The sequence below is a fragment of the Lathyrus oleraceus genome, chromosome 4 (assembly GCF_024323335.1).
Source record: "Lathyrus oleraceus cultivar Zhongwan6 chromosome 4, CAAS_Psat_ZW6_1.0, whole genome shotgun sequence".
Classification (NCBI taxonomy): domain Eukaryota; kingdom Viridiplantae; phylum Streptophyta; class Magnoliopsida; order Fabales; family Fabaceae; genus Lathyrus; species Lathyrus oleraceus.
Window position 1 is genome coordinate 181,347,396 of NC_066582.1, and position 72,089 is coordinate 181,419,484.

At 34.4% G+C, this 72,089-nt stretch overlaps 2 protein-coding genes, 1 non-coding gene and 1 pseudogene across 3 annotated transcripts; 2 read left to right on the plus strand and 2 right to left on the minus strand.

The window, feature by feature from the left end:
• Positions 1 to 10,721: 10,721 nt before the first annotated feature.
• LOC127074413 (uncharacterized) lies at positions 10,722 to 12,077 on the plus strand. Its single transcript, XM_051015730.1, has 5 exons — positions 10,722 to 10,877; positions 10,978 to 11,082; positions 11,179 to 11,245; positions 11,645 to 11,740; positions 11,831 to 12,077. Exons 1-5 carry the CDS (start codon positions 10,723 to 10,725, stop codon positions 11,984 to 11,986), a joined length of 579 nt encoding a protein of 192 aa, XP_050871687.1. The 5' UTR covers position 10,722; the 3' UTR covers positions 11,987 to 12,077.
• Positions 12,078 to 24,710: 12,633 nt separating this feature from the next.
• On the minus strand, positions 24,711 to 26,247 carry LOC127074415 (zingipain-2-like; annotated as a pseudogene).
• Positions 26,248 to 31,418: 5,171 nt separating this feature from the next.
• LOC127077589 (small nucleolar RNA R71) lies at positions 31,419 to 31,529 on the plus strand. Its single transcript, XR_007787382.1, has one exon. It is a non-coding gene; the product is annotated as a small nucleolar RNA R71 (small nucleolar RNA).
• A 5,145-nt stretch (positions 31,530 to 36,674) lies between these two features.
• LOC127074414 (zingipain-2) lies at positions 36,675 to 38,227 on the minus strand. The gene is made up of 4 exons (XM_051015731.1): positions 37,746 to 38,227; positions 37,437 to 37,675; positions 37,200 to 37,340; positions 36,675 to 37,117 (listed from the first exon to the last, which is right to left on the minus strand). The coding sequence occupies exons 1-4, from the start codon at positions 38,176 to 38,178 to the stop codon at positions 36,839 to 36,841; spliced, it is 1,092 nt and encodes a 363-aa protein (XP_050871688.1). The 5' UTR covers positions 38,179 to 38,227; the 3' UTR covers positions 36,675 to 36,838.
• Between the last annotated feature and the right edge of the window lie 33,862 nt (positions 38,228 to 72,089).

Below are 72,089 nucleotides of genomic sequence, written 5' to 3' on the forward strand. Positions count from 1 at the left end.
TTCTTAATTTTGTTCCTAATGTTATTCATATCTCATATTTGTCATTCTTAAATATGCCTATTAAGATTTAAAAGAAGATTGTGAAAAATCAAAGGAGGTTTATGTGGGTGGTGTTAGAGAGGGTGTAAGATTGTTGGGTTATGTAGCCTGATGTATGTAAGCCCAAGAAGCTTGGGGGGTCTTGGTGTTTGTGACCTTCGGTTGATTAATCTGGTTATGTTGGATAAGTGGAGGTAGTGGTTGCTCTCGAAAGTCTATGGTGTCATGAGAGATATCAGGTATGCTAGATATGGTGTTATTATGACTTGTTCTATCTTTGGAAGTAGAGCTCCCTACCTTCGCTCTGTGTGTCTTTGGTGGATATGGGTGTCACTCCTCGGTGTAAAAGAGGAGGATCCCTATGTTTGGTTTTAGGATAATATTTTTAAGAAAGTTGGGTCTGGTTTTCCAACTAAGTTTTGGAAAGAGCTCAGGGTTAGGGATATTCCTCTTAGGAATAGGGCGCATCTACTTTTTTCTATCTCTGACTAAGAATTATTAAATGGGAGAGGCTAGTAAATGGAAGGGGTAAACCTGTGTTTAGGATTTTAAGTGGAGAAGATCTCATTTGTTTTAGCACGAGTAGATCTTTATATTTGATCTGCTTTCAATAGTTTGGGACTTTATCCCCTTCTCCCTTCCTGACAGGTGGTGGCAGAGACACTTTAAAGATGGTTTTTCTTATGTAGCATTTGTATGTGATTTCCTTCTCTCTCGTGACTTCCCTAGAGATCGTGTGGTCTCATTATATTAGTTTGCTCTTCCCAGTATCTAGTGTAGCTGGACCCTCTTCTAAAGTAATTATTTTATCTTAGAAACTATTGCAAGATATGATTCCTACCAGAGAGAACCTACTCAAGACGGGGGATCATTCTTTTGGATTGGAACGGTATCTTGGTAGATTCTGGGAAATTTCTGTCCTTTCTTGGCATGGCTCGAAAATCCTATCACATATTTGGGCCAATAGTAGTTTGAGTGTCTCCAACCTTCTTCAGGTGTGTTCTTACTACTCAGTGGAGATCGACGACTTTTTCTTGTTCGTAGGTCTTTGGATGAGGAGATCTTGCTTGTGGTTCTCTCTAGTGCTCTTAATATTTGCTTCTTTTTCTGTTGTTGTTTGTCCTTGTTGTTCTGGTGTTTTCAGCTTGTAGTGTTGGTGTTGTTTTTACGGGTTGTTGTTTTGCTTTGTTATTGTTTTGCTAGTTGTTTTGGTACCTCATGTCGTTTGATCCTCTCATATTTATATGAAAAATGTTAGTTTGACACTAAATCCTACACCTACATTGTATGTTACTGTTTACGAATACGATAAATAGTAACATTCATAATTTTGACTTTTTACTATTAGATGTATAATATGAATTTATATAAAAGTTTGTTAATGGTGTGTAAAACGATGGTTAATGTTGTCTATGAGTTGGTTAATAAATGGTCAGACATGAAATTTTTTATAACATTCTTATTATAAAGTTGGCTAATATTGTGTAAAAGAATGGTTAATGTTGTGTATAAGTTGGTTAACAAACGTCCATACATGGGTAAAAGTTAATAACATTCTTTATTATAAAGTTGGTTAATGGTGTGAAACAAGTTGGTCAATTAGGATTAAATAAATTTGGTTAATGTTGTAAAAAAAGATTTGTCAAATACATTTCAGAATTCATTTTCGTTATAAACGACAGAAAATATGATCCAAGAGAAGATGATTAATATTAATAGAAGAAACCTATGAAGCACAAACACCCCAAATACAACCCCGACGCAGACACGACAACATCGGTAATAATTTAAAGAAAAAAATTAAATATAATCACAAGTGTTTGTACAAGTGTCAGACCCCTACAGAGACACATACACGCCATTTTTCACGGGTGTTCGTGCTACATAGGAAGATACTATAATGATATTTAGAAGTTTATTGAGCTAAATCTTTATTTTTATAATGATGTCAAATAATATTTTTTTTGATATAGTAATTATTTTATGTATTTGATTGAGTATGATTGAAAAATGGTGGGAGAAGATATAAGAAAATGACATGGATATGGCCCACATGTGTAAAGAAAGAAATAGAAAAATGTGATATCAATATTTAATTAATTAATTTAATATCAATGAACAGAAAATATACGGTATACGGTATAGTGTAGGAAACTAGTTTCAAAATAGCAAACGTGTTATATTAATATAGTGATTTGCTTTTTAAAAGAATTGTCCACTCGAATACTTCGTCTTATATGCATCAAAAGTCTTATCCATAAATATTGCCTCTTGGACTTACTACTCAATTATTAATCTATAGTATTATATAATTATTTATAAACTTACAGTATATATTATGTTAGTTCATTGAAAATGTGATATATATATATATATATATATATATATATATATATATATATATATATATATATATATATATATATATATATATATATATATATATATATATATATATCAGTTACAATTTGTTTTAAAAATAAAATTAACTTTATCAAAAAATGAAATAAATTCTTGCGGTAGAAAATCGTACTATTTTACCTGTTTAACTAGATAAAATTATTTTTGATAATTTCAGTCTTATTTCTCTTAAGTACAAATATTACATATTTAGTCTTGATAGTTGCTTAGTCCTTTTATATAGTTATTCCAAGAGTAATTCTATTATTTATTCTTAATTAATACAGTGATTAAATATCTTGATAAATTGAAATTAATATGTTTATACTATAAGATATCAAGTATTTTTTTATTGCGATAAATATCTTTTTATAAATAAAAATTAGATTAATCAATAAATAAAAAAATACATTAAAAGAAGTTAAGCCTGATAAAAAAAATGTCAGTCTTAAACTACAAGCATGAAATTTAGGGAATAAATATAAAAATATTAATGTGGAAATTTGTGTATTTATTCAGTTCTTAGAAGAAACTAAATTCCAATATAAAACTTTTTTTCTTGCAAGAAATTCTACTTTTCCTTTTTTATGTTATTAACTATTTATATTTTGTTCGGATGTTTTTTTTTATAAATCATTTTGTTCCAATGTATTAGTATTCATAAATCTATTATCAATTTAAACTTTTTAATAATATTATTCATTTTTTTTAAGTTTATAACATGACACATTCGATAATTTTTCACTCTATATCTGTATAATAGAATTTATCGTTGGATTGAAAATTATTATCATATAAATTACACCTATAAAATTTCATATCAATAAAAAACTATTTAATATATTAAAAAAAATGATAAAAATATCATCTATATGATAGTACTTTTCAATCCAATAGTGAATTTAATTATATGAATATGTGATAAAGAGTTATCGAATATGTCATGTTACTAAATTTAAAACTTAGATATCATTTGATGTTCAATATATATATATATATATATATATATATATATATATATATATATATATATATATATATATATATATATATATATATATATATATATATAATTTTATTTTTCATTTTTGCTCGGGACCTCAAATTTGTTAGGATTAAATTTTAGTTAAAGAGGATCTTATAAAATACATCTATAATTAAATCGTGATTAAATATAATTTTTATTTATTTTATGATGATTAAATTGTGACTAATTTACACAAGATTTTTAAAAACTTTAAATATAATATTATTTGTCATTAGAAAAACCTAAAAGATACTCAATAGAATATGAGTGGTCTTAATTGGTTGGACGAGAAATAATGTGATTCATGCTTAATGGTACAATTATTTTCATATTTGTCATTAAAAAAGAAGAGATACTCCAAAGAATAAGAATGGGAAGAATATGAGTGATCTTAATTATTTGGAAGAAAAACATTGTGATGCATGCTTATGGGTACAAGTTATTGAGATCCGTTGGTGATTGTGTCTGATTGCACTATGATTTAGACTAATAGTATTATATAATTATTTATAAATTAATATTTATGAGATCTTCGGTGATTCAGTCTGTGCAACGGGCCAACTTTCCTTGGCTGGCAAGATAAGGATGTTGATTTTTAACACTATCCGTATTATAATTAGTAATTTATCTAAAATAAAATAGTATTTTAAAATGAATAGTTTATTTTAATTTTAAATATATATCTTTTTAATTTTAATTTTTAATTAATATTATATATATATATATATATATATATATATATATATATATATATATATATATATATATATATATATATATATATATAAATAATAAGAGTACTTTAATAAAAATATTATTTTCTCGATTACTTTTTAAATTTGTGTAAAATAATCATCTGAATCAAATCAAATATTTTAAATATTTTAGTTACATTTTGTATGACAGTATGTTATTGAAACCAAATGTAACTAAAATCAAACTAGAATGTTTAGAAACTCTTTTAATTTGCAAGGTCTTCGTCATCATCCAGAATAACCAAATCGTAGTTATTATCTCTACAAATAAAATTAAAAATTAACATATACACAAAGTAAAGAATAAAGATCTTGACAGATTAATAAAAAATAAAAAATTGTGTTGGGACCAATAAATAGCATTTAGTCAGAAAAACGAATAGTAATTATTTTCTAATCCTAAAAATCATAAGCCTTAAAAGATACATGATCATAATTAAAATGAGAAACGTTTATATATGGATTTATAGCTGCTGCGAAGCTTTCACATCAGTATATCACGTTTGTCAATATACGTTTGTCAATATATAAAAGATGTGGCATGTGTGTTTCTTTCGAAAATAAAATTTATTTTTGCAGCCAACAAGAGTCAAACACACAACTTTTGGATCAATAGTGAAAGACATTACCATTACACCACATACCCTTCATGTTTATTTTTTTTCATCATATATTTAATGAGCCATTGTTCTTAGATCATAAGAGAAAGACACTAAATTTTTATTTTAAATTTTAATATCTTAAATATATGAATTATATTCTTCAATATTTATATAATTTATTTATAATCAATATAAATTGCTATTTCCATTTTAAATTATATGTTACTCCTATTTTTCAATTGTATTATTTTATATATTATATTAAATATGTTACTCCATTTTAAATATTATATTACTTTTTATAAATGATATAATATATTAATACATGTCTAAGTTATATAAAATAATACTTAAATATTTATATTGATTAAAATGGAAATAGCAATTTATATTGATTATAAATAAATTATATAAATATTGAAGAATATAATTCATATATTTAAGATATTAAATTTTAAAATAAAAATTTAGTGTCTTTCTCTTATGATCTAAGAACAATGGCTCATTAAATATATGATGAAAAAAATTAACATGAAGGGTCTGTGGTACAATGGTAATGTCTTTCACTATTGATCCAAAGGTTGTGTGTTTGATTCTGGTTGGCTGCAAAAATAAATTTTATTTTCAAAAGAAACACACATGCCACACACACAGGCGCCTCCTCTTATTTTTTAGGGGGTGCGCATCCTCCCCTAAACATGGTTATTTTGGAAAAAAAAATTGAAAAGTGGGTTATTTTCGTATTTTTTTTGAAAAATATGATTATTTAAAAAAAAAAATCGTTTTCTTGTTCATAATTGTTTTTATGTGAGATATTTTTTTTAATTTGATTTTTGCACATAGGGAATGCTGACTATTCGTGTATGTGTTGGACCTAAGAGAATTGTTCTGCTTATGCTTGTTAAATAGGGATATGAGACTCCAAATAGTGACACAGAGAATTAACGTTCTATACATCGCCTAACCCTGATTATACTGGAGGACTGATCGGTAAAATAACTACTATACTATTTGCACCGATGTAGGAATAAAATGGGAGTTATCCCGAGTATCGATCTCCAGTGGCGGAGCCAGATAAAAAAATTTGGGATGACCGCTAACGTAAAATAAAGATTATAAATAAAATCTAAATAGTATTTTAAATAAAACATTAAAGTTAAAATAAATACAAAGTTAATTACTAAAAATTTAAATTACATGACTTAAAACTATCTTAAAGTAATGTTTTACGCGTTCTGAGTGACTTGAAATCGTCAATATTTGACTCCGAACTAATGCTTGCACTAATCTCCCTTTCAATATATACTGTCATGCTATCTCCAAGAAACTCATCATCCATCTTGTTTCTCAACTTAGTCTTAATAATTTTCATTGCTGAAAAAGACCTCTCAGTTGTGGCCGTAGAAACGGGAAGAGTCATGATAAGACGAAGTAGTCTATCAATCAAGAAGTAAGTCTCAGCATGTCCATATGCAACCAAACATGAACATAGTTCTTGAATAGTTGATAAATTATTCAAGTTTGATGTTTGACGAGCAACAAATAGAAAATGTTGGAGTTGAAATTGCAAATTATTCTTCTCTTGATCACTAAAATCCATAGGATAATATTTTTCAACTAAAGAACAAAAAGTATCAATGCTAAAAGCTTTATATCCATCCTTAGAAGATAAAGAACAAGAAAGAGTTAACAAATTCATTGCCTGCTCACTTAATCTGCTATTCAACTCTTGTAACTGTTTGTCAATGGTAGTGAAAAAGATTTCAACTTTAAAGTAATGTTGAATTGTGACTTGATTCTCTTCAAGACGGGAGTGTCCAAATCTTGTTGTTGAATGAGCATCATTAAGATCAGGAATCTCAATACCATGCTTTTCACAAAAAGATACCACTTTAGTAAACAATATATCCCAACCATTTTCTCTCAAACCTTGAATAAGATGTTTTGTTGAACGAACCAAGTTCATAGCATTAACTACATCTTGATTTTTTTTGTAAGGCTTGACAAAACATATATGTTATTCCCATGATTTCTTTCATCAAGTGCAAAATAAATATAAAATCAAATGCCTTCAAGTAATTGTAACAACTATTTGCATCCCCACGTGTAACATAACTCCCTCTATCTTTTGCAATTTTTTTTAAAACTAAACAAATTGCTTCATACATGTTTATCAAGCTAGAAATTGAATCGTAATGTGATCCCCAACGAGTATCTCCAGCTCGTTACCGGACAAAGGATAGTTTTCTAAATGAATTTGATATGGACCCCATTTTAGATAAGCTCTTCGTATTGCATCCATTTGATTTGGTGGATATTGTCAAATCGGAGAACGCTTTCCAGGATCGCGTTCCAAAGAATTTTCAAAACCATGATGCTCTTCAATTGTTGAATTATCAAGAACTGTTTCAGATTCGGATGTCAGGATTATAATTTCTTCATCTCTCTCTTCTCTTTCAATTTCACATGCTTTCCTTTTGAAAAAAGAATTAATTTTCCTATTATTCATCTTTACTCTTCCTATAATATCATATCAGATCCAAAAATCAATTTAGAGAACATAAAAATTAAAAGAAAAAAAATTAATAAACTTAATTAATCAACTTTAATCCGTTTTCAAATACCGGTAACTTCACTATTAGAAATTAGCAGCAACAATGATTAAATAAACCTTATTACAGTGTATAACTATATTTGTAAATTACAGTGTTATGAATTGGCTTAATAAACCTCATATAGATTATTTTAACACATCAAGAAAGAAGAACCCTAAAAATCTCAAAAACACAAATCAAGCGATCACTTTAATTTGTTACTTTTTATAAAAGAAGAATGAATAAAGTTTTTTACCTGTTAGATGTCGATCACTTTAATCTGTTCCGATTCCGGTGCCGGTAGCAAACCCATATGAGAAAGAAAGGAAAGGTAGGAGCTTTTTACCTTATCTGTATTTTAACCTAACTTTGAATGAAAAAGAAAAAATAAAAATTAATTTTAATTTAAAATAAGGATGTTTTACTAATTTAATATATATGAATTAAAAAAAAATAAAAAGTTGAGGGGTGGCCGTGGCCACTAGTACAAAAAGAATAATATAATTTGTAAATTTACACCCGTTTTACAAAAAACGGGTGTAAAAAGCAAATGCGGTGGCAGTTTTGTAAATAAAGTCTTATTTTGAATTTTAGTACGTAACAATAGACACCCTATTTTTAAATAACGGGTGTAAATTCAAATATTATTTATTATCAACTCTATATTACACCTGATATTCAAAAAAAGGGTGTAAATTTAAAAATAAAAATAAAATATTCGTGCCTTAAACAATAACTTTTATTATTCTTATTTGTTTAATCTTAAATTTTCTTTAAAAAATAATAAATTTTAATATTAATATATAACAATAGACACCCTATATTTAAAAATAGGGTGTATAATTATAACAATATAAATGATTAAATTTATATTAAACCCGTTATATTAAAATAGAGATAGATGAAGTTACTTAGAAAATAAACTACAACATTTTAATTCTACGACAACGCCTAAGTTTTGGGATGTAAAATAATTGTTCTCATAGAGTTTAATAGAGAACACATTTTATATCCTGTTGCGGTAGTGTATATATTTTTTGAAAATATTTTACAACGGTTCGAAACAGTTCTTATAGATGATAAAGAGAACAATTTTCATTAACAATTGATTAAAACCGTTCTCATATATTTTTTTTACCAATTTTAATAAAATATTAATTATAGGAGACCGCTCTACTATGTTTTGATAAAAATAAATTATTTGTAAAAATGTCTTCTGGTTGGAATCGAACAGTGTTCCTTGTACTAACAAATTCTAATCGCTTCTAAAAAACTTATATTCCGTTTCTGAAATTCAGAGCGGTAAAACCCAATTCTGAGCGCTAAAACCAATTTTTTCGTTCCCTTTCTGAAATTCATAGCGCAAAGTGAAAGTGAATTTCATCTCCCAAACCCTAACCCTTTCTCCCTTCTCTTTCTTCTCTCAAACCCTAATCCTTTTTTCCTTTCTCCTTCTTCTCAAACCCTTCAACTTGCGTACATAGAGTTAAGCTTTTAGGGTTTATCAAGAGTTTCACGAAATTCACCTCAATCAAAGGGTTTCAAGGATTCATCGTAATCAAAGGTTTGAAGTAAGTTTCTATGCTTTTTCTGATCTGTTTTGAAGATTCAGTTTGTATGGTTGCTCAAAAAAAGGTTCCAGTGAGTAGAAGATGTTGGTTATTAAGTTTTTTGATTTTGCTGCTACAGGTATTTGTTATGCATGCTTAGTTCAGAATGTTGATTACAGGACAAACTCTTGGACCTGACAAGTGTAACACGTCTCTTTCCCATCACTAAGTACCTTGGTTTTCTTGCCACTAGTATCACATGTATGTTCTTCATTGAATCTATTTATCAATACTTTGTTTTAGATTTGTGTAATTTATTGAACATATTTGGCCCCTGCAAATTTAGTGTTATTTAATTTCAAGTTTTGAGAGGATTTGATCAAAGATTTACTTGTCAATTCCGGAGTGCCAAAATCCAGCCATATCGCCCGCTTTGCTGGGCCGTTATAGGTGGTGAAATTAATCAAGCTATTAAAATAAATTTCAAAATAGTTGAACATTTTTGTTCTCTTTTTTTATGCATGTTGCATTAGTGCTTCATAAGAATTGGTTATTTTATTGTCTTTATCTTCGTTGGTGTTTTGTAGTGGAAGATTTCTCGCTTCCAATTTGTTGTCATGGGTCTAGTTAGCAAAATTTTGTTTTTTAGGGTTGCTAGATCTATGCTTCCTATGGAAGTTTTAAGCAGTGAATTGAATTTTCGTGTATTTATACTTTACTCTGTTCCGCAATTTCGATATCTAGATGTTCTTTATGGATTGAGATATTATCTGTTTCATGATTTGTTTTGGCATCTTTATGTTGGTGAGATTTTGGGTGATAGGTGATGATTGATGATAGTGTGTGTTGCCAATTGTTAATAACTCAATTTTACAACTACATTGAACATTGATGCTTGGGTGGTTTGAAATTTGAACCACTAAGTTCACTTCAGGAGCAAATGAGTTTTAGGTTCTAGTGATCATGAAACAACACAGGATTGTGTGTACTAAGCTTAAGTTCATTAGTTAGATGCACCATCATCATTATTACTTTAATTTTGTAATTGGAAAGCAGTATATGTAGATTAAAAACTTGTGGTAAGAAAAATGTATACTATAGAAATTGGTTAATATTTCTTCACATTTTTCTTACGTTTCTACTTTAAAAAGAAAGTATCTCACTCTAACTCCAATTGTACTGCATGATAGTAGTTTTCCAATGCTTAAATGCAGATGGTTTATATTGGTATTTGAGTATTCACATTTTATGTGTCACACAATTTTGGTTAAGATAAATTAAGTATGGGTTTAATATATATAAAATTTGATTGCAGTATGCATTTTGAAAAAATAGCTTCTATGCATTAAAGCTGTTGCAGATTTGCACATTTTGGTCTTGTCTTTTATACTTGTTTAACAAAGTTTAAATATGTGATACCATTAGGGTCTAGCGTAGGAAACTTGCATATGGATTTTGTATATCAATGTTCTCATAGTACCTGTGCAGTCAAAGAGAATTTCATTTTGGTAGTTACTCATTCTCTTTTCTCATGATTTTAGGCTTACAAAAATCTTGATGGATATTATTGTTCTGTTGTTATTCTACTGTTTAAATAGACTTTTTAGTTCATTTTTCTTCTGTTCATATTAAAGTGGTATTAAAGTAGAAACTGAGCATGTATTAATTCTATGTGCAGTAGTTATTGTGACTTATGAGTTATTATGTATCAAATATAATTAATATTTGTTTCAAAAATTTAGATATCTACATCGCATGTGTATCTCCAAGAATTTCAACAAACTATTTGGGTTTCTCGATCCAAATAGGATACTAGTTCACACAAAACCGGCCGAAGTTATTCAAACATACATACAAAATAAGTTGGATGGAGAGCCAAAAAAATGTTATTTAGGACCATTGCTAAATAGGTAAGTACATGTTTCCTTCAAGGTTTTATCGTTTTTCATATGTTATTTTGTAGTATTTAAATTTTATTGATTCTAACACTTTTTTTTTGTAAATTTACAGCAATCACTGGCAATTGTTTGTCATTTGTCCTGAAGATAATATTATTTTTTGGTTTTGTTCATTAAACAGATCTCCTAAGAAAAATATTAAGGTCATATTGGAGGGGTAAGAAGCCTAAATAGAGAGATATCATTTATACTAAATTTTTGTACACATAGTCTTTATATTTATAACTTACTTCGTTGACAACTCTTTTATCAGAGCTCTAGAAGGTTATCATTTATTAAGAGGTATTAAGAAGAAGAAGCCTAATTGGAAGAATATTATGGTAAGATTTGTTTTACTATATTGTCGTTTCTTGGAATACTGGTGTGTTGGCTTGATTTTTTAGTTCTTGAAAGATACCATTTATAAAGAGGTATTAAATGCCCATATATCTTGATTATTTATATTATTATAAATGAGATAAAGAAAAAGAAAATTCCGATTTTATAATTGCAAGTGATATATTTGTAAGTTATCATTATAAACATGTAGTATATTTATTACTGAATTGCACTTATGGTGATAAAATTATAGTTGTACATGCTCTGAACCAACTAAAATTGTATGTGTTTCTATGTCGAGTGAAGAAAGTTAGTGTTGGTACAAATTTTGTGAAAAAGGAAAAAAGTTTGTGATGTTGTTGTTTTTGGTGGCTTTAATGTAACTAGGAGTTTATATGCAGGGGCATCAACAAGATAACGGATGGGCATGTGGATATTATGTCATGAAAAATATGTTTGACATTATTGATGCTTGTATTGTTGAAAGATTCAATGAGGTATTTTATATTACATATATTTAATGAAAAACATGTAAATTATTGTTTTAACATGTAGTTGTTTAATTTATTATATGTTTGAACTTGCAGATATTCACAGACACCTCATCATATGAAAAAGAGTCAATTGATCACATCCGACAACTTTGGGCTCAATTCTTTTTGCAAAAGGTTGAAGAGCAAGAGAACCAGGAAAAGAAAGATTTAATGACAAAACAGAAGCGATTAAAAAAAACTTATATATAGATATATTTTTGTTCCATGAATGATTTATTGGTACAAGTTACATGAACAAAGTGGTTGAATTTTTTTCTTACATGAATACAATTTTTGTTGATGTATGACTTGGTGCAAGATTCTAAAGATTAGAGAAATGTTTGTTTTGGTTATTTTTGTTTTTTATTGAATATCCAGGAATATATAAAAATATTTGGTTTAATGAAATTTCAAATAAAATATTTTTAAAAAAATTGAGATATTTTACACCCTTCATACACAAAATAGGGTGTAAATGTGTTAAAATTAAATGTAATTATAAGATATTTTACATTTGATATATCAAAAATAGGGTGTAAATATTTGTCATTTTACACCCGTTTGAATTATAATAGGGTGTAAATTCGTTTAACTTCAATGTATGTAGGTGACAATTTACACCCGTTTTATATTAAATAGGGTGTAAATGTCCTAAAATTCAATGTATATATCTACCAATTACACCTTTTTTTATCTAAAACAGGGTGTAATAGGTGACAATTTACACCCGTTTTATATTAAATAGGGTGTAAATGTCTTAAAATTTAATGTATATATCTACCAATTACACCCTTTTTTTAAATCTAAAATAGGGTGTAATATATTCTCTTTTTACACCCGTTTTAAAACGGGTGTAAATTCTTCATACATATCTCACCCTTTGAATTTACACCCTATCATAACGGGTGTAATATGTATAAAAAACGGGTGTAAAATCTTCTTTCTGCACTAGTGGGCCTTCCCACGTCCCCCCTTAGTTCCGCCACTGCTTAGAACAATATCCCTTATACTTGTATTGGATTGACTCATGTTGTTTTGTTGATTAGGTGATGTGCAATTACGATCTGCGGGGTTAAATTCATAAAATGAAATATGACGAAAGCAATCAAAATTATACAATGTAATATATAATGTTTATATTGATCATCACCAACCAAGTGCAAAATCAATAACATGTGTAATTCTACTTGGATCGGCTTCACTGTCATTAGTTCCTTGAAAGTGTGATCTTGGAAAAGTCATATTTGTAAAATTTTGAAATGGAACTCTTGACTGACTATTTATAGTGCGAGATGTATGAGTTTGTTTCTCTTCCTCTTTCCGTCGCTAATAATTTTCACGTTGTCTCGACAAATGGTGTTCTCTCTACTCGTTGCTCATGTTTTGTCTCCTCTTCCTTTCATTTTCGTCCATTCTTGACCTTTGTTGTTGACTTCATATTTGACGGGTATTATTTTCCATTTTATTAATATAACTGTCAAACACGTATGTAATTTATAAACAACATAAATTCACTAACTATGTTGAAAATAGTAATATATATATATTTGCTTTAAAATAAATATATCTTTTTAAAAAAAGTTACTCCAAAAATATAATATATTTAAACATTGTTTTTTTTTTTAGTCAAAAGCTTACTAATTATAGTCTGAATTGTTTATTATTTTACAAAAAAAAACAATGTAAAATCACTCCATTTTTTTTTGTTTTTATATTTTTAGTTTGCGTTAAGAATAAGCTGCAATTTTTATTAATAAGCTCTAGCAATAGTCTTAAAAATTGATAGTAATATGAAGAAAAACGGACAAACGGGCACATGAGTGCCCGTTTGGACGCTAGTAATTAATAAAAAGATAAATTCTAAAAAAATTAACTATTTGTCATCCGTGTCCAATCGTAGATTCTAAAGATATCAGTTTTGAATTTTAGCTATTATAGCTAATTATTTCCGAAGTACTACTTGAATATATTCTCATTTTTCAGTTGCAAGTTATAAAAACCGATGAGCAATACAGACCCATAGCATATCAAAGAAAGCATCATCGTAATTTTCCAAAACAATAAATTCTATTGATGTAACAAACAACATACAAATGCGATGAAATATTCTTTTCATACCTTGTTCAAATTGTAAGAAGAATTGAAATATTTACAAAGTATTGAAACAAAATCTATAATGCTAGAAAAACATCAAAGAATGATGTAAAGAGAAAAATAAAATGTATGTTCTTGTAATCTTCCAGAAGAGAAGAAGAATTATTTCAGTGTTGATGAGAAAGTTGTTTCCACTTACTCACACGTTAAAAATTGAAACATCCTTCACAAAGTACACATTTTAAGAAACAAAACTAGAATTATGATTATATACGTTTTCTTCTTAACCCGAGGATGTGAAAGATTTAAATCCAATAGAAATTAAAAAATAAATAAAAAAATAATGAGAATTGATTGTTTCTACCCTCTTTATCTATACTAGCATTTAAACAGGCACTCTCGTAGCCGTTTGTCCGCTTTTTTTAGTGTGCACACACATCAAAATATAAACGGGTATTTTTATTTTTATTTTGATTTTAACTTAATATATTAGCATTATATACCATATATTATAAAGCTTCGTCATGACATGATCGAATATTATAATTTTATTGAATAATTATGTAAAACTATTCTATATTGAAAGTGCATTATCTTTAATCACAACCCCTAGAATACATTATGCATACGATCATACAAAAATTGAAAGAAAAAAAACAAAAGTGAACGAATAAAAATATCTCAGCAACCACGTATTTAACCACTACACCCAAATCCCTCATTTTCAAGGATTGAGCAAAACCCCCTAACAGTTTTGATTCCCCTTGAACTCTCTCACTCTCTAAAAAGTCTCTCTCTTTTACTAATAAATTACTAATAAATTACTAATAATAAAGCCAAGTTACTAATAATTAAAGCAAGTTATAGTGAGTAAAATAACCAACCCCGTCATTTTCTATTGTCTTAAGAACACATATTTCATCTATGAATTATCTTCACAATTTTTTAAAAAGAATAAATAAATATAAAATCTGTTGCTGGCAATGTAGAAAATAAAATAATAGACACACAATCTATTTCATACGGCTAGAGGAGTAAAACTCCACCAAAGATACTACAACACCAAAATTAAATACAGTTACTCAAATAAACATATTAACATTCAATTTTTTTATCTTCTTTATCATATACACTAGCATTCAAAAGGGAACTTCCGTGTCCGTCTGCCCGCTTTTTTTAATACGCACAACAGAGAAAAATAAATGTATGTTTTTATTTTTATGAGGTTTCTATTGTACGTCATATTAAAAATAATATTATTACACTTTGAAAATGGTAAACAAAGATATTCAAAATTATATTGAAGTATGCAAAGTACTTGATATTGTGTAATCAATGACGTTCTTTAAGAGGAATGCCGAACATGAAATCTTTATTCGAAGTATTTTCTTTTTCCTTGCCATTGTTTTCCGTAGTAAAGAAAAAATATAACATTCTCAAATTAGAATTTTTTTAGAGAAAAAGATAGTAAAATTAATAGTAATTAGTGTAATATAGTTTTTTTAACTTATAAAGATTCAAATCAATTCTTCGTACATCTCTTTATAAATGTGCTCTTGAGATCTAAAAAACTACAAATACACGATGAAATTTTATATCATCAAAGAAATATATTCAAAACATTTGACTCGTTTGAATATAATATGGTTTATTGTGATACATATAAATATATACCTGGAGAATGAAGATATTTTGTTTTAGTCTAGATTTGGTAGAACCACAACTATGACTTGTTTCGGAATTACCTGGATTTCTGGTAAAAAAGAAAAATAATAGACTTAGTAAATATATATGGTTTTATTTACATAAACCACTAATAGAAGTTAAATTCATGTATTAAAAAATATTCTAGAGTAAAAATATTCTTAAATGAATAAAATAAAAACCTCTGCATCCTTTGAGATATTATTTCTCTTTTCACCATTTTCCAAAATTGTGTTTTATCTGTTATCACTGTAGAGCTCTAACTGACAGGGTAAATTTTTAGACATTTGACATTTTTCAATAAGGATGATAAAAATGTTAGTGAAAGAGTGGTGAAAATGAAAGAAACAGTTTTTTATACGTATTGCGAAAAAGGTAAATACACCTTATTGTCGAGTTTGTCGATGGATGAAATTGTTTGTTCATCCTTCCATGTGTTCCATTTATCTTCAAAGTCTCCTATCTAAAATTTATTGCATAAGAATAATGAGAATAAGTATGACCCAATTGATATCTAACATAAAAGCATAAAATAAATTATTAAGTATAACTTACTTTTATGTCCAAGCAAGTTTCAATAATATTTCGTCTCAACTCCTTACATAATTTGAAGATTTCAATGTGTTCTAGTTTGGTTGTATATTAAAGCAAAAGAAAATTATATTTAGTTATGATATAAAGAATACAATATAATTTTGGTATGTCGTGTAACCAAAATGGGAATCAATGTGTGAGAATTTTTTTTAATGTACTTAATAAATACACGTGTGTGTGATAAAAGAATTTGTTTGAAGACTACATTTTTAAGTAGTCACCGTCTTCTCCTTTCAATTTTCCTTGCCTAGTTAAAACTCGTGTCGTAGTCGGTGAAACACCCCTGGATAAATCCACATATAACTGTCCATGACAGAAAATATGTCGTGGAATATATATTGCAAAATTTGGAATGGTTTGTCCTTGTGATTTATTTATTGTAATTGCAAAACTTAGTCGCACAAGAAACTGCTTTCTACTAAGGACAATAGGCAACCCATCACTTCGATATGTTTTTATTTTAATTCTGGGCAAAAAAGCTCATTTTCTTGCATTGTTTCTTGTCAAGATTTCAACATCTAAGATATTCATAAATAAAGCACGATATAATAACCGCGTCCCATTACACAATCCATATCTAGGATCTAGATTTCGTAACAACATCGATGGTGCACCCTTTTTAATCTTTAGAATATGTGGTGGCAAACTATCTTGTGCAATTGAGTTTAAGAATTCTTGCTGGTATAAATTATGATTATCCCCTTCAACCTCGTCAAACGACAACAAATTATGTTCTTCTCCTAGAAACTGGTCGATAATCATATCATTCCATTTCTGGATATCATCATTTGTTGGTGTCAAAATAGCTCTTTGTACCATATATGGGGCATCCCAACCATGCAGTTCTAAATTAGGAAAAATATGTTGGATAAGTACTTCTATGAAATGTTCACCTTCCCATGGGATCACAATCTGTGAAGGGAGCCTAACCATGTCATCTTACTTGGTAAGTTCAACACCATAACCAATGTGAATAAGAAATTCTATAAACTATTGATCATGCAATGATCGCATATTTTAATGCAAACACAAAATCTTGGTATGATCCCATAAATGAGACTGAACAATACACGCTGAAATAATTTGTGACTTAGTACCTTTTCTTAGAACGGGAAGAACTTAACTAAAATCTCCCCCCATGATCAAAACTTTTCCACCAATTTTTGTTTTGTCATTGGTGCTTCATCCCAAATTATTACGGCAACAACTCTAATGAGATTTACAAGATCTTTTTGCTTTTGAATACCACAAATGGAACTCAGTTGTATATCAATAGGTATCTTAAATCGAGAGTGTACAGTCCTACCACCGGGTAACAATGTTGCAGCTATACGAGATGATGCAGTTGTTAAGACAATTTATCCTTTACTTCTTAAACTTGCCATTAATGTTTGATAAAGGAATGATTTACTTGTTCCTCCTGGACCATCAATAAAAAATACCCCACTTTGTTTTTGAATAATTACATTCATAATGGTTTTGAATGAAATCATTTGATCATTATTTAACTTAGCAACGAATTCAATATCTTCATTAAGGATATAGACCTCTAACTTCTCTTATATGGGACTTGGAATTTCATATTCGTCTATTGTATTAGGAGGTAAAGATGGGAGATCATCACCTTCAAGTTTGATTCCACAACATTGTTAGTTTTTTGATAATCCTCTACCATATGTGTAAAAAACTCATTCCAAAGGCCTCTAACATCAGTAGGTTCACAAAATATTAAAATCGTCACGAATAACCTCCGTAAAGCACATGGTAGTCGGAGACTCATAGCCTCAACCAAAAAATCACGAATACTATGACCAGTCTCTAGAAATCCCCTATCCTCGGCTGATTTTTTAAATGTATTAATAGTCGTGCCATTATTTGTAAGAAGATATTCCCAACCGGTTGGACCTATGACATGAGATAACAACATTCACAAGTAAAACTTCTCTCCCTCCGAAGGTGATACGGTATAGATTCTCCCGATAACTTTTCTTATTGACCGCCTGCGATGCCATTCCATGTCCCGTTTGTTCCAACAATAATACTCTAGAATCTCTCTATACAGATAATTTCTTGCTTGTGGATCTCGTAGATTCAATGCAAATAATTGTGTGAGCATTGTTTTAGAGTTGCATTCATTATTTAACACATCTGCAATTTGCTGATGATCATAAAAGCGCACTTGATGGCGGTTTGGCAAGTGGATCTGCAATCTTTCAATCGAAGGATATAATCGATAAAGAGTGAATCCAAATATTTCCCATAATTCCTCGGGAGCACAAATCCATCTTTCATCAGCATATTGCTAAACTTCATTCATGCATGATCCTTTATGAACCTCCATAGCCACACGATCAGGGCTATTGTACACATATTTGTATAATACTTGATACTTTTAATGCTAATGCAAATCTCTACATTGATGTGACAATCATACTTTAACAGTAACCAAGGGTTATAAGGAACCACCCATCTATTATCGACAGGCCTATCTTTACTTAACGATATAGATTCATCAAACCTTCTCCTATACTCGGGATATGAGTCAGTGCTTTGATGTGTTTCATCCAAGAATTGTTTGGGATACCTTTTTTTTACAATGTCCATCTTACATACATGGAGACTTTCAATGGATTATGTCGTAAGGTCCGTGAATCATATGTTTTACAACAACTTCATGCAACTCTGGTTCACATTCTAATTTAGGTATTTTTGCTCTTACTATATTATCATAATCTTTTGGATTACGTAACTTGTCGTTACCTTCTAAGACCAACAACACATGCACATGCGATAATCCTCGCTTTTGAAATCCAGTGACATACATGTATCTTTTAACTTTTCCCAAGACTCCTTTGTTAATAACATCATCCTTCAATTGCTCAAATTTCGAACTAAATATTCTTGTTAGCAAATCTGGACAATCTTGTGGTGTTTGAAAAGGCAAAAGTTATGTTGTTATCTCACTCCAAGAAGGCTTGCATGTCATTGTTAGAAAAATATATGGTTTACCGCCATTTAGAACAATAGCCATGCCATCTTCATAACGATGTGTCATGTCTCAACGACCGCCAATAAATGATGATGGCAATATTGTTCTTTTTCCAATGTTTTCTACGAAGATTCATGAAATACATTAGTATTAGAATACATGAATGATTAACATTAGAAGCACAACTAATTATTAATCTAAAACTGTATATTTATGCTATATGAATTTGTACCCGCATTAGTTTCACCAACATGCAAAGCATCCTGTAAACCTTGGTACAATTCAGCACGTATATCACTTTGGTGATCTTTAATCTACCTTAACCTCCCTGATTCAATTTTGAAATAATTGTCTACAACATATTGTTGCAATAGTTGACCCGCATTTAACAATATTGATTGATCATTTAGGAGTATCTACAAATGATTGAAAAAAACGTCGGTGCTATATGTAAAGTTTTTTAAGCAATTCTTATCTAAGTATACTATCTCCTAAAATTAATCTAAATTTACCTGAAGCATGTAACTGTAATATTCTCGACATGACACTCTTCGTCCATTACAATTTGTTGAGTTGATGTGCCAACCATGCGTCCCAAATGGAAACAATATAGGGTATTACAAAGGATCATAATATCCTTTTGTCTCTTGAACTTTCTTGAGATTTCCATCATGAAGAATGACATTAATATCCCTTCCATATTCCACAGAATCTGCATCACATCCAACAATAATTGTCACAATTTGTTCTACAGTTGGAAGTTTGTATTGATGGTGATTACTTGGACCTCATTAAGTATGACGTTATATTCACTAATATTTGGAAATAGTGACAGTTGCTTGAACCTAATTACAAAAGGATTAAATAGGTGGATCATTTTCTGTAATTTGTGAACTATATTTTGGTGCAGTTGTTGATTTTCCTCCATTCTATTATGTAGCTCATTATCGGTGTCGTAGATGTATAGTTGTAAGAAACGCGTCCTGAGATCCTCATTTGGATAGTTCCTTGAAAGTGTGATCTTGGAAAAGTCATATTTGTAAAATTTTGAAATGGAACTCTTGACTGACTATTTATAGTGCGAGATGTATGAGTTTGTTTCTCTTACTCTTTCCGTCGCTTGTAATTTTCACGTCGTCTCGACAAATGGTATTCTCTCTGCTTGTTGCTCATGTTTTGTCTCCTCTTCCTTTCATTTTCATCCCTTCTTGACCTTTGTTATTGACTTGATGTTTGACGGATATTGTTTTCCATTTTATTAATGTAACTGTTAAACACGTATGTAATTTATAAGCAACATAAATTCACTAATTATGTTGAAAATAGTAATAAATATAGATTTGCTTTAAAATAAATATATCTTTTTAAAAAACGTTACTCCAAAAATCATATTTGTAAAACATATGTTAAAAGTATAAATCTAAAGTAAAAAATGAAAAATACGAAAAAGAAATTATGCAAAGTAAATTAAAAATGGATAAAACATTTTTCATACAAAAATGTAATACATTTAAACATATGTTAAAAATATAGATTTCCTTTAAAATAAATATATCTTTTTTAAAAATATATATAGTTATATGATATGGATTATCTATAATGGTTCGAAGTTGTACAGAAAAAATTATTCAATACCATGTAAGATAAAATCTTTTCATAGAAAAATATAATATATTTAAACATTATTTTTTTGTTAGTCAAAAGTTTATTAATTATAGTCTGAATTTTTTATTATTTTACAAAAAAAAAACAACGTAAAATCACTCCATTTTTTTGTTTGTTTTTATACTTTTAGTTTGTCTTAAGAATAAGCTGCAATTTTTATTAATATGCTCTAGCAATAGTCTTAAAAATTGACAGTAAAATGAAGAAAAGCGGACAAACGGTAGTAATTAATAAAAAATATAAATTCTAAAAAAATTAACTATTTGTCATCCATGTCCAACCGTAGATCCTAAAGATATCAGTTTTGCTTTTTAACTGTTATAGCTAATTATTTCTGACGTACTACTTGAATATATTCTCATTTTTCAGTTACAAGTAATAAAAACCAATGAGAAATAAAGAACCATAGCATATTAAAGAAAGCATCATCATAATTTTCCAAAACAGTCAATTCTATTGATGTAACAAACAACGTACAAATGCTATGAAATATTCTTTTTATACATTGTTCAAATTGTAAGAAGAATTGAAATATGTAAAAGTATTGAAACATAATCTATATTGCCGGAAAAACATCAAAGAGTTATGTAAAGAGAAAAACAAAATGTATGTACTCGTAATCTTCAAGAAGAAAAGAATTATTATTTCAGTGTTGATGAGAAAGTTGTTTCCACTTACTCACACATTAAAAGTTGAAACCTCCTTCACAAACTATACATTTTAAGAAACAAAACTATAATTAAGATTCTATACATTTTTTTCTTAACGCAAGGATGGTAAAGATTGAAATCCAATAGAAAATAAAAGAATAAATAAAAAATAATGAGAATTGACTCTCTCTCTCTCTCTCTCTCTCTCTCTCTCTCTCTCTCTCTCTCTCTCTCTCTCTCTCTCTCTCTCTCTCTCTCTCTCTCTCTCTCTCTCTCTCTCTCTCTCTCTCTCTCTCTCTCTCTCTCTCTATATATATATATATATATATATATATATATATATATATATATATATATATATATATATATATATATATATAAAATTATCAATGAAGTGAACATATTTGATTTATTAACAAAATTACATTAAATGTTATCAAATTGTGAAGCAAGTACATATATTTTTCATATCTTGCAATCCAAATTAAGTTGGAGGCCATATTCTACGAACATATATTAAATACAGAAAATAGAACTAAGAAACTACAACATGCATAATAACAAAATGAATATTTTAAAGTAAGCGTTTATATATAATTGAAATCTACTTTAAAATATAATTAAAGACACGAACAATTTATTTTAAAAAATTTATAAGAAAAAAGAACATATTTTAAACAGTAACAGAAATAATAATATTTGTTGCTAAAATTAACTACAAAGACAGAAAAGAGTGGGAAAATAAAAAACAATAAATTGTAAAGGAAAACAATTGAATGAAAACTGTAATTGAAACTATAGCAAAAGTGATTAAGAAAAACATTTGGAAAGGATAAATTCGAAGCGTAAACCGAAACAATTTTTCATCTTTACGTGAGAAATAAAAATCTATCATAAAAAATCTCATCTAAATTATTATTAAAACTCTTGATAAAAAAAAATGAAACATATGGTTGAATTAACCATCTATTATCTTGTAAAATTGATTCTTTTGCGACAAAGATAATTGGAGGCTAAATTTATTATATATTTTACCAAAAAGAAGAATTCTTCATACATTCATTCATTGTATGATAGTAGCAGTCGTCTTGAATAATCAAAATTCTAAAATTTAAACAAATTTAAAATTGAATTAAAAAATGATCATTTTTCAAACAACAAAAATATAAAACCTGAGTTCTACAATGACAATGAAAATGAAAAGAGATTCAATTAAAAAAAAGTTAAACAAATATGAAAATGAGAAAAAAATAGCACATTTTGATACTGGATTTGGAATAAAGAAGAAGTGTATATCTATTTTTCAATTTCTCTCACCTATTATCGTTTCTCCCTTTCTCTCACCTAATATTTGTGCGTAATTTTCACATGGCTATTTATTTAATGTTGTTTTGTGGTGTGAAAATCAATTGACTATATTCATTATTTTATTTACTTTAATCTTTTTGTTTAAACTATATTTAATTTAAGTTTTTTCTTGTATATGTAGGAGGACTATCAGTCATTGCTCACAAAATTTTTAGATCAAAATCCTCAATATATTCCGATAAGTTTCAATTCGATTGATGAACATGTTGATTTTTATAATTGGAGATTAGTAGTTGACGGGAGAGAATCTAATATGTGTTTTTTTGATGCTGGATCTTTGATCGAGAACTACAAAATAAGGGATATAACTTTATTTGAAAGAGTTACTTATAGGGAAGAAACGTTATGTCCACCACAATTAACACCTAAAATGATTGAAACAGTTAGACAATTGAGTTAGACAAGTGATGCTAACTCAGGCAAGACGCGAGTTAGTAGAACATGAATCAACGACAAATACCCAAATGAAAGCAATAAAGAAGAAAATTCGAAATATATATATTATGATATATATCGAGGTACAGTTCTTTGCAAATAAATAATAATCTGATTATTACAAGATTAATACAAAATATAATCATATGATAATATAATAATATAATAACAACATGCATAATAAGTACTTGGGTGAGATAATGATGGTGTTTCATTTTCAAGCACTACTAACAAGCACTTGAGTTTTTTCATAAACCGAATTAGTATGAATTAGTAAGGATTAGGGGTTTGCAAAAAAACCGGTTATCCATAATCAAATTGATATCCAAATTATTCTAATTTTAAACAATCAAACCAAATGCTAAAATAAAAATTTGGTATCCATTTTGTTATCCAAATATAAACCTTTACACATTATAAAAATTTGATTTTGTTATTGGGTATCCAAATTTTACTATTCATTAAATTTTTATATTTGTCTGTTTTCATGTTTTATCACATTATAAATCTATTTATATTTTATAATTTTTTAAGTTTTATAAAAAATTATTTTAAAAATAAAATTCAGATTTTTTTTTCTTTTCACGAAAAATATTATATTTGGATTTTTTTTTTAAAAAAATTATAATTGATATTTTTTTTCAAATAAAATTATTATTTTCTTCTAAATAAAAAAGATATTTTTTATCAAAAATATTTTATATTTTTTTCAGTAAAAAATGTTTGAAAATAAATTATTATTTTATTTTCAAAATTCTTTTATTTTTGATTTTCATTTTTTTAGTTATTTTTATTTTTTGGAATAATTTTTTTAAAGATTTTTTTTTAAGAATATAATTTTATTATTTTCAATTTTTTTTTCTTTTTTCTGAATATTTTTTATTTTTTTTCTAAAAAAGATTGTTTTTTTTATGTTTTTTAAATTTTAAAAAAATATATTTTAAAACCTCATAAAATTTGTTTATGAACAATTATAAGAGATTTTAGAAATTTGAACAATTTTTTTGATGAATTATTTATTTTATGAATAATTATGATTTATAAAGATATGATTCATAATTATTTTATTTTATGACCGTTTTTATGTAACATATCATACTTTGGGATTGTTTTTAATCGAGATATTATTTGTGGTGATTATAAAAGTCAAATTTAAAGTAATTTTTTAAAATAATTATTTTTTTATATAAAATAGTTTTATAACTAGTGAAAATAAAAAAGTTAGTTAAAAGAATATAAAATTACTTTTTTAAAAATATAGTTTTAAAAACTATTTTTTTTATAAAATTGGTTTTAATATTGATTTTTTTAAGAAAATAAAAAATTGATTTAAAACTGTTTTTTTTAACTATTTTTTTTTTTGTTAAAAACCGGTTTAAAACCGAACCGATCCATTCATAAGTCGGTTTTAAGAAAATAAATTGGTTTTATGAAATGGTTTTAAGATTCAAACCGAACCATATATATATAATTTAATTTAATTTGGTTTATGATCCATGCACATCCCTAACCTTAGTAAAGACCGCAGAATTTGGACCATACTTCATTACCCCTAGTAAAAACCGCAGAATTTGGACCATACTTCATTGGGTATGAAGGATACATTGCGATTCCACAGTTGCCTCTAACTGTGTTTTTCATATTACTCTCTAACTTGAAGTAACCATCTTCACCCCCATTTAGTGCCCCATGAGTTCCTCAACAACCAATAATCCACACCATTTTCAGAACCATATCCAACAATCACCACACCATGATTCAATTTTGTCTCGCATGTACCGGTAAATACACCCTGAAAATAATAGAGTTTAAATATTACAATTCAGTTTCATAAAAATTTAGAGGTTAATAAATTTGAAAATGTGTGTTACTATAAGTATGTAGAAACTTACAGATTTATAGAATCTAACACCATAGCTAGAGGCATCCATAGAAACGCTAATAGGTTGATTAGCCACAGCTTTCATTATTTCTCGAAACACTATTGAAACTATTGATGCTCACTACCTTGGTATTTTTCTGCACTTTAATCATATCATTAGAAAAACAATTAACAACTCAATATATATTATTACTATTAACTATACTTATTAATGATGAATTCGTAGGCACGGTCTATGATACCACCACTGCACCCTTTGTTGAAGTTTGTTCTATCACAGTCCACAAGCTCTTGTACAGACAAATTCACAAAACTCCCTGTTACTATCTTGTTAATCGCTTCCGCGGCCGCTATTGCAGAAAACGCCCAACAAGAACCTGCATCAGCATAAAACAATGTGAAGCCGGTGAAAATGATTCAAAGTTAATCAAATCAGAAACAAACTTACCACAATTTCCTTGATTTTTTATAGGACCAACAGCCCATCTCCAATCAACTGACTCCGACAATATGTCACCGGAATTATAAGCGTACTGTTGACTGATTATCTTATTTTTAATGTCATCATTACTCCTAGTGCCCAGATACATACTATGTTCTTCATTAGTCATATCCGCAAACTGGTTCAATCCAAGTTTATAAGTGTGATTTTGATCATTGTGATCATCTATGAATTTTACGTTATCCATAAATATTTGAAATCTTTGCTCTTTCTCTCCTAATCCGTTATACACTTTTTGGTGTTTTACCATTTCTCATACATGGTCATAACTTCTTCGATACTACGTCCATTATGTGTAGTGATGGCCTTGGCCGATTCTAATGACAAAGTGATGAAGGAAAATAAGATCAAAGAGTGGAGTATTGATGTCATGATTGGTGTTTGGCTTAGGATTAGGAGAGAAAGAATGGGTTAGGATTTGAATTAGTTTGATAGTTTGTTGTGAAGAGGTTAGGTGTGAGGGTGGGATTTATAGAGAGGAAATTATTGTTTCATATTTATTGAATGAAAATGAATAATTTAGGCCAGTGGTGAGCGATAGAGCCACACCATGTGATCTATGAGTCAATTCAAATTCTTATATTTATCCATGCACCTTCTACTAATAGACCCTTTAAAAATTTAATAATGTAGAAGATATTTTCGTGACACAGTTTGATTGAGTATATAAAACAAAAAATGTACAGGTGGATGGATAAAAGGAGGGCCAATGGGTGGTTGGCCAACCAAATTCACCAATTGAGCTGCCATTGAGTATTTAGTTCAATTTAAATATTTATTAATATATTATATTTTTTAACATATTAATAATTCATAAATATTTAGATTAGATTTCTATATTATTCAAACATATTTAATAACAAATCAAAATTAATATTTAATAACGTTCAAAGTAAATTTCATATGCATATTTGTTAACACATTATATTTAACTTTTTTATAATAGTATTCAAGCACATTAAAAAAAATAGTAACATCCAAACATATTTAAAATTATTAGAATGTGTTTGAACACGTCAAATGAGAATTATTTGTGATTTAAATATGATTTTTTTGTTTAAGTAGTGTAGTGATTAAAATTCACCAGTTAAAGATTAACAAATATGATGTTGCGGATTCGAATCTGCGTTTATGTATATGATGTTTCTGTACAACTATCAACTGAACTGATTTAATAAAAATAATGTGATTCTCTTAATAACATACATATTTAAATATTATTAAAATGTGTTTGAAATCATAAATATGAATTATTTAAATGTGATTTTTTTAATGTAAAAAATTAAATGATTAAATATTGTTTTTGTTCTTGCTAAAAAAATACTAAAAGGTTGACTTCCCCGATGCAAGTCAGGGAAAGCCCAAATGATTGGTTAAGTGTCTGTAAATATTTTTCTTAGGTCGTTGTCCTCCATTCTCTGTCCTCTTGGAGACAGTCTCCTTTTATACTTCCTTTGCCATCAACGATCTTTAAAGGGTGCTTCTTCACATTCCTCTTTAAGGGAACTTGGAATGACGTTTGTCGTCTTCCATAATCATCACATTCTTCCTATTTTACATGTCAACTGGTCAACATAAATTTTCGGGATGTACATAAGCCCCCCGAGCATGAAAGCTGAAAGAGAGAAATGTTCGGACAGAAAAAGCCCAAAACATTTCATATCCATCATAGGATCGAGGTATATCTCGGACCTAACAAATTGTTGTTTGTTTCATAAAAGGGGTAAAGAAAAGAATACATGGAGTGTTCGTGAAGATTGGGGCCCTCATGCCTATGTATCATTATAGTGAAATAAGGGATTCAGAGCTCCGTAGTTCATGGAACTAAAGGTGGGAGATGAAAGAAGAGTGATGAAGTATGGAAATAAAAGTGAAATAAAGTGCTCGCGGAGGATTTGAGCTTCGTAGTTCGTGGAACTAAGATAGAAAAAGAAAGGCAACCTAGATAAAACTCGTGTTTGTGGTCTTTGAACCAAAGAAACATGGTAAAATGAAATTGGATGAAGTGAAAAAGTGGAGTAAAGTGATATAGAACTGATTTAGGGGACAAAATGGTGTTTGAACCGGATAATGGTGTTTGAACTGAAGGAAGAACTTGAAGTATAATGGCAATTTATTTGATGTGGTGTCTAAACCGGATAGTAACTGGATTGTGGTGTTTAAACTAAAAGGTAATATGACTGTAGTGTTTAAACTAAAGGTTGTGATAATATGGTGTTTGAACCAAATGTTGTATGAATGTGGTGTTTGAACTAAGGAATGTGATAATGTGGTGTTTGAACCAAGGAAACAATGTTTAAACCAAAGGATAGGCTAAAAGTGGTGTATAAACCGAAGGGTTGGTGTTTGAATCGGATCATGGTTTTTAAACCAAAAGGCGGAGAATAATAGTGTTTAAACCGGATGGTGGTGTTTGAACCTGAAAATGACTTTCAAACCAAGGTAATGGTGTTTAAACCTGAAAAGCGGTGTTTAGACCGAAAGGTCGGTGTCTAAACCGGAAAAGGGGTTTATACCAATGCAATAGTAATGGTGCTCAACCAAGGCAAGGGTGATGGTGTTTAAACCCGACAAGTTGTTCAAACTGAAACAATGGTATTTAAACCAACAAAGGTAGTTGAATATGGTGTTTAAACTGGAATGATGGTGTTTAAACCTGAAAAAGGTAATTATAGGTGATGTTTAAACTGAAAGGAGCACAAAAGTATAATTGAGAAACAAAGTTGCTTGTTGTAGTATTGAATAGTTGAGGTGCTTGCATAGAGAATACTTGTTAATTACTGGGTTCAAATCACACTAAAGTCTACTAATAGAGGTGAATACTCTAAGGAACTGGGCCATTCGTCCCTTACCAAAAGATGTTCAGAATGAGGATAGTAATGCTCCATATCACCCTTTCTCTATTACTTAAGGCTCGTGTCGTATAACCCTCATCATAACTGACAAGTTGTTGAAAAAGATTCATATCTGTGGATCTTGGAGATTCAGTGTTGCTCGGAGCAAAAAGACTTGACAATCATTCGATTCAAAGTATACTAAAGTCTATGAATAGAGATGAATACTCTGAGCAACTGGGTCATTCATCCCGTACCCAAAGATATTTAGAATGAGGATAGGAATGTTCCCTCTCACCCCTTCTCAATTACTTAAGGGTCATGGCACACAATTTGAATCATGATTGACATGTGTTGATACACCTTTGTTGTACTTAAATTGTAGTTTATTCTGTCTGCAATCTGAATGCCTTGTACTGACTTTGATGTCCTGAACTTGAATTTAAATCTTGAGGTCTTGAGGTCTTAAGCTCCTGAGGTTCATTACAACTTGAAAACAAGGGACTTACCCTATCAAGTGATCAAGGATTTTCTGATAAGTTGAACAGGCTTGGGGATTTGAGCACAATGAAAAGGCTTTGTTTGATCAAAGTAAACTTTGATCGACACAATCAACAGGAATGAAACAAATCAGTTGAGTTATGTACAACCTAGTGGATTGATCACTCAAATTATACTAGTTGATTATATACAAACCTTAAACTAGGGGAGCATGCATATCAGGAATTTTCTAAACCCTATGGGTAAAAAAGTAAAAAATTAATTAATATGGAATTAATTTCTAATAATCAAAATTCTAATTAAAATCAATTAAATCTAATTAATCCTAACTAATTCTAATTGTATAATATGATCAAAAAATTAGGCTAACCTAAATTAACCTAAATCTAACAATTGATATATGCACAAAATATAAAAAAAATAGAAATTAAGGAATATGTAGAAAAAATCAATTAAAATAAATGAGCAAAAAAAGAATGAATATGAACAAAAAGAGGCAGGGGTATGAATCAGATTGAGAGGGTGTGAATGGAAAAACGCGGATAAAATATTTGATCTATAAAAACAATTGCTTTAGGAGAAGATAAAGAGGGATAAGTCGGAGGCTAAGAATCAAGAATTGCAGTTTACTGTCACCAAGCAATCCGAGGAGATGAAATCAACTCAGGAATCGAATGACCAACTGCAAGAAGCCTTACAGAAGGCTCAAATCTATGTTTTAGGCGTATGTGATGATGCTTTTGATAGGGAAAAGGCTCAAGTCTTTCACCTCCGCCTCAAGCTCGATTTGTCTGAGCTGGAGTTTTTCAAAGTTATGGTGGATGGTCGCCTCGTGATTATGGAAGAAACTAAGTCCTCTTTCGCTGATGATCGGACTAAGGAAGACCATGCTGATGATACCAACCTCATAGTTATTAATGATGATAAGAATGAAGAATAATTTTATTTATATTCTCGTTTGCGTTGGTCATCCCTTAGGATGTGTTTTGTAATTTTTTTTCCGAGTAGTCGAATGAGGGGTACTATGATAAGACCATAAAATCTCGTGCAAATACGCAACCCATAACCCATTGACCGCATCCAATTTATTTTTCATCCTATATAAAATAATCATGTTCGCTGCTTCCTCCTGACCATTTGCTTGAGGATGCTCTACCGAACTAAATTGATTTTGTATACCTAAATCCTTACAAAACTCTACTACTGATGAATTAGCAAATTGCATGTCGTTATCTGAAACAATAACCCTGGGAAGGCCGAAACACAAAACTGCTATCACAACACTACTATCAAGAGTCATAGCCACAGTTTCATGGTCCTCTAGCTTCCTTTTATTGGAAATAATTTCTTTTAAGAACTTAGCATAAGAGGGCTTTTGAGTTAATGCCTCGGTGAAAGGCACATTGAGGTGGACCTTCTTAAGAAGTTCCACGAACTTTTTAAAATGTGCCTTCACTTTTGCTTTTACAAGCCTTAGTGGGAAACGAACAATAGGTTTGTAGGGAGGAGGGACAACATAAGGTGTTTCCTTTTCAACCTATTCAACAATCTCATTTGCGGATTGTATTGGCACACTCTCCTAAACCTCATCTTCTATCTCACTTGACCTACCTACATGCTTACCATCATGAGTTACCACATCATTCAAATCCACCTTGGGATTTTGCTTGGGTTACCTTGTTGAGCCACATGGGAGATTTGAGTCTCTAACATTTTGTCATGGGTGGCAGCATTGTCAATCTTAGTGGGCAACTGCCTAAGCTCCTCATTACTGAGGAGGCTTTGATTCCTAAATTCATTGTTTTGACGGGTTTGCGTCATCAAAAAATTTTCCATCAAAAGTTATAAGTTGGATTTTTTAGGCTTAATTGGCATAACTTTTAGGAAACATGGTGGTCCCATAGCTTGTTGAGGGTTATTGTTCCTAAAATATAAATTCGGGTGGCCACGTTTCCCTTGGTTATAGGTTTTAGAATACGGATTATTAGACTGGTTGTTGTTCATAAAATTGGTATTTTCTTAGGTGGATCCTCCGACGAGGATCATTTGGCAATCTCTATCAGTTTGCCCATTAATTCAATATATCTCATAGTAGAGAGTGGCGTGGGCAATGAAAGCAACATAGGCAGGAGTAACAAGTGTAAATGGTGTGATGCTTAAACTTTTTATATTTTGGTAAAGGGAATTACGCTCATACGATCAAACATGTTAACCTCATAAAGACAACCGATCTTAGGGGTAGACTTAATGGCAACTTGTCGCACGCTTCCCATTGAGTGGTGATTTTTGGCCATTTCTTCTATCAATTTATAACCTATGTCTTTAGTGCTATTCGTTAGAGCTCCTCCAAAAGTCACATCTAAGGTCATCCTTGTGGAGTAAAGGAGACCGTTATAAAAAGTATGGATAATTATCCACTTCTCAAGCCCATGAAAAGGGCATAGTCTTACCAAATCCTTATAATGCTCCCACACATCAAACAATGATTTCCCCTCTTCTTATCTAAATTTATTAATATCATTCCTAATTTAGGTTGTTTGCTTGGCAGAAAGTACCGTGCAAGAAAGGCCGTTTTCAACTGAGTCCGGGAAGTAACCCAATTGGCGGGCAAGGATTGAAGCCAAGCCCATGCACGATCTCTCAAAGAGAAGGGGAATAAATGGAGGCGGATAGTGTTCTGATCAACACCATTATCCTTAATAGTTCCACACTTATCAATAAATATAGAAATATGAAGGTTCAGGTTTTTAGACGATAACCCGAAAAATTAATTTTGTTGCACCATACAAATCAAAGATGGTTTCAATTCAAAATTATTTGCCGCAATTGGAGGGTCCACAATACTACAATGTGGTTCCTATTTGATAGGAATCACATAATCCTTAAGAGGCTTAGTGTTAACTATTGGTTCAACCATGACTTGCCGTCTAAGATTTCAGCGTCTCTCACATATAAGAAACGCTCAATTTCGTTCACAAGTTTGACTAAATTCCCAACAAAACGAGCTCTTCACATACAAGAGTAGTGACAACTACAGCAAAATAAACAAAAAATTAAAGTTATAGCCTACACGTGATTAAATAGTAATTCAATATCAAACGTAATTGGTTCCCAACAACGACGCCAAAACCTTGACACGCCGCAAGTGCACGACTCTGCGAAGTAGTAAAAAATTATCGAACCAAAAAGACCAATAGTTTAAGTACAAAATTATATTTTATCAATGTATATCTAGAGGAATCAATAATTTGAGTTTTGATAAAAATAACTTAAATAAAAAGCATTTATGTTAAACCGACTTAATTGAAAAATCACTTAAATCACAATGGAGGCAAACAAAAACTAGGGTTATAGTTCTCACTCTGACATGTCCCTACAATCCGAGTCACTTATATTATGAGAGTTTCAACCTAATTTATATAAAATAGATAAATGTGGGCAAAACCTGCTTTCGCCAGCGTATTTCCCTATCAATGACGAATAATTTGGCTGCTTTTGCACGGGCGGGTTATTCGTCATGGATTCGTTACTTTTGCTCAGCTATAAAACTTTCTTAAATTCATCCAAGCGCTTTCACTATATTAGACTTGTTTGCTTAAAAACATGTGCTTTGGTACCGACAGACTACGGTTAGCACATGAGAACATTTTACTTTCGTACATGGGTTGGAATGCATGAACTCAAGTATTAAAATAAATATATACAAAATAGTCTCGTAATCAACTTGTGACTTATCATACAAACGGTCATGAGATGATCCTCATCACCCCTAATCCCTAATGGACTACTCACTCATGGTGAGGGCAAACACAATCAATTCGATATTCATAGATGAATTCATAATAAACAATTGAATTAAATAAGAAATTGCAATGAAAATAAATAATAAAACTTGAATTAATAAGCTTTAATCCAAATGCTCTAATGGAGACTTGAGTACATGTATAATTAGAATACATAGAAACTTCAAGGAAATAAAATTGAAACTTCTAAACTCACAACCAACTGTGATTTTTATATAGAAACCTAAAACTAGGATAACATCTCATTGTTCAATAGTCATTACATCAAAATATCTCATATCTAATCATGCCAAAGATCCAAAAACATGAAAATTGGTCTAAAATAAGGAAAGAAGTAAAAGGTATCTCAACCTCCTGCTACGACCCGTAGCAGGCCCCAACTTTTTTTATGGAGAATTCAAAAGGGTGAAACCCTAGGCCCTTGCTGCTATGGGTGACCGTAGCACCCCTCTGGGCTTTATATGAGGATTTTCTGACTTTTGACATTTTTCCACTCCATGCTCGTTTTTTATCCTTTTTCACCTCAAACACTTATTTAGACCCTAAGAATAGTAAAAACACACAACCGAAGTATAAAATATGATAAACAGAAACAAATTTGACAAAAAGCGATAAAATTCTACGTAAAAATGACTAGTAAAGAGGTTATAAAAATCCCTTATCAAAGTGTTAGGGCGAAGATTAATTGTCCTATAATTTGGGAGCTCCACATATGTAACCATAACATTGGTCTCCGCCTCTAATGAAACAGCCGGCGCTGACTCTTAATCCCAGCATTTCACCTTATTCTTAGCCTTTTTCTAATTATGAACATCTTCAAAATCCATTGACTTTGGTGAAAAGACAATTAAAGCATCATTTTCCATTCCTATGTCTCCCTTCTCTAAGAGCATCTCCAATGGGAGTTGCTTTGTATCTACATGGACATATAAGTTATGGAAATTAATTTTTTTATCAGTGGAACATATCTACATAGAGCTTTGTTGCTTAAATTCAATCTGTAAGTTACTTGCTGAAGCAACTAAAAAAGTGTGTTGCTTACCATTAAATAATATTATTCTTGATAATTGGTGGAGTCAAATTTGAATTGATTGTGTCAAATATAAATTGCTTTTTGAAATCACCATGAGAGTAATACTGGTTTAGATTGCTTAGATGCGACTTAAATATAATATGGAAATTTGGTCCCACATAAAATAGCTCAAGTAATCATGACTAGTTCTCCCACTAGAGATGCTCTAAACACATTTTCGTATAAGGAACCTGTCACCATCACCTTGCACCTCAAAATATGAACAGTGATCAACACCGCAATCCCAACCCTCCATATCTGACTCAGATTCTTATGAGTCACAATTAGCCTCAAACATTGCCAAAATACTGATTCTCAACCGTCCATGGGTATATTTCACCACATTTAGTTAAAACAAAACCTCATCGATTTTAACATTAAGAGCCTAGTTCAAAACCATGGAATACATGGTTCTGACCAAAACCATGCAACATTAGTGCCATCATCTGAACACATATGCATGCCTAGTGGTCTAGTAATGAACTCAATGAACTTGGGGTTCCAAGAATGACAGGGAACACATAGATACACAACCATGTTACTCTTTCAGAATCCCCCATATTGGGTTCCCACTTCTTAATCTCTCTAAACCATTGTTTAAGCCAACCCTTTCCATTTACCACAAAAACCTCAAGTTCACGCTACTCCTTTTCTTCCAACAAACAAACGTTAGCTCATAACTGTGTAACCTTGACCGCGAAATAGCCTTCCATATCAAAATATCTTGAATATTATATGTCATTCCTGCATTTTCCACATCCCCTACATACAATGTTTTAAAACCTGGATCGATGATCAGTCCGATCAAGGTACTAGGTATTTGGACCACTGGTCAGATTGGTGGGTCATTGTTTGGACTGCAGTGTTGTTGGTTAAATGTATATATATATATATATATATATATATATATATATATATATATATATATATATATATATATATATATATATATATATATATATATATAAAAGTATTAATTGACATACATTTGTGATTATAAAATCTTTAAAAAAACTTCTAGAAAATCTAAACAAATTTTCAATACACACGTTAGAATCATATAAAATTCAATAATCAAATTCATATAAAGTAAAGATAAATTATTTTCTAATAAACGGTAACACAAAATTATTTCTATATGATCATTATTTTATATCCAAAATCATCTTTTAAATATAAGTCTTAACATTAAACAAAAACAAAATAATAAGCCATAAACCTTTAGCAAAAGAATCCAAATGAAATTACAAATACTAAATGCAAAGCGAAAATGTAACATTAAAATTGAATAACGACTACAATAATGTAAATGAAAATAATAAATTCAACCGCAATAACGAAATTAAATAACAAAAACTAATCTTATAATAAGAAAGGATATTGATTATTAGAGTGGAGACCTTGATGTGGATTATTGAATGAGAGCTAGATTCTTGAGATTAAGAAAGTTTCATAATTTAAGTTGAGATAAAAAGGATGAGGTGTTGTTTCAATTTTCAATTTGTTTTCACTCATTCAAAAGTGTGTTAGTAAAAAAAGTGTACCCCGTAAGTTCAAACAAACCCTTTGATTCATTGATTTGACTGTTGATGCAGTCGGGTCACACCGCTTTCTACCGGGTCAACTCCATATTAAGTCCTTTGACCTTTTTAATCCGTCATATCCTCCGGTTCACGGTCTTACTGCCGAGTGAGTTTTAAAACATAGCCTATATATGCTTTGTTGAACTTGCTCCAAATATCACCGTCCTCGCAGTTGAATTTCATATGCACAAACGGACGATTATAGGGCCTCTAGACTTACTACTAGTAGCATTGAAAGTTCAAGCATTAGTAAGTTCAGCCTGACTTCTAGTGACATTAGCATAAGATCTAGAATATCTTAAAGCCCTAGCTTTCGAAGTCCATGCATTGTTGGAAAAATTCCCCTCCTTTCTTAGAGTCTTGTTCCAAGTTGAGTGCCTATTAAAGTCTGAATATTCCCTCCCTTAAACGTGGTTTCCTTGAATACCTCCAGCCCGTCTTCTTTGGAACCTAGGAATATTGACAAAGATATTCTGCCTATCCAGAAAAATGTTGTCTAGCTTGGTAGCAAAGACTCTATCATCTTTCACATCGAAAAAACTTACGAAACCATATCGTCTTCCTCTAATGTCCCTCCTCGAAGGAATGACAACCTCATCAATGTCTCCAAACTCCTTGAACACCTCGTACATATCTCTAGCACTATTCTCATCGGGAAATGAGGTAAAGAAGAATAAAGATGTAGTTGTTTTATGTCTTCTCCCACTTTTGACACCAGCATTATCCCACATAAGATCTTTCCTTCGTCTTCTCCTATTAGTTCCTCTCTGGCACTCCCCTAGGTCTTCGTCATCAACATGCTCCGGTTCGGACTCCGTGCAGATTATGAATTTTTTGGCTTGGAATTTGTTGAGGTCAAACATATCTGAACAAAAACACCTGTTATTTATTTTACTTTTAACGTTCTTTTCACAATTTCATGTTTGAAAATCAACTACTTATTACAATCATAGTGATATCAATACACTTATTTTTAATCAATTGCTACCACTTTCTGTGTATATTTTCAGATACAAAGAACCCATCATCTTCCAATGAAGATAATATATCCGACATTACCATTTTATCATATCCCATTGCAGCTGCGTCGGGTGTTGACAAAATGATATATATATATATATATATATTGATATTTTAATTTCATATAATTGATAAATAAATTTTCCACTTATATCTATGAGTATGCCATTTTATCATAACCAATAACAGGTGTGCAGGATGCTTGTAAAAGTTTATTATCTATAAATCCAAAATACAACTAGCACTCTGAGTTCAATACATATAGATTAAACACTGAAATTGAAAAACTGATTATTACAAGAGTAATAAAATATATAGATATATATTATAATCCAATAGGCATACTAAGCAAGGTATGATGGTGTTTCAAGCACTGGTAACAAGCATTTGAGTTTTTTCATAACCAGAATTAGTAACTGCAGAGTTTTGACGAAGCTTAATTGGGTATGTAGGGTCCATTGCGATTCCACACTTTCCTGTATTTGTATTTTTCAGATTACGCTCTAACTTGAAGTAACCACGTTCACCCCAGTTAGTGCTCCATGAGTTCCTCACACCCCAAAAATCCACACCATTTTGAGAACCATATCCAACAACCACCACACCATGATTCAACATTGTGTCACAGCTACCAGTAAATACACCCTGAAAATAACAGTATATAGACCTAAGTTTATTTGCATGACGTTTTAAGTCCAACTAATATACTAAAAATGAGTAAGCTTACCGATTGATAGAGTTGAAAAGCCCTTCCAGAGGCGTCAATAGCAACTGTGACAGGTTGATTCGCCACAGCTTTCATCAATGCATTTTCATCATTTCTTGGAACATACTCAAAATAATTGATGCTCACTATCTTGGTATTTTTCTGTACCATACATATCATTTGAATAACAATTAACAACTTAAAATATATATTGTTATCACCATTTAGGAATTATGCTTATCAAATTGAAATAATTACTTTTCCTTGATCACATGTGCCCTCACGTTCCTGGTATGGATAATCTTCCTCTGAGTCAAGGCCACCATTATCAATGATGAATTTGTAGGCATGATCCATTAAACCACCACGGCACCCTCTATTGAAGTCTGTTCTATCACAGTCCACAAGCTCTTGTACAGACAAATTCACAAAATTCCCCGTCACTATCTTGTTAATAGCTTCCACTGTCGCTACTGCGGAAAAAGCCCAACACGCTCCTGCATCACCACAAAATAATGTGAAGCAGATGAAATGAAAAATTTATATAAAAATTAGATACAAACTTACCACAAGTTCCTTGATATTTGATAGGACCAAAAGCCCATCTCCAATCAACAGACGCAGGCAATATATCATTACCACTATCACCTGCCTTATAAGCATATCGTTCACCGGTAATCTTATGTTTAATATCATTACTACTCCTCGTGCTCAAATACTTGTCACGATATTCTTTATTAGTTATATCTGCAAACTCGTTTAACCCAACTATATAACTGTGATTTTGAGCATTGTGTTCATCGATGAATTTTAAATTATCCTTAAATATTTGAAATCTTCGATCTTTCTCTCCTAATTTGTTATACACTTTTTGGTGTTTTACTAACCATTTCTCGTACATCGTCATAACCTCCTTGTTACTACGTCCACTTGACATGTTCAATGATAATGACAAAGTGATCAAGCAAAATAAGATCAAAGAGTGTAGTATTGATGTCATGATTGGTGTTTGGCTAAGAAGAGAATGGATAGGTTAAAGGTTTTGGTGTGAAGATTAGGTGTGAGTCTGGGCTTTTATATTGAGGAAAATATTGTTTAATATTCAAAGAGATTTGACAAATGAAATTATAAATAATTTAGGCAAGTGGTGATCAATAAAATCATGAGGCCACACCATGTGATCTCTGAGGTGATGACTTTTTTTTACAATTAAAAAAGAGCACACGTTACAAATTTACATTAAAAAAACAATACAATTAAACTTTGTTAAAATTTAAGAAAAACGGTCTTCAACTGCGTGATACAAAGACGAGAAAATTACGACGTGACGTGATTATTATGTCGTTACATGTTTTTATTATTAATAAATTGACACTGCTATATGCACATGGACATAAATGGTTTAAATAAAATATTGTAACATGATAATCACATCGCAACTTTAAAAAAAAAATAAAAAAAATAAAAAAAATCAGATGTGCATAGGTTAACAGAAAAGGGGAGATTTAAAATTTTCAAAATTTAAGTTGTGACGTGAAAATCATGTCGCAATATAAAATTCAAAAATTAAAAAAACGTTAAGGAGGGAAGAAGATTGACGCTGATTTGATGGGGACAGTTGATTAACACATTTATTTGTGTCATGATTCCCACGTCGTAACTTTTTGACCGTTGGGAGTTGGGACATGAATTTCATTTCGCAAGGCTTTATGATAAGATTATCTGCAGAAATAAATTTTATGAGATTATTATTATTATAACCATTTATGTATCATTTGTACAAATGTTGAATTTGCAAACTTTAGTTTGATCTCAATAAAGAATTCAGTTGGATCAGCTGAAAATAGACATGATTCAGAGATCACATTACATGATATTTCCATGTCACTCATCCATATCAATCTATGTCATAAAGTACATTGATGTGGTGGTCGTCGGGGGTCTGTCACATTATACGTCAGTGACAACAACCGTTGTGGTCCCATTAATGATGTATGAGATGAACCAAATTGTAAAGTTGAAATCTAAAGATAAATAGCATTGAATGCGAGTCTAAAGAATTGTGATATAATTATTAAAAATATATTTTCCAAGTGAGAGATTGTTTGAATATTTTATAATTTAGATAATATTTAATTATTATATTTCAACAATTATTATGTGGACATATATATTTTAATTATATTAGTTATTTATTAAATTAAGAGCATTAATTATTTAAATGGTCAAATAAATTTAAGATGCTATTTATATTTCTATTTAGTAATTAATTAATTGATTAATTGGACATGAGCTCAAATATGAGTGGATGTCAAGAGGACCCATTTAGGGATAATGAGAATCCTAATTGGCCATCACCTTATATATAAGCTATGATCCCCATTATACTGTACACAAGCAATTTATTCTTTCTCCCTATCTGAAGAGTGTTCAAGGCATTAAGTCTCCGACAACAAAGGAAGAACCGATTTGGGGTTCCAACGAGGTTCATCAACCGCAAGGTCTGAAGATATGCAACTTAGATTCCGCAGCGGAGGGTTCATTCATGGAGATTGAGATGACCGTTGGTAGCTGTTAATGACAGAATCTTAGTCATTGAAGAATGATTAATGTCATTACTCTCCTTGTTCTTTCCAAAGTAGTATGAAGCACAATAACTTCTTTCTAAAGATAGTTTCTTTCCATATGCAAGTTTCTTGAACGCTAAGCTTTCTTGAATCAGCGGATCTTAGTCAGAGTCTTCTTTTAGCAATTTGCGTCTTCAGAGGATTCTTGTGTCTGATTGGCATCAGAGTTTCTCTTTATTCGACTTCTTCAGAGCGTATGTCTTCAGAGTCTAGATTCATTCTTTTTCTTTTAGAGTTTTGACTTCTTTAGTTTTGCTAGCACCTGTTGGATCAGAGTCAGTGTCTTAGCGCTTGATTCTGTATCTGATGATTGTCTATCTGATTGTTTTGATCAGAGTCCTGCACACTTAGAATTTTTTTGTTAGGGTACCATTTTTGTTTCATCCTTTGTTATCATCAAAATCTTAGAGATACATTGTAGAACTAAATTTGTTCTTACAATCACTTCCTGTAATAATCTCAGTTTCTGTGATGAAGAACTCCTCGAGGAGGGTAGGAATCATAACTTGGCTTTGCATATCTCCATGAACTGCAAAGATGACGCTTTGTCAAATGTTCTAGTTGACATCGGATATTCGTTGAATGTGCTACCGAATTCAACATTGTCAAAGCTGTCATATCAAGGAGCACCTATGAGATATAATGGCGTGATAGTCAAAGCTTTTGACGGTTCGTGCAAGACGGTGATTGGGAAATGGACCTTCCGGTGAAGATAGGTCTGAGTGACTTCCAGATTACTTTTCAAGTAATGGATATCCACTTGGCCTACAGTTGACTGTTGGGAAGGCCATGGATCCATGAGGCGGGAGTTGTTACCTCCATGTTGCATCAGAAGCTTAAGTTTGTCAAGAATGGGAAGTTAGTCATTGTTGGCGGGGAGAAGGCACTGTTAGTCAGCCACCTGTCATCTTTCTGTTATGTTGAAGCTGAGGATGAGGTTGGAACTCCGTTCCAAGCCTTATCTATTATTGTTGAAAAGAGAGTTGGGGCACCCATGTCCTCATTCAAAGATGCAAGGAAGATTATTGAAGATGGAAATATTGATCAGTGGGGACAGATGGTAGAGGTCTCTGACAACAAGAACAGAACCGGTTTAGGTTTCCAGCAAGGTTCGTCAGTTGTTAGATCTGATGATGTGCAACTCAGCTTCCGTAGCGGAGGGTTCATTCATGGCATTGAACAACACTTAGTTGTTGTGCTAGAGGATGACGAAGAGGAAGACTGCACCAATTTTGTGACGCAGGGAAAATCTTGCAGCAATTGGATTACGGTTGATATTCCTGTTATTATGCATCAATCTAAGTAATTTCTTTCATTTGTTTTTTGAAAATCCTTCTCCTACGCCTAAGGGAGAAATGAACTTTGTTTAAGCATTTTCAATTTGATCATTAATAAAATATAATTCTATTCATCCACATCTATGATGTTTTGTTTTTACTTTTTGCTTTATTTTGAAAATGGTAATCACAAAAAAAAACATAAATAAATAATATAATTGTCTATCTACATAATATTTGGTCACAAATTCACTTCTCTAAAATCAAAATATCAAACAATTATGCAGGTTGGTTTCTAACCCCATTGAATACAATGATCCTTCTCCTTCTCCAAACTTTGAATTCCCTGTGTTTGAGGCCGAGGAGGAAAGTGATGAAGAAGTGAGTGATGAATTGTCTCATCTTCTTGAACAAGATGAAAAAACCATTCAGTCGTTCGAAGAGCAGATTGAGTTAGTTAACTTGGGTTCCGAGGATGATGTGAAGGAAGTCAAGTTGGGTCTCGATTGTGTCCAGATGTCAAGAAGGGGTTGATTGATCTTCTTCGAGAGTATTCAGATGTGTTTGGTTGGTCCTATCAAGACATGCCTGGTTTGGATTCTGAGATTGTGGAGCATAGATTGTCGTTGAAGCCAGAATGCTCGTCAGTCAAGCAGAAGTTAAGAAGAACGCATCCTGATATGGCTGTGAAGATCAAAGAGGAAGTGCAGAAGCAAATTGATGTCGGTTTCCTTGTAACCGTTGAGTATCCGCAATGGGTGGCCAATATTGTGCTCGTTCCGAAGAAAGATGGAAAAGTCCGCATGTGTGTTGAATATAGAGATTTGAATAAAGCCAATCCGAAAGATGATTTCCCTTTGCAACACATTGATATATTGGTAGACAATACTGCTAAATTCAAAGTCTTTTCGTTTATGGATGGATTTTCCGGATATAATCAGATCAAGATGGCACCCGAAGATATGGAGAAGACCATATTCATTACACCTTGGGGAACATTCTGTTATAGAGTGATGCCTTTCGGTCTAAAGAATGCTGGTGCAACTTACCAAAGAGCAATGTCTACTCTTTTTCATGATATGATGCATAAATAGATTGAAGTATATGTTGATGACATGATTGCTAAATCAATTGATGAAGAGGAACATGTTGAGCATTTGTTGAAGCTATTCCAACGTTTGAGGAAATATAAACTCCGCTTGAATCCCAATAAGTTTACTTTTGGTGTTCCTTCTAGTAAGTTGCTGGGCTTTATTGTCACCGAGAATGGTATGGAAGTTGATCCTGCCAAGGTCAAAGTAATACGAGAGATGCTTGTGCCCAAAACCGAGAAGCAAGTCAGAGGTTTTCTCAGCCGCTTGAATTATATCTCCAGATTCATTTCACACATGACTGCCACATGTGCGCCTATGTTCAGGCTCCTTCAGAAAGATCAGTCTTGTGATTGGATCGAAGACTGCCAGAAAGCTTTTGACAGTATCAAAGAATATTTGCTTGAACCTCCAATTTTGTCTCCACCTGTTGAAGGAAGACCATTGATCATGTATTTGACTGTGCTTGAAGAGAGTATGGGTTGTATTCTTGGTCAGCAAGATGAGACTGGAAAGAAAGAATTTCCAATTTACTACCTCAGTAAGAAGTTCATCGACTGTGAGACTCGATATTCTATGCTTGAGAAGACTTGTTACACATTGGATTGGGATGATAAGCGTATGCGCCAGTATCTGTTGAATCATACCACTTGGTTGATATCCAAAATGGATCCAATCAAGTATACATGTGAGAAGACTGCTTTAACTAGGAGGATTGCCCGTTAGCAGATGTTGTTATCAGAGTATGATATCAAATACCGATCTCAGAAAGCGATCAAAGGTAGTATCTTGGCTGACCATTTGGCTCACCAACCGATTAAAGATTACCAGTCAGTGCCATATGACTTTCCTGATGAAGATATTTTGTACTTAAAAATGAAAGATTGTGATGAACCATTGCTTGAAGAAGGGCCAGAACCTGGTTCCCATTGGGGCATGGTATTTGATGGAGCTGTTAATCAATATGGGAATGGCGTTCGGGCAGTGATCATTACTCCTCAAGGCACGCATCTACCATTTACAACTAGATTGACTTTCAAGTGTACAAACAACATGGCAGAATATGAAGCTTGCATTATGGGGCTTGAAGAGGCCATGAATCTCAGAATCAAGTATTTAGATGTCTTCAGAGATTCCGCTTTGGTTGTGAATCAGATCAAAGGTGATTGGGAGATAAATCAACCCGGTTTGGTACCGTGTAGAGATTATGCGAGAAGGATTTCAACTTTCTTTACAAAGGTTGAGTTCCATCATATTCCTCGAGATGAGAACCGGGTGGCAGATGCTCTTGCAACATTGGCGTCAATGATTGTAGTGAAGTATTGGAATGAGGTTCCCAATTTGTCTGTTATTGCGTCTTGATAGACCAGCTCATGTGTTTGTTGTTAAAGAAGTAAAAAACGAGAAACCGTGGTATTACGACTTCAAATGTTTCCTCCAAAGTTAAATTTACCCTCCTGGGGCATCTTTGAAAGATAAGAAGACTTTGAGAAGATTAGCCGGCAATTTCTACTTGAATGGTGATATACTATACAATAGAAACTTCGACATGGTTCTTCTCAGATGCGTGGATAGACACGAAGCAGACTTGTTGATGACTGAAGTGCATGAAGGTTCCTTTGGTACTCATTCCAATGGACATGCAATGACAAAGAAGATGTTGCGAGCAGGTTACGATTGGATGACAATGGAAGCTGACTATTGCAAGTTTGTGAAGAAATGCCATAAGTGTCAAGTATATGCGGATAAGATTCATGTTCCTCCGACACTATTAAAAGTTATTTCTTCCCCATGGCCCTTCTTCATGTGGGGAATTGATATAATTGGGATGATTGATCCCAAAGCTTCGAATGGACATCGTTTCATTTTAGTGGCAATTGACTACTTCACAAATTGGGTTGAAGCAGCATCGTATGCAAATGTAACCAAGCAAGTTGTTGTAAGGTTTATCAAGAATCAGATCATATGCCGTTATGGTGTGCCAAACAAGATCATTACTGATAATGGATCGAACTTGAATAATAATATGATGGAAGCTCTTTGCAAAGATTTCAAGATTGCACACCATAATTCTTATCCCTACATACCCAAGATGAATGGGGTTGTTGAAGCTGCAAATAAGAACATCAAGAAGATCATTCAGAAGATGGTTGTCACATATAAGGATTGGCATGAGATGCTCCTGTGAGAGAATTCTTTACCTTGAATTAACTTTTAATGATAGCAAATTGTGTGATCATCATCCAAATTAGTTGTGCACTGCATTACATGATATATTTGTGTTCTTACTTTGTCCATCATCCCACTTTATTGTTGCATAAACATACATATAAATCTACATTGAAAATTCCCTTCAAATAACAATTAAAATGCATTTTATATCAGTATGTATCAATACATGAGCCTTTGCATCGATACATGTAACCTGTGATTAATCACAAAACAATTTCTGTTCAGTATGCATCGATGCATACGAGCCATGCATCAATACATGGAAGACCAAAAACTCTATGTATCGATACACACGATTCCTGCATCGATACAGGACTACTTGAGACTGCCTGTGCATCAATACATGAGCATTAAGCATCGATACATATCAGTGTAAAAATCACATGCATCGATACACACGATTTATGCATCGATACATGAGTAATTGATTTCACCAAATATTCACACAACTTACAGTATGTATCGATACACACTCCTATGCATCAATACACAAAGTTGTTTTAAGTCATAACAGCAACTGTTTTTGCAGAATATAAGAACAGGTTTCAACAGCAGACACAAAGACGAATTCATTGAGGGAAAACAATTGAACACAGATCAAAAGCAGTGTTGGAGCAATTGTTTGTGAGCACATAGAAACCTGAAAGAGACTTCATCTTCTTCATCTTCTCAATCACTTCTCTTCAAGAACAATTACACATAACAATTCTTGTTCTTTGGATTAAAGAAGGATTGAGATAACGTTCAGTGGTACGATCAAGGATCTAGCTGTGGGTTGCAGTGGAATGATCGAGGATCTAGCTGAGTCGAAGATTGAAGGGGGTTTCTAGGAAAAACCTACTGGTTTGTCCTTCAAGAACTGGTGTGTTCTTGAGGGTTTGGGAGTCACATTTGCAGAACACATTCAGCCGCAGCGTTGCGTTTGGAGATCGGGGGATTTCGCAAGCAGGTCGTGGAACCGGTGAATTGTTTGCAACTTTGTGCAGGAAAATCTTGATCGAGCTCAGATCAAGTGAAGGTTTATACAAGAAGAGGTTCTTGGAGCTTAGAAATTCTGTCTTTGTATCAAAACCTTGTATCAACGGATTCGGCAATAATTGATAATCAAAGTTCTCAATTTCATTTGAAATTGAGAGGGAGACGTACCCACACGCGAGGACGACGTGGGGAACTTCCTTACCAAATCTCTGCGTATCGTATTCTTACCTTAATCTTCTTTACGTTACAAAACCGTTTTGCAATTTCTGTTAGTGTGTGGTGATTGATCATTTTTCTGGACAGCAGTGATAATAAAACTCTTAGTCATACACCATTGCTGATTATCATCAAACACACACACACCAACTGTTTGACAAAACGGTTAAATTGATTGTGTTCATTGGAAATAGAATTTAAGGATAAGCGCATTCAATCTGTTAAAATTCTGTGTGTATTATCTCTGTCATTCTCATTAAAATCCAGCAACTGCACTTGCGTGTCCGGCTTTCCAGTAGCGGTTCAGAATAGACGGAAGTCGATTCGGGACTGCTTCTTTCCGCCATTTTTGAAAACTCTGATTAAACGTTAAATCCGTTAAATTTTTTGAGGTGATCTATTCACCCCCCCTCTCGATCACTAGCCACACCGTCTAACAAGTGGTATCAGAGCGCCGGTTCGCTGGTGCTCTGTGGCTGCCTGTAACAGTATGGATTCTGAACCAAAGGGGGCGTATAATAGAGCGCCTATTTTCAACAGTGAAAACTATGGCTACTGGAAAGACTGCATGCGAGTTCATATAAATTCTGTGAATAGGTTAGTATGGGCTGCCATTGAAAATGGTCCGTTTCAAATTACTATGACAAATGCGGCTGGCGCCATAGTACCTAAACCAGAATCTGATTGGAATGAGAAAGATGAGAAAAAGTGGTCGTGTGATTGGAAAGCTCGAAATATACTAATTTCAGCACTTGGTGTTGATGAGTATTATCGAGTATCCCATTGCACGACAGCTAAAGAAATGTGGGACGCTTTAGAAGTTGCCCATGAGGGTACGACTGAAGTAAAACAGTCCCGCATTAACACACTTAATCAAGAGTTTGAGCTCTTTCGCATGAAACAAGGAGAATCTATCTCCGACATGCAAAAGAGATTCACTCATCTCACTAATAGGTTGAATGCACTTGGAAAACCTGTTTCCAATGAAATTGCTACTAATAAAATTCTGAGGTGTCTTAGCAGGGAATGGCTACCTAAAGTAACAGCTATCAAGGAAGCCAACGATCTAACGACACTTACGATTACAACTCTGTTTGGAAAGCTGGAAGAACATCAGCAAGCATTGGAAAGTCTTGAAAAATATGAGAACAAAAGTAAGAAGGAAAAGGAGAAGAAAAGAGACAAAGAGGGAGAGAAGAAGCCAATAGCTCTTGTGGCCTCTAGCTCTAAGTCCTCACGAAAAGAGCAAAGCGACAATGATTCAAGTAGTGACAAAGATTCGGATGATGAGGAAATGAGACATTTTGTAAGGAGATATAATAGATTCATTCGAAAGAACGGAGTCAAGCATTCCGACAAAAATCTCATGAAGTTTCGAAGACAATCTACAGATTCAAAACAGGAAGAGAATAAGAAGAGTAGAGGAAGAGGATCTTGTTTTAATTGTGGTAAATCTGGACATTATAAAACAGATTGTCCTATGAAGTATAAGGATCAAGGAAAAGCTCCACCAAAAGGGCACAGCAAACAAAGAAGAGCTTACATTGCATGGGAAAGTGATAGTGATTCATCAAGCACACAAAATTCAAGTGATAGTGATGAATCCGCAAATCTGTGCCTTACGGCTCACACCAAAAATCTGTCCTACCACAAGAAGAAAAACAATGACAAAAAGGTAAAACAAGCCTATTACAATAATTTCTCCTCTATGTCTTTTTCGGAACTAAAAATAGCTTTTGAAAAACTGCATAACGAAGCTGTAGATGCTTTTAAACGACTAGCTTCCGACAAACATATCTTCTCCTTTTTGGAAGGAAAAGTAAACAAAGCTGAAATTGATTTAGAAGCATTGAAAACTAGTATTGCAGAAAATTCAAAAACTATTGATATTGACGGATGTAGTAGAGTTAGGTATTGTGACGCTTGTTATGTTTGGCAAAAAGAGGTTAACACTCTTAAGGTCAAATTAGAGAAAGCACTACAACCTAAAATTACTTATGCCGTTGACCCCAAGTTGTTTAAGAAGTCATTGAATCCTCCATATGCAAAATACTCTTTTATTCTAAAGGATTCAATGAACAAGAAGCAACAAACACATCATCATGATCTATGTCATTATTGTTGTCATGCTGGCCATACCATTGAGAAATGCAAGTTTAGGAGATTTCTTGTCCCTAAAGGTATTTATCAATGGAAGCCAAAAGGCAACCATGTTAGCACTTACCCACTCGGACCCAATGAAAATTGGGTACCAAATTCTCTCTTTTGATATTGTAGGATGAGTGCCTTGCCTCCGTAAATAGAAGATGGTTTCTTGACAGCGGCTGCTCAAGGCACATAACCGGTGACATATCGCTTTTCATAGACTTCAAAGCAAAGAAGAAGGGATATGCTACTTATGGAGACAATAACAAAGGAGCTATACTCGGCAAAGGTATTTCTTTTAATGACGCAGGGGTATCTACAGAAGACATACTCAAGGAAGCTGTTGAGGAAACTGATCAGTCCAAAACAGCTGCCCATGAGAAGGAGGAAGATACTAGTCATGAAGAAAATGAGGAAGAAAAGACAGCTGAAGTGAAAGACCTTCTAACAGCTTGAAAATCCTCAAAAGACCATCCTATTGACAACATCTTGGGAGACATTTCAAAGGGAGTAATGATTCGTTCAAAGATAAGTTTTTGTTCTCACTTCGCGTTTGTTTCACAAGTAGAACCTAAAAATGCCAAAGAGGCCTTGATTGATGAATTTTGGCTAATGGCCATGCAAGAAGAGCTTAATCAATTTTAAAAGAAATGACGTTTGGGAACTTGTCCCTCGTCCGCGAGATCATCATATCATAGGTACTAAATGGGTTTTCAGAAATAAGCTTGATGAAAACGGAGTGATAACTAGGAACAAGACACGTTTAGTAGCACAAAAGAAAGCACATTCTTTTAGTTCAAGTTTATGTCGATGATATAATATTTGGTTCAACTAACATACACTTGGTCGAGGAATCTTCTAAGGTTATGCAGGATGAATTTGAGATGAGTCTAATGGGGGAGCTGAACTATTTCCTAGGACTGCAGATAAAGCGACTTGTTGAGGGTACAGCAGTATGTCAAACAAAATACTGCAGAAAACTACTCAAGCGCTTTGGAATAAATGACTCAAAAGAAATTGACACCCCTATGCCTACCAACGGGAATCTGGATAAGGATAAGCATGTTTCTTCTTATCTATATTATGCCTCACCTTGGTTGATGAGATTTGTTTTAGATTTCATTTATGCCTCGCAAGATTACATCAACAGAGGTAATATCAATCCTTTCTACAATTCTCCTACTGCTAAGTGGTTGTATATGTTAGAACAAATGTTCTTACTCTCGTTGATACTAATTTAGTTGCATTTATTGGTTGCCTATATTGTTTGAACATTACAATAATCTGACTTATGAATCCTTCTTGGGGATAACCATCATGACTTAGTGCAAAATGCATATCCATACTGCATCATGACTTAGTGCAAAATGCATATCCATACTGCAAAATGCATTAAAATCTGCTTTGGCATCAGTATGCATCGACACAAAACATGTATGCATCGATCCATATACTCTGAATTTCAATTTTTTTCAAACTGGTTCAGGATGTATCGATGCAGCCATCGCACGTATCGATACACAGGCCAAATGTGAATAATAGGCATCGATGCATGACCATTTGCATCGACACATACTGATGCTATTTGAATTAAATGCATTTCATCTCATGCTGCTCAAGTTTTATTTGAACTGTTGCATAATATATGGTTCAGCTTCTGCAATTCTTAAACTCGTTCTAATCCTTAAATGCTTTTCACTTTATGTTTATCTCTTTTGTTATTACCCTTATTCGTCATTCTTTGTGAATGATTCTTTACTTTGATAGCTTCCTTCTTTGTGATTGATAGCTTGTTATCCATTTTTTGCCATGTCCTATTACACTGCTACCTTGATAATTCTGTTTCCTCCTCTTTTTGATGTTGACAAAGGGGGAGAAAATGCAGATATGCACAAACTCAGGGGGAGTATCACACGTCTTGCCAAAAATTTGCCATCATAAAAAAGGGGGAGTTTGTGAGAGAATTCTTTACCTTGAATTAACTTTTAATGATAGCAAATTGTGTGATCATCATCCAAATTAGTTGTGCACTGCATTACATGATATATTTGTGTTCTTACTTTGTCCATCATCCCACTTTATTGTTGCATAAACATACATATAAATCTACATTGAAAATTCCCTTCAAATAACAATTAAAATGCATTTTATATCAGTATGTATCAATACATGAGCCTTTGCATCGATACATGTAACCTGTGATTAATCACAAAACAATTTCTGTTCAGTATGCATCGATGCATACGAGCCATGCATCAATACATGGAAGACCAAAAACTCTATGTATCGATACACACGATTCCTGCATCGATACAGGACTACTTGAGACTGCCTGTGCATCAATACATGAGCATTAAGCATCGATACATATCAGTGTAAAAATCACATGCATTGATACACACGATTTATGCATCTATACATGAGTAATTGATTTCACCAAATATTCACACAACTTACAGTATGTATCGATACACACTCCTATGCATCAATACACAAAGTTGTTTTAAGTCATAACAGCAACTGTTTTTGCAGAATATAAGAACAGGTTTCAACAGCAGACACAAAGACGAATTCATTGAGGGAAAACAATTGAACACAGATCAAAAGCAGTGTTGGAGCAATTGTTTGTGAGCACATAGAAACCTGAAAGAGACTTCATCTTCTTCATCTTCTCAATCACTTCTCTTCAAGAACAATTACACATAACAATTCTTGTTCTTTGGATTAAAGAAGGATTGAGATAACGTTCAGTGGTACGATCAAGGATCTAGCTGTGGGTTGCAGTGGAACGATCGAGGATCTAGCTGAGTCGAAGATTGAAGGGGGTTTCTAGGAAAAACCTACTGGTTTGTCCTTCAAGAACTGGTGTGTTCTTGAGGGTTTGAGAGTCACATTTGCAGAACACATTCAGCCGCAGCGTTGCGTTTGGAGATCGGGGGATTTCGCAAGCAGGTCGTGGAACCGGTGAATTGTTTGCAACTTTGTGCAGGAAAATCTTGATCGAGCTCAGATCAAGTGAAGGTTTATACAAGAAGAGGTTCTTGGAGCTTAGAAATTCTGTCTTTGTATCAAAACCTTGTATCAACGGATTCGGCAATAATTGATAATCAAAGTTCTCAATTTCATTTGAAATTGAGAGGGAGACGTACCCACACGCGAGGACGACGTGGGGAACTTCCTTACCAAATCTCTGCGTATCGTATTCTTACCTTAATCTTCTTTACGTTACAAAACCGTTTTGCAATTTCTGTTAGTGTGTGGTGATTGATCATTTTTCTGGACAGCAGTGATAATAAAACTCTTAGTCATACACCATTGCTGATTATCATCAAACACACACACACCAACTGTTTGACAAAACGGTTAAATTGATTGTGTTCATTGGAAATAGAATTTAAGGATAAGCGCATTCAATCTGTTAAAATTCTGTGTGTATTATCTCTGTCATTCTCATTAAAATCCAGCAACTGCACTTGCGTGTCCGGCTTTCCAGTAGCGGTTCAGAATAGACGGAAGTCGATTCGGGACTGCTTCTTTCCGCCATTTTTGAAAACTCTGATTAAACGTTAAATCCGTTAAATTTTTTGAGGTGATCTATTCACCCCCCCTCTCGATCACTAGCCACACCGTCTAACAACTCCTGTTTTCTTTGCACGGGTATCGTACATCCATCCGCACTTCAACATGGGTAACCCCTTTCTCTCTTGTATATGGTATGGAAGCAGTGCTCCATGTAGAGGTTGAGATTCCTTCATTGCGTGTGCTCATGGAAGGCAAGTTGACTGAGGCTGAATGGTGTCAGACCAGGTTTGATCAACTGAATTTAATTGAAGAAAAAAGGTTGACTACCATGTATCATTGTCAGTTATATCAGTAGAAAATGAAGAAAGCTTTTGATAAGAAGGTCAGGCCTTGTGTGTTCAGAGAAGGTGACCTTGTGCTCAAGAAGATTCTTTCGTTCAAACAAGATTCTTGGGGAAAATGGACTCCTAATTATGAAGGCCCATATGTTGTTAAGAGAGCCTTTTCAGGCGGTGCTTTGATTCTTACAACTATGGATGGTGAAGAGTTCACTAGTCCTATGAACGCAGATGCAGTCAAGAAATACTTCGCCTAAAAAAAGAAAAGAACAACTCGCTAAGTTGAAAACCCGAAAGGGCGGCTTAGGCAAAATAGAGCGTCTCGGTGGATTGAAAACAAGAAAGGGAGATCCAGGCAAAAATTAGAGACATAAAAGCAAAAAGAATTTCCCGATAAGTTGATTACCCCACCTTGGGGAAACTTATGCAATAATTAGGGATCATCGCAAGTAATTGTAGTCTACTGATCGACCAGTATCGGAAAGACCTTAGTTGAGCACAAGGGTTGACGTCGATTAATCATCCCAGTAGCGGTCAAGAGCACAGTGGATATCAAGAATTGGTAGAAGGATTAAGGATCATTTGTATTCAATGTAACCCTTTTCCATGTAAATTACCATTTTCAACTTTGTAAAAATCTATGAAGTCTTATCATTTACAAACTACCATCCCATTAAATAAAGTTGAGCTTTTGTCCAATTGTTTATACTCTTATTTACTTCAGCCAATAGTTTAAATTTTAATATGATCATTTTGGATTTTTTTTATCAAAATCATTTTTCTTAAAACATATAAATACAATAATTTTTTCAAAGCAATTAAAAGGAAGTATCAACAGCACTTCAAAGAGCAGCAAGTCCTTAAGTGCTAAGCATCAGAGGTTCCCCAAGCAGTTAACCCTTCGGGTATCCCTAGTTGTTTGTGTTGTTCCAGTTCCCCTACGGAGTGTTTGTTCCTTAGCGGAGTTCCGATTCTTTTCCCCAACTGAGTTGGTTGATTCAGTACCTTGCGACGTGTTATTTCCCCGACAAAGTTTCTATGTTCCCCAATGGAGTTCGTGTTTCTTCAGTGTCATACCCCAAAATTCGCCCGTTAATATTACAAGGAATTTCTAAGGCACTCCAACTTATTTTTCAAGGCATTGATCTTAAAAGAACAAGGACCCAGCACACGGATGACAGAATCCAGAAAATGGCCTAAACTGGTTTGCTCGCTAGGCGAGCAATTCCTTCGCCTAGCGAACCCTTCGCTACGCCACTCGCCTAGCGAAGCTTGCGAATACCAGAAAATTCAGGGCTTCATTCTGAGCCCACTAGGTCATAAAAAGAGCATTATAAATACCACAACTTCAGTCAGGAAAAGGAAAAAACGAAAACGGAACGAAAAGGGGAGATAGAGAGAAGGCACAGCAAACCCTGGAGGCTAACCCAGAGAATTCAGAGCAACCCTAAAGGAAACCCTGAAGGAAACCCATCTGCACCAAGGTTACCTCCGCCCAATTCAATCCGACTTGCCAATTCAAGGTTGCAATTCAATTGCAAACAGGTTTGCATTACTATTACCTCTTCATGTTCTTAATATGCATGTGGCATTATGATTAAATTTATAAAAATATCTTAAGTTTTGCATGTGAATTTAAGTATTATGAATATCTTGAACATCCAATCATGTAATCTTTGTAATGGATGCCATAGGGCGCGAAGCTTGCTGGAATCGTACTGTTCTAAAACCAGAACCCGCAGCCGCTCGCTAGCACATCGCTAAGCGAGCATGTAGCGAGCATTCGCTAGGCCGTCGCTAGGCGAGGCAGAAGCGAACGTGACAGTCGCTGACTTTTCTGTTCTGATTTTTGCTCACCTGACATGTTTTATCATAGCCATGCATTGGTTACCTGACCCTATTACTGTTGTGATTTCTTTTGTGGTGTAATTCTCGATTGCACCCTGATTCGGTATTCTGACCTGTTTGCTGAATTTTGTAAGGGTTCATATACTCCCAGAAAAGGTAGCTTGCTAGGTATTCCACTTTATTTGTGGGATACCCTTGTGGAGATTCATCCTAATTACTTAATTGATTTTAATGTGGAGATTCATCCTAATTACTTAATTGATTATAATATGGACCTAACTACCTAATTGATTACAACTACCTAATTGGTTGTAAAACATTGCCTTTGAATATGTGATCTTGGACCTCTCTTTGTTGCCTTATGATATTACAGTATTATGGTCATGTCCCGCGAATGTGGGGATATACTTAGCAAAGACCCTTCGATTAAATCATCATGTCCCTATAACATAAATCATAGTCCCTCGGATGTTGCCTTCGAATATATGATTTTGCCCCTCGATGACCCTTCGGTGTAGCCTACGGTTAAATGATGACCGTCCCTCCGAATGCTAAGGTATCCTTACAAATGTTGCCTTTAATGACCAATCGATGACCCTACGATGACCCTGTTACATCCAAAGGGATAAGACTACTTACTTCTCAATAGTAAGGACAATTTTACCCTCATAAGGATAGGAAATGCCCATAAAGACCTCGGGTGGATATAACTCTTAATTGCTGGCCCACAACCTAAAACATTTTTCATACTTCACACTTTGCAATTACTAGAAAATCACCACTTGGTATACATTCGTACTAGAATCATTGCCAAGTTATATTTTTCTAAACCGCTTTCAAAATTAAACGAGATAAATACTTTGTATACATTCATACAAGAATCATTACAAAGTTAAATTCTCTTTTTCAAAACATTTTCTAAACAATTCACAAACACTTTTTCAGACAAGAAAAAAATAACATAAGTGATCAAGCAATTAAGAGCCCATGGATAACCATGGATACAAAGGGTGCTAACACCTTCCCTTTGTATAATGTACCTCCCGAACCCAAAATCTAATTAAGGTCTTTCCTGTTCTTTTCCACCTTTCCTTATTGGATAAAAGAAAAGTCGGTGGCGACTCTTGCTATCCGCGACATTTGCTTTCCGAAGCAAAAACACACGAAGTCAGTTCACCGTATGACAGAACTGGCGACTCTGCTGGGGAATACTTAAAGAGAGGTTACCTTAAAAAGCAAGATCACTTATTCAAATTGTCTGATTTACTTTTAAGGGATTGCTTGGGTATTTTATGCTTGAGTGAAAGATCCTACACCCGGATCTAGTGTACCTTAGGTAAGTAGCAAAAGATCATCGCGACTATCCGGCGTATACTGGAATGGTCAAAATGATGGCTACGGTTAATGTGACACTTTGGATGTCCTGATGTTCCTCATGTTTACTTGAGAAAAAATTTGGCTTCCGCGTGGTGTCATCAAAGCATTAACCAGACCTTTAGAACCCTAATTGACTCATCCTAGCCATTAGAAAGTAGTGAGATAACTGACTTCGGTTCCGACTGGGGTTGGTTGAGACTCGATACTACACTCTTTGAGATTGGACTTTAGGGAAGCTTTGGTCAACCACTTGGTGTTGCACTGAAGTGGACTTAAGGAAAGGTCAATGATTTGAGATCCTTCTAGAACCCGGTTACTATTCTAGGACAGGTTGAACCAACCAAACTTCAGTGGGGAGGGTACTTACCTATGGAACTCATGCAAGCCCTAAAACTTAAGAATGATTGTTGTGTGACTTGTTTGTGCTTGTTACTTGTTATATACATAACATCATAACATCATAACATCATAACATCATGGCATTGTACTAACCATTTCAAGGACTTCAAACATTGAAAACATTTCATACATTGCATAGCATAACATAACATTGCATAACAGGTACTCTAAAGGGATCAATGTTCTCACGATCTTCCTATTGCAAACAGAAAAATGGACCTCGAACAAACTGTCAAAGATCTCCAGGCTCAGAATGCTCAATTCCAGGAGATGATCTTGAACTTATCCAAGGGGCAGGAGGAGCTAAAGGCTCTCTTGCTCGAGCAGAAGAAAGACAAGGAACCTGTGAGTTACATTAACCCGGGAAGAAGGCTTAAAGGACAGGCCGCAGGAGTCAAGATTAGAATTCCGAAGGATCAAAAAGAGGAGACAGAGAATGATTCAGAAGAGGGGAATGTTGATCTCTTTAACCATGAGGACGATGATGAAGATTATGAGAATGAACAGTACTCTCCAAAAGATGATAAGTACAAATTGCTGGAAGAACGTATGCTAGCTATGGAGGGTCAGAAGGTGCCCGGTCTGGATTTCGAAAGCTTGGGTCTAGTCTCTGATGTGGTCATTCCCCGCAAATTCAAGGTCCCCGCTTTCACTAAGTATGATGGGGCATCTTGTCCTCAGATGCATCTGAGAGCTTACGTGAGAAAGATTCAGCCGTATACCACTGATAAGAAACTATGGATCCATTTCTTCCAAGAGAGTCTGTCTGGCACATAGTTAGAATGGTACTATCAGCTCGAGAGCTCTGACATCCGCACCTGGACTGATTTAGCGACAACTTTCTACAAGCACTACCAATATAATTCCGAACTAGCGCCTACTCGGCTACAGTTGCAGAATATGACTATGGGATCTAAAGAAGGCTTCAAAGAATATGCTCAAAAATGGAGAGACTTGGCTGGCAGAGTCAAACCCCCTATGACTGATCGAGAATTAGTGGACATGTTCATGATCACACTGACTGGCCCATTCTACAGCCATCTATTGAGAAGTTCCTCATCGGGTTTCACTGAACTTATATTAACAGGTGAGCATGTTGAAAGCGGCATTCGAAGTGGAAAGATACAGGCGGCTACCTCTGATCCTCCAGAGACTCCTGATGTCACCATTGCTCCTCTGCCTAATCATGACGAGACTGTCAATACTGTGGAAGATACTGATAACGATTATGACTTGGATAGCTGGATTTTCCCAACAACTGGTGACGGACTCGGCAATTGGAAGGCTGAAGACACTATCCTGATTTCCTTTAGTCAGGAGTAATTGTTATTGCTTATTTTAATGTATTAAATTTTGTTAAAGGTTTTGTCATTTTCATAAGCATATTCACATTCAATAAATCAATGGACCTTTTTGCATTCAAATATTGCGCTCTTTATCTTTCCTGTCATCTTTCAAATAAGCTATGTTTTCTTGCACACACTCACGTAACAATTTGCCGATCCATATCCACTCTGGATCTTGTTGATAATAATTCTGCTGCTGTTAATTCTGTCTTCGAAAATCCGATCTACCAAACCGAGGATGGAAGTGAGGAAGATTGTGAAGTCCCTAGAGAACTTGTCAGACTGTTACTGCAAGAAGAAAAGAAGCTTTTGACAAAATCAAGAAGTATCTCCAAGAACCTCCAATTCTGATGCCACCAGTTGAAGGAAGACCTCTAATCATGTATTCGACCGTGTTAGAAAATTCAATAGGGTGTGTGTTGGGGCAACATGACGAGTCTGTTCGAAAAGAGCATGCAATATACTACCTTAGCAAAAGGTACCGACTGTGAAACAAGATACTCACAGCTCGAGAAAGCTTGCTATGCTTTGGCTTAGGCTGCTCGCCGACTAAGACAGTATATGTTGAATCATACCACTTCATTGATTTCTAAGATGGATCTTATCAAATATACATCTGAGAAACCTGCTGTCTCCGGAAGAACAACAAGATGATCACTGAACTCTGCACGCAGTTCAAAATAAAACACCATAACTCTTCTCCGTACCGACCAAAGATGAACGGCGCCGTGGAGGCTGCTAATAAGAATATTAAGAAGATTATACAAAAGATGACAGTGACGTACAAAGAATGGCATGAGATGTTACTGTTTGCTCTTCATGGTTATCGCACTTCAGTACGCACTTCGACAGGGGCAACTCCTTTCTCTTTAGTCTACGGAATGGAAGTTGTTTTACCAGTGAAAGTTCAGATTCCCTCTCTAAGAATCATGAAAGAGATAGGTTTAGACGAGGATGAATGGATTCAAACTCGACTCGATCAGATAAATTTGATTGATGAAAAGAGACTTGCGACTGTTTGTCATGGGCAGATATATCAGAAGCGCATGACCCAGGCATTTAACAAAAAGGTCAAGAGACAGGTGTATCAAATTGGCGACTTGGTGATCAAGCGTATCATTCTACCACAAAGTGATCCCAGGGGCAAATGGACTCCCACATACGAAGGGCCATTTGTAGTTAAGAAGGTATTCTCTGGTGGAGCCATGATACTTGCTACGATGGATGGCGAAGACTTCCCACATCCCGTGAACACAGACATAGTCAAAAAATACTACGCATAAAAGAGACCCGCTAGGTCGACGTACCTAGGCAAAAGTAAGGGCATCCCGGCGAACCAAAAGGGTTCGGGCAAAAATTAGGGATAAACATATAAAAATGTACACCCGGCAAGTCGAAAACCTGAAAAGGCGGCTTGGGCAAAAAAGGGTATCCTGGTGGACTGAAAACCTGAAAAGGCGGTCCAGGCAAAAATTAGGGATTAAAAGCGTATGACTCTGTCCGTTCTCAGACAGCTTCATCCAAGTTCAAGGGACTGAACAAGCCAATCACTTCTATCCGACAGCAGGGGATGAGATGCTTGAAGACATAATGACAATAGCAGAATTAAAATCAATAGGACTTTTTCTTTTTCTTTTTCTTCATAGCTTTTTCTTTGCTTTCTCGACAATTTCCTCTTACTAGGATTTCTGTCTCTTTGTACTCAAATTGCCTGTTTATAGGCCCTCTCTCAAAATCAATACAATGTTATTTCCAAAAAGATGCTTTTGTTTTACTTTTTCTGTTTTGTTTGCATAAAAGTCCATTGATTTAATCTGAATTGATATATGCATTTGAATATGATCGATGTTTATCAAAATACATGCATAAAACGGAAATAGCAATTACTACAAGACTTCAGGATCGAGGAAAGGTCTAACCATGCATTCCAATGAATCCGGTTGCTAATTCTATTCCCCAATAAAAACCAGCTATTTCCCAGAAGAGGTTGGCATCGCTGGACAGACGAATCATCTCTTCCATCTGTAACACCCTTCTAAAATACCCCAAATATTTAATTAAAATAACAACATATATCAATCAGAGTAATTATGCAATTAAGGGTGTCACACAATCACTTCACACCATTCACCATAATAACTGTCATGCTCTTTTATTTATCAAGTAAAACATTTGCATAATACGCAGCGGATAGAAATCAAATCAATCATGCAAAACATGTAACACATTACATGTAAAATTATTCAACAAGGTAAGACATCCCGTCCCGATGTTACATCTATCAGAGCATGACCCACTAAGGAGACTACACTAGACTCCAAGCACTATCTTCTACTCAATCACCGCTCGTTACCTGAAAACATAGTTGTAAGGGTGAGTTCCTCAATCGATATAATAAGCATTATAAAATATCATGTAATGCTAAGTAAATAACACATTAATCACCCTAATCATATCACACATTCGGTAACGGAAACCTCCACTCAACATCATAATCATGCTCAACATAAACATCAAAACACACGTATAATATTGGAACACATCCATTCATATTATACACAATACATACATTATGCAATGAGACTCCATGCATGCGGTACCGACTATTCGTGAACATATAGTTCAACCTCACCGATCAAATCCAGATACGACTACTAAGCCCACTAGTCCCACTCATTTGAGACCTAGTGACTCACTCACTAATTCCTCACCATGGGAATTAGCTACCACCCCAAGGGCCATGCTATGCACGCTAATTCACCTAGCATGCAAACATCAACAACAGTCCATAATGACTAACTCACTAATTCCTCACCATGGGAATTAGCTACCACCATAAAGGCCACAATATGCATGCTAATTCACCTAGCAATGCAAAATCATCAACAATCATCCACAATGGACATATGCTCACACTCTAAGCCATAAACAGTCCATTCACAATAGCATGCATAACATATACATTCACAGCATTATGCATACCATCATACATCATCAACACATGTATCAAAACATCATATCATGTCAAATAATTAATCACAGTATTAGCACACTCTACTAATACCTATACTGCTCAAAACAGCGGGAATTAATCCCTATTACATCATACGCCAATATAGGCCAAACACCAATTATGCACACATTATTCAAATATTAATTTTTCACTTTTCCAACAGTGTTAACCGGTTAACGCCCTGGGTTAACCGGTTAACGCAACACAGAACACGCTTTCTGGCAAAACTCAACAGTGTTAACCGGTTAACGCCCTGGGTTAACCGGTTAACGCAGACAGAACAACAATTTTCACAAATCACAACAGTGTTAACCGGTTAACGCCCTGGGTTAACCGGTTAACGCAAGCAAAACAGCAATACTTCACAATTCCTAACAGTGTTAACCGGTTAACACCCTGGGTTAACCGGTTAACGCAAGACAGAAAGCTGTTCCTGCGCTAACACGAAGCAGAATGCAGAATTCTCCGCATTTTCCGCCGTTGGAGGACTTCCGGACCTCCGATTCCAATTCCGTAAAAAGCTACACTTTCGGGAAATCAAGACTCATCCAATTACAGAGTCAATTACAACTTTTACATAACTTATTCATCTCAATTTTTCAGCATTCAACATCCTAATTAGGGTCAATTCAACGGTTTATCACTACCCATTACACGTTAACCCATAATACCCATTAAACGACGATAAACCCCCCTTACCTGAGTTAATCCGGCGAATCTTTAAGCTTCAAGCTTTTCTCTTCTCCAACCTTCTTCCTCTTGCTCTGTCTCTTTGCCCTTTTCCTCTTTTCAGCCGCTTCTCTGCTTTTCACGTGAAAACCCTCTTTACCAAAATGAAACTCTTTTTCTTATTTCCCACTTATATACTTTCCAATAATTATTATTCCAATAATAATAATAATCCAATAATTCCAATTATTTAATTAAATTAATAAATATAATATTAACTTAAATTAAATAATTATCTTATTTTTATCGGGGTGTTACAACTCTCCCCCACTAAAAGAGTTTTCGTCCTCGAAAACATACCTCAAGCGAATAACTCCGGATAAGACTCCTTCATCTGACTCTCAAGTTCCCAAGTCACATTGCCACCTGCTGGTCCTCCCCAAGCTACCTTTACCAAAGCAATCTCTTTACCCCGCAACTGCTTCCACTCTCGATCCTCGATCCTCATAGGTGATGTTTCAACAGTCAGGTTATCTCTCACCTGTACATCATCCACTTGGACCACATGCGACGGATCAGGAATGTACCTCCTCAACTGAGACACATGAAAAACCTCATGCAAATTCGCAAGTGACGGCGGTAAAGCGATACGATAGGCTACCTCCCCTATCCTCTCCAAGATCTGATAAGGACCAATAAATCGAGGTGTCAACTTCTTCGACTTCAAAGCTCGACCAACCCCAGTTATCGGAGTAACACGAAGAAACACATGATCTCCCTCTTGAAACTCAAGTGACTTCCTCCTCTTGTCGTGATAACTCTTCTGACGACTCTGAGCACTCCTCATCTTCTCCTGAATCATCTTAATCTTTTCCGTAGTTTGTTGAACAATCTCCGGTCCAACCACAACACTCTCACCGGACTCATACCAACATAAAGGTGTCCGACATCTCCTACCATACAAAGCTTCAAACGGTGCCATACCAATGCTCGAATGAAAACTATTGTTGTAGGTAAACTCAATCAAAGGTAAATAACAATCCCAAGCACCTCCCTTTTCCAAAACACAAGCCCTCAAAAGATCCTCTAATGACTGAATCGTCCTCTCAGTCTGACCATCAGTCTGCGGATGATATGCAGAACTCAATCTCAGCTTAGTTCCCAAAGCCTTCTGCAAACCTTCCCAAAACTTCGATGTAAATCTAGGATCTCTGTCCGAAACAATACTCGACGGAATACCATGCAAACTTACAATTTTCTCAATATACAGCTCAGCTAATCTCTCTAACGGATAATCCATTCTGATCGGAATGAAATGAGCCGATTTTGTCAATCTGTCCACAATCACCCAAATAGCTTCAAAATTCTTATTTGTCCTCGGTAAACCAGAAACAAAATCCATACTGATACTATCCCACTTCCACTCTGGAATAGCCAACGGTTGCATTAGCCCAGACGGCTTCTGATGCTCAATCTTTGACTTCTGACAAGTCAAACAAGAATAAACAAAACTCGCAATTTCTCTTTTCATTCCCGGCCACCAAAATAACTTTTTCAAATCATGATACATCTTCGTAGCTCCAGGATGAATGCTCAGGCCACTACGATGTCCTTCCTCAAGAATACTCTTCTTAAGTTCGGTAACATCCGGAATACACACCCGATTACCAAATTTCAAAACACCATTCTCATCAACTCTGAATTCACCACCTTGACCTTGATTCGCTAGAGTCAACTTATCAACCAAAAGCACATCGGATTTCTGACCCTCTCTAATCTCATCCAGAATACCACTCGTTAACTTTAACATTCCCAATTTAACACTATTGTGAGTACTCTCACACACCAAACTCAAGTCTCTAAACTGTTCAATTAAATCCAATTCTTTAACCATTAACATAGACATATGCAATGATTTCCGACTCAATGCATCAGCCACTACGTTTGCTTTACCCGGATGGTAATTCAAACCAAAGTCATAATCCTTCAGAAACTCTAACCATCTCCTCTGTCTCATATTCAGCTCTTTCTGATCAAACAAATACTTTAAACTTTTATGGTCACTGAAAACCTCAAATCTTGACCCGTACAAGTAATGCCTCCACAACTTCAGAACAAAAACCACAGCTGCCAACTCTAAATCGTGTGTCGGATAGTTCCTCTCATGAACCCTCAGTTGTCTCGAAGCATAAGCTATAACCTGCTTATTCTGCATCAACACACCACCCAAACCCAACAATGAAGCATCACAGTAAACCTCAAATGGTTCCAACGAACTCGGTAATATCAGAATAGGAGCAGTAGTCAACCTTCTCTTTAACTCTTGGAAACCTTCTTCACATTTTGAGTCCCAAACAAAAGCTTGCCCCTTTCTAGTCAACATCGTCAACGGTAACGCCAACTTAGAAAATCCCTCAATGAACTTCCTATAGTAACCAGCCAAACCAAGAAAACTCCTTATCTCAGAAACTGACTTCGGAGCTTCACACTTAGATACCGCTTCTATCTTAGAAGGATCAACAGCAACACCACCTCTTGAAATCACATGACCAAGAAAACTAACCTCTTCTAACCAAAATTCACACTTGGACAGTTTAGCAAATAACTTCTTTTCTCGTAGAACTCCTAAAACCACTCTCAAATGCTCAACATGCTCCTCTTCAGATTTCGAATACACCAAAATATCATCAATAAACACCACAACAAACTGATCTAGGTACGGATGGAAAATCCTATTCATATACTCCATAAATACTCCAGGCGCATTAGTCACACCAAAAGGCATTACAGAATACTCATAATGTCCATACCTTGTTCTGAAAGCAGTCTTCTGAATATCCTCAGTTTTCACACGTATCTGATGATACCCCGATCTCAAATCTATTTTGCTGAATACACTCGCACCAACCAACTGATCCATCAAATCATCAATCCTCGGCAAAGGATACCGATTCTTGATCGTCACTTTATTCAGTTGCCTGTAGTCCACACACAACCTCATAGTACCTTCTTTCTTCTTAACCAATAACACTGGTGCACCCCACGGTGACACACTCGGACGAATAAATTTCTTATCCAACAGATCTTCCAACTGACTCTTCAATTCAGTTAACTCAACAGCAGACATACGGTACGGAGCCATCGATATCGGCCTAGTACCAGGCACCAAATCAATCGAGAACTCAACTTCACGCTCTGGCGGTAATTCATTCACTTCTTCAGGAAACACATCAGGAAAATCACACACCACAGCTAGATCGCAAATCACCAGCTTATCTTTAGCCTCCAAAGTCGCTAACAGTATAAACAACTCTGCCCCATCTGCTACTGCCTCATGCACCTGCCTTGCTGATAGAAACAAACTCTTTCCTTCCTCAATCTCAGGAAAGATCACAGTCTTATCAAAACAGTTGATATAGACTCGGTTAAACACCAACCAGTTCATACCCAAGATAATATCAATCTGCACTAGTGGAAGACACACTAGGTCCATCCCAAAGTCTCTACCAAAAATACTCAAAGGACAATTTAAACAAACGGAAGTAGTAGTCACTGAACCCTTCGCAGGAGTATCAATCACCAAACTTCCATGCATCTCTGATATCTCTAACTTAAGTTTCACAGCACAATCCAAAGATATAAAGGAATGAGTCGCACCTGTGTCGATAATAGCTACAAGAGAAAAGCCATTAATATAACACGTACCTCGGATCAAACGATCATCTGCAAAAGTCTCAGAACCCGATAAAGCAAAGACCTTGCCTCCCGACTGGTTCTCTCTCTTCGGCTTAGGACACTGTGGACTGATATGACCCACTTCTCCACAGTTGAAACAAGTCACAGTCTTCAACCGGCACTCTGCAGCCAAATGACCACCTTTTCCACACTTGAAACACTTTTTCTCATTACTGGTACACTCATGGATACGATGTCCAGCCTGACCACATCTGAAACACTTAGCAGGGGCACTGGAGTCTCCCCCACTAGGCCTCTTCATCCCACTCTGTCTCTGGAAACCTTTGCCAGCTGCATACGGTTTCCCACGATCATTCTGATTCTTGCCTTTCCTATCAACCCTCTGCTGATAGCTCTCCGCTCTGGCCTTGGTATCCTGTTCAAAAATTCTGCAACAGTCAACCAAATCAGAAAACACTCTAATCCGTTGATACCCAATAGCCTGCTTGATCTCGGGACGTAACCCGTTCTCAAACTTCACACATTTTGAAAATTCCCCAGTAGCCTCATCATAGGGAGTGTAATACTTTGACAGCTCTGTGAACTTAGCAGCATACTCAGTAACAGACCGATTGCCCTACTTCAATTCCAAGAACTCTATCTCTTTCTTTCCTCTGACATCCTCTGGAAAGTACTTCCTCAGGAATCTTTCTCTGAACACAACCCAAGTGATCTCAGCATTCCCAGCAGATTCCAACTCAGTGCGGGTAGCAACCCACCAATCATCTGCTTCCTCTGACAGCATATGCGTACCGAACCTGACCTTCTGGTTCTCGGCACACTCAGTCACTCGGAAGATCCTCTCGATCTCCTTCAACCACTTCTGAGCACCATCTGGATCGTATGCTCCCTTGAACATTGGAGGATTGTTCTTCTGGAACTCACTCAGTTGACGAGCAGCTCCCAGTCCCACAACATTCGGATTTCCTCCAAGTACTCCAGCTAGCATACCCAAAGCCTCAGCAATCGCATCATCGTCTCTACCTCTTCCAGCCATCTCTATTCTGAAAACCCAACAGCTAAAACAATAAGTACTGATAGGGTTACACAACACCTATCACGTACAGGGGAACATAATAATTACGACTCGACTCGACCGACTATGCTCTGATACCACTAATGTAACACCCTTCTAAAATACCCCAAATATTTAATTAAAATAATAACATATATCAATCAGAGTAATTATGCAATTAAGGGTGTCACACAATCACTTCACACCATTCACCATAATAACTGTCATGCTCTTTTATTTATCAAGTAAAACATTTGCATAATACGCAGCGGATAGAAATCAAATCAATCATGCAAAACATGTAACACATTACATGTAAAATTATTCAACAAGGTAAGACATCCCGTCCCAATGTTACATCTATCAGAGCATGACCCACTAAGGAGACTACACTAGACTCCAAGCACTATCTTCTACTCAATCACTGCTCGTTACCTGAAAACATAGTTGTAAGGGTGAGTTCCTCAATCGATATAATAAGCATTATAAAATATCATGTAATTCTAAGTAAATAACACATTAATCACCCTAATCATATCACACATTCGGTAACGGCAACCTCCACTCAACATCATAATCATGCTCAACATAAACATCAAAACACACGTATAATATTGGAACACATCCATTCATATTATACACAATATATACATTATGCAATGAGACTCCATGCATGCGGTACCGACTATTCGTGAACATATAGTTCAACCTCACCGATCAAATCCAGATACGACTACTAAGCCCACTAGTCCCACTCATTTGAGACCTAGTGACTCACTCACTAATTCCTCACCATGGGAATTAGCTACCACCCCAAGGGCCATGCTATGCACGCTAATTCACCTAGCATGCAAACATCAACAACAGTCCATAATGACTAACTCACTAATTCCTCACCATGGGAATTAGCTACCACCATAAAGGCCACAATATGCATGCTAATTCACCTAGCAATGCAAAATCATCAACAATCATCCACAATGGACATATGCTCACACTCTAAGCCATAAACAGTCCATTCACAATAGCATGCATAACATATACATTCACAGCATTATGCATACCATCATACATCATCAACACATGTATCAAAACATCATATCATGTCAAATAATTAATCACAGTATTAGCACACTCTACTAATACCTATACTGCTCAAAACAGCGGGAATTAATCCCTATTACATCATACGCCAATATAGGCCAAACACCAATTATGCACACATTATTCAAATATTAATTTTTCACTTTTCCAACAGTGTTAACCGGTTAACGCCCTGGGTTAACCGGTTAACGCAACACAGAACACGCTTTCTGGCAAAACTCAACAGTGTTAACCGGTTAACGCCCTGGGTTAACCGGTTAACGCAGACAGAACAGCAATTTTCACAAATCACAACAGTGTTAACCGGTTAACGCAAGCAAAACAACAATACTTCACAATTCCTAACAGTGTTAACCGGTTAACACCCTGGGTTAACCGGTTAACGCAAGACAGAAAGCTGTTCCTGCGCTAACACGAAGCAGAATGCAGAATTCTCCGCATTTTCCGCCGTTGGAGGACTTCCGGACCTCCGATTCCAATTCCGTAAAAAGCTACACTTTCGGGAAATCAAGACTCATCCAATTACAGAGTCAATTACAGCTTTTACATAACTTATTCATCTCAATTTTTCAGCATTCAACATCCTAATTAGGGTCAATTCAACGGTTTATCACTACCCATTACATGTTAACCCATAATACCCATTAAACGACGATAAACCCCCCTTACCTGAGTTAATCCGGCGAATCTTTAAGCTTCAAGCTTTTCTCTTCTCCAACCTTCTTCCTCTTGCTCTGTCTCTTTGCCCTTTTCCTCTTTTCAGCCGCTTCTCTGCTTTTCACGTGAAAACCCTCTTTACCAAAATGAAACTCTTTTTCTTATTTCCCACTTATATACTTTCCAATAATTATTATTCCAATAATAATAATAATCCAATAATTCCAATTATTTAATTAAATTAATAAATATAATATTAACTTAAATTAAATAATTATCTTATTTTTATCGGGGTGTTACACCATCCACCAGCCAGGCTTCTGGTGGATATTTCTACCATTAGACAGAAATCAAATACCCCCAGCTGAGAAAGGGTCATCAACACAAACCTCTCAGACCGGAATCTCGGGATTTATTTTCCCCTGGCAGAACTTTTCAGACGCATAATTCATTCATTACATCATTTCACAGCATCCGCATGCATACATTGTTCGCATTTATTTTGATAAGCATAAAATATCTCATGCACCATGACATGGCATGAAGCTAACTTTATTTTTCAGGTTAATTATCCTCCTGGTACAGTCAAAACAAAGGTCCATTCAGACGGACATCTTTATCAATTACATTCAAGATTTAACTACATCTCTCAGATATAATCCATATGAACATTCATTCTGACAAGCACTCTGATATCCTCCCAATGGTGGCATCTTTAAGCCCACCCCAGATATTCATTGCAAATACAACAAATATTATCAGATACAGCCTAACGTACGGTTCATTCTGATTCAGCTCAACATATGACTCCTTCAACTCAGATGCGATCTAACGTACGATCCATTCTGACATTCTGCAACTCCAATACGGTCTAGCTACGACCCATTTGGATCTTCAAATCCTCAGATACTGCCTAGCGTACGGTACATTCCGAGGTGTAGTCTAGCGTACGACTACTTTCTTCTTCAAATACAGCCTAACGTACGGTTCATTCTGCAACTCCAATACGGTCTAGCGTACGACCCATTTGGATCTTCAAATCCTCAGATACTGCCTAGCGTACGGTACATTCTGAGGTGTAGTCTAGCGTACGACTACTTTCTTCTTCAGATACAGCCTAACGTACGGTTCATTCTGCAACTCCAATACGGTCTAACGTACGACCCATTTGGATCTTCAAACCCTCAGATACTGCCTAGCGTACAGTACATTCCAAGGTGTAGTCTAGCGTACGACTACTTTCTTCTTCAGATACAGCCTAATGTACGGTTCATTCTGCAACTCCAATACGGTCTAACGTACGACCCATTTGGATCTTCAAACCCTCAGATACTGCCTAGCGTACGGTACATTCCGGGGTGTATTCTAGCGTACGACTACTTTCTTCTTCAGATACAGCCTAACGTACGGCTCATTCTGCAACTCCAATACGGTCTAACGTACGACCCATTTGGATCTTCAACTCAGATACGATCTAGCGTACGATCCATTCTGATTCTACCTCCAGATACAGCCTAACGTACGGCTCATTCTGTAACTCCGATACGATCTAGCGTACGATCCATTCTGATCTTGCATCCCCAGCAAAGTCACCCGCCTAATGGATAACTCATTCTGCTACTCAGATACGATCTAGCATATGGTCCATTCTGATCCTTTATCCCCAGCAGCGTATGATCCACTCTGATCTTTCACATCAAACTTCCTGGATGGCATCTTTAAGCCCACCTCCATCAGGAATAACTTCTGACTAACAAGTGCAAATTTTTGGGGCATTCTAGTGTTCAATAATCTTCCACCTTCAGACCACGAATGGCGTACATACCATTCTAACTCTCTCGGTTTAAGAATATTGAACAGGGGCAGCTGTCATACCCTAAAATTCGCCCATTAATATTACAATGCATTTCTAAGGCACTCCAACTTATTTTTCAAGGCATTGATCTTAAAAGAACAAGGACCCAGCACACGGATGACAGAATCCAGAAAATGGCCTAAACTGGTTTGCTCGCCCTAGCGAACCCTTCGCTACGCCACTCGCCTAGCGAAGCTTGCGAATACCAGAAAATTTTGGGCTTCATTCTGAGCCCACTAGGTCATAAAAAGAGCATTATAAATACCACAACTTCAGTCAGGAAAAGGAAAAAACGAAAACAGAACGAAAAGGGGAGATAGAGAGAAGGCACAACAAACCCTGGAGGCTAACCCAGAGAATTCAGAGCAACCCTAAAGGAAACCCTGAAGGAAACCCATCTGCACCAAGGTTACCTCCGCCCAATTCAATCCGACTTGCCAATTCAAGGTTGCAATTCAATTGCAAACAGGTTTGCATTACTATTACCTCTTCATGTTCTTAATATGCATGTGGCATTATGATTAAATTTATAAAAATATCTTAAGTTTTGCATGTGAATTTAAGTATTATGAATATCTTGAACATCCAATCATGTAATCTCTGTAATTGATGCCATAGGGCGCGAAGCTTGCTGGAATCGTACTGTTCTAAAACCAGAACCCGCAGCCGCTCGCTAGCACATCGCTAAGCGAGCATGTAGCGAGCATTCGCTAGGCCGTCGCTAGGCGAGGCAGAAGCGAACGTGACAGTCGCTGACTTTTCTGTTCTGATTTTTGCTCACCTGACATGTTTTATCATAGCCATGCATTGGTTACCTGACCCTATTACTGTTGTGATTTCTTTTGTGGTGTAATTCTCGATTGCACCCTGATTCGGTATTCTGACCTGTTTGCTGAATTTTGTAAGGGTTCATATACTCCCGGAAAAGGTAGCTTGCTAGGTATTCCACTTTATTTGTGGGATACCCTTGTGGAGATTCATCCTAATTACTTAATTGATTTTAATGTGGAGATTCATCCTAATTACTTAATTGATTGTAATATGGACCTAACTACCTAATTGATTACAACTACCTAATTGATTGTAAAACATTGCCTTTGAATATGTGATCTTGGACCTCTCTTTGTTGCCTTATGATATTACGGTATTATGGTCATGTCCCGCGAATGTGGGGATATACTTAGCAAAGACCCTTCGATTAAATCATCATGTCCCTATAACATAAATGATAGTCCCTCGGATGTTGCCTTCGAATATATGATTTTGCCCCTCGATGACCCTTCGGTGTAGCCTACGGTTAAATGATGATCGTCCCTCCGAATGCTAAGGTATCCTTACAAATGTTGCCTTTAATGACCAATCGATGACCCTACGATGACCCTGTTACATCCAAAGGGATAAGACTACTTACTTCTCAATAGTAAGGACAGTTTTACCCTCATAAGGATAGGAAATGCCCATAAAGACCTTGGGTGGGTATAACTCTTAATTGCTGGCCCACAACCTAAAACATTTTTCAAACTTCACACTTTGCAATTACTAGAAAATCACCACTTGGTATACATTCGTACTAGAATCATTGCCAAGTTATATTTTTCTAAACCGCTTTCAAAATTAAACGAGATAAATACTTTGTATACATTCATACAAGAATCATTACAAAGTTAAATTCTCTTTTTCAAAACATTTTCTAAACAATTCACAAACACTTTTTCAGACAAGAAAAAAATAATATAAATGATCAAGCAATTAAGAGCCCATGGATAACCATGGATACAAAGGGTGCTAACACCTTCCCTTTGTATAATGTACCTCCCGAACCCAAAATCTAATTAAGGTCTTTCCTGTTCTTTTCCACCTTTCCTTATTGGATAAAAGAAAAGTCGGTGGCGACTCTTGCTATCCGCGACATTTGCTTTCCGAAGCAAAAACACACGAAGTCAGTTCACCGTATGACATTCAGCATGGTTGATCTTCAGCAAAGTAAGATGTTCTTCCCTAGTAGATCGCGTTGGTTTCTCCACCAGTGGTCACCCGACTCGCTCCTAGTCATAGTTTCCTCCTGGTTTCTGAGAAGCTATTGTGTGTTTATCCTCTGCATGGTTGTCTCCCATTTGATATGGTCATTGACCTAAAATTCCCCGGCAGACTCGATAATGATTCCTCTCCTCAGCAGATCTCCTCCCTCGGCTAGATTTGAGCCTTTGGGATGTTGATTTCTCTATTCTCCAGCAGTTGACTCCCTCTTTTTGTGGATTGACCAAGGATTGTATCAATGATTCAAATTCTTTGCGACACCTTTGTATCCTTTGGGATCGTTTTGTCAACATAATCATCGTATATATACATATACATATACATATACATTCATATAATTTCATAATTGCATATTTGCATCATCATATCTGATTAACTTGTTGGTTTGAGATTCTCATTCTCTGTTATGGTGGTACTTTATCCTCATACGAACCTCGATGTCTGTCCTCCTTCCATTGTAGAGTGTCAGCCCCCTTAGGCAGAAAGACTTTAACCTTTCTCCTCTTCCCCATTGAGTTGTTTCCTCGTGGATGATTATTACTCCCGTTTCCTCCCCAGTTGATTATCTAGATGGAATCACTCACCTTGACTTATATCCTCATTGGGTTGAGTCTTGATTGACTGTTTCTTTCTAGATCATGCCTAGATAGATGCTTTGAGTCTTCTAAGAGTTTGTTACCCCGTAACTAGTAATATTCTTCTTAGTTGGCAGATTGTTACTTCTTGCCTAATACCTAACAAAAGTATCCCAGTTTTCCCAGCAGTGGAATCCCTAGTGGATTCATTTTTTTCCCTAGGAAGTATATCCTTGATATGTTCATCCTAACTGATGACAGATATCTTTCTTTCCCCTGCCTGAGTCTATCCTTGATATGTTCATCCTAACCGATGACGGATATTCTCATCCTGTGGTATTCTACCAGTAAAAAGGTAGTTGTGATCCCTATTTTGTTCCCCAAAGTCTATCCTTGATATGTTCATCCTAACCGGTGATGGATTTTCTCTTCGATGGTATTCTATCTAGTAACTGATAGATGTAATTCCTATTTTCTCCCCTCACAGAGTCTATCCTTGATATGTTCATCCTAACCGGTGATAGATTTTCTCTTTGATGGTCTTCTATCCAGCATTTGATAGATCTAACTCCTACCTTGTTGCTCAGTTGGTATCCTTGATATGTTCATCCTAACCGATGACGGGTATCCTCCTTGACAGTCCCAAGCAAGCCTATCCTTGATATGTTCATCTTAACCAATGACGGATTTTCTTCCCTGTTGAGTCTATCCTCTATATGTTCATCCTAACTGATGATGGATATTCTCACCTTTGGTCTTCTTCCCAATAACTAGTAGTTGTAAACCCTATTTTCTGCAGTTTTCCCCAGCAAGGCTATTCTTACCCAGTAACCGATAATGAATACTCCCTCTTGG

What these genes read in the sequence shown, in the direction of transcription:
- LOC127074414 (XM_051015731.1), bottom strand. Translation starts at nt 38,178, where the DNA reads ATGACATCAATACTACACTCTTTGATCTTATTTTGCTTGATCACTTTG. An exon ending in GCACATGTGATCAAGGAAAA is followed by an intron (nt 37,341 to 37,436) that starts GTAATTATTTCA and finishes TGTATGGTACAG; the next exon opens with AAAAATACCAAGATAGTGAG. An exon ending in CTTTTCAACTCTATCAATCG is followed by an intron (nt 37,118 to 37,199) that starts GTAAGCTTACTC and finishes TGTTATTTTCAG; the next exon opens with GGTGTATTTACTGGTAGCTG.
- LOC127074413 (XM_051015730.1), top strand. Translation starts at nt 10,723, where the DNA reads ATGTGTATCTCCAAGAATTTCAACAAACTATTTGGGTTTCTCGATCCA. An exon ending in TTAGGACCATTGCTAAATAG is followed by an intron (nt 10,878 to 10,977) that starts GTAAGTACATGT and finishes GTAAATTTACAG; the next exon opens with CAATCACTGGCAATTGTTTG. An exon ending in TTGTTGAAAGATTCAATGAG is followed by an intron (nt 11,741 to 11,830) that starts GTATTTTATATT and finishes TTGAACTTGCAG; the next exon opens with ATATTCACAGACACCTCATC.